Consider the following 72,089-nt stretch of genomic DNA (forward strand, 5'->3'; position numbering starts at 1 on the left):
CCACCATCACGGTTCTTCTGTTGGGACCCGGCAGTGACCTTCTGGCACATCAGAGCCTGGAGCAGCCTTCATGCATAGAAATGGACCAGACGTTTGTTCACCTACAATAGTCGTCTGTGGAGTTAATCCTTCCAAAAATAGGTCAGCATCTTCTTTCCTTATCTTGAGATTAACTCCACAGCAACTCAGCTGGGGAAAGCTTTCTAGAACCAAATGCACGATTTCTGTTCCATGGTCCCTTTTGTTACTGGACACACTGGCCTGAGTATATGTGTGCAGGGAAATCCGGTTTTTCATTTGGGTTTATTCTTTACAATTAAAGGACCATTTCCTTGGCCTTATTCTTAGTCTCCACTGCTCAATTCAAGCATTTAGTGGGAAAAACAAGCAAGGGGACAGTATGGGCAGCCAAGGAAGTTTATGACCTCCCAGAGTCTGCTGACCAGAGATGGACTCAGAATTGCACCCCCTCCCCCCCACACACCAGCTAAGCCAGGGCTGCCTCATTGCATCCTGCCAACAAAACCCCACCGCGGCCACTCCTGACTTCAAAGGCTCTGTGGATTCAAATCCCAGAGGCTCAGCAGCACATTCAGCGATTTTGTCAAAAGGCCTTTCTTTTCCTTCTTTAAATCCTTGAGATTGCAGATTGTAGCTCTCTCTCCTCTACTTCTTTCCTCTGCACCAACAAAAAGTGCTCAGTCCTAAGGGACACTCCTGCCTTTGCTGGGAGGATCAGCAGAGAAGTGGCGGATGGGTCAACAGGCAAAAGGAAGGAGCCGTGAGAAGCATGGAAGGATGTTCAGCCCATGTACGCAGTAGGGCAGGTGCAGGAGGCAAAGTTGGTAGGAGAAGGTGGGGGACTTTTATCTCAATGAGAAGCATGGCCCGCCATCCACAAAGGTAAGCCCAGGGTAAAATAAGTGTCACCACTAATATCTTATGACACTTCAAAATTCAAGTTAATATTGTATGTTCTAAGAAGAAGAATAAATTCAAAGCAGGAGAGTCTTAAATTTGCACTTTCTGGAGAAGTCTCTCTGTTTCATTGCTGATACATAAAGTTTTACAGAATTTAGAATCACATAAAGGACATCTCTTGCTCTGGGACTCCAAGATCTTTCTACTATGTTCTCCCTGGTGTAGACTCTTTGTTGTTGTTTAGTTGCTCAGTCATGTCCAACTTTTTTGCAATCCCATGGACTGTATGTAGCCCACCAGGTTCCTCTGCCCCTGGGATTTTCCAGGCAAGAATACTGGAATAGGTTATCACTTTCTCCTCCAGGGAATCAAACCCATGTCTCCTGCATTGGCAAGTGGATTCTTTACCACTGAGCCACCAGGGAAGCCCTTAGACTCTTAGCCTTCTCTTAATCCAATGTGACTAGTAACCATTTTCTCAATGGTGAAAACAAGAATTTCACTGCACTTTGATCAAGGTGCCAATTAACTACCTCTGACCTTGTGCTTCTCCAGGACCAAGTCACTCAAAGGCATGAGTTGAATAAGAGCCCAAGACTTCAGGGTAACAGAGGTGACTGTGGGTGCTTACAGGTAGTTATGAACTCTCTCCAGCGCTGAATCTGTTTCAAGATACGTTTATTCTATGGTGCTAAGTATATTTCAAGCATTTGCTTAGACCAACAGTAAAAAATGTGGTATTAAACTATTTAGAAAATTCAAGTCACATTGCAATAAAAACACCAGTCAAATTCAGCAAATATGACAATCAGGGAACTTGGATGCTACTCAAATTAATCCTACATTTAACAGTGATGGCACATGTTCGAATTGGGTGCCAAACTAATGAGAAAATATTAAATTGAGTCATTTAAGGGGCTTTCATGGTCCCACTTAGATTGGATATCCAGCAATTAAAAATGACAAGTTACTTCCATGTCTGTGCACCACTTCCATTTTTTTTTGTGTGTGTACTTGATTATGGCCAATTTTTAGACAATGTCCACACACTGGAATTTCCAGGTGGCTCTGTGGTAAACAAAAATCTGCCTGCCAATGTAGGAGACATAAGAGATGTGGGTTCAATCCCTGTATCAGGAAGATCCTCTGGAAGAGGAAATGGCAACCCAGTCCAGTATTCTTGTCTGGGAAATCCCATGGACAGAGGAGCCTGGGGGTGGCTACAGCCCATGGGGTTATAAAGAGTCAGACATGACTGAGCGCTGAGTATATATTATATCCAAACACTGCTCTTTAGAGGGTAAACAGGTGCCTTTCTCCCTGGATGCCTTCCGCCCGGGCTGTGTTCAGTCTGCTGTCCCCTCCCCAACAATATGTCACAGAGATTCTACAGCTGTTCTGATCACTTTTGGATATTGAGGACAAAGTAGTTTAGCGCCATCTAAAAAGAAATAACAAGGTCAAACTCTTTCAATATAAGCCTTCTCCCTTTGCCTAGTTCAGTCCTGGAGCAGAGAAAGGAAATGGGTTACTGTTTTCACTATTAAACCGTAATCTTCCATTGCTCCTTCTAGACTCTCCCTTCTGCCTCTGACTTCTGTGGGATTAGAGTTGGGGAGAAAGATGAAGGGAGGGATGGGGCTGATCTACTCTGGGGAAGGAGCTTCAGATCCTTACAGCAATGGCATGGAGACACACGTTGGCTTTTTAACAGTGGGACCTTTTGTGCATTTTCCAAAGACCTCCTCCACATAGACCTACACAGAAACCTTCAGTGGCGTGAACTCTACCCTCTGCCTGATGATTTCTCCAGCTTCACCAAGCATTTCAGTCAGAGACCTCCACTCTTTTCCACCTTGCCTGTGCAACAAATCTTTGGAACGATTCAAGCCTGCCTGCATCCCTCGGGTCCCCTGACCCAGAAAAGCACTCTGCCTCCCTGGTCCTCCCACCAGTCTCTCCTGCTCTACCATCAAGAAGATGCCAAATCTTTTCACCCAGGGACTTCTTTAGGCAAGGGGCGTGCCCCACTTCCATTCCTCTCAAACTTCTGGGACTCAGGGGTGCTCTTCACTTCTCTCCCCAGCCCTCGGCAATAGCTCAGCAAATTGTGGCCACTCAGAATGCTCTTTCTGGTGTCAGGGTCCGTGCTTGTCCTCTGGAGTACTCTCAGTAGCCAGCAGACTGGGATCCAAGACACAGAGCTAGCCGTTCAGCAGCTCTTCCCAGGGAAAGCTTCTCTCCCCATCATCTCCTCTCTCCCCATCATCTCCTGATTGGTCTCCTTGACTTGTAAATGCAAGGTGGATAATGGCTAAGGGCCCCAGATGATAGGATGTGCATGTAGCGGTGGGTGGTGGTCATCCCTGGCATGTTCTGCATGGGGGGTCTGGTCCTTCTCTTTATAACATGTGGTCATTTTGTATCCTTTGGTCTCAATTTTCCTGTAGAGAAAAAGTCCCACTTATCGTACAGTAGATAAGAAGTCCAAATGGTGAGGGATCATGTCACAAGCTCTTCACTGTGTCTCCCAGCTTCTTGCTCAGAGCATCTTGTCCTTTCGTTGGGTACAATCCATCACGTTACAAATGTGATTTATGTAACATAAACAAGAGAGAACCCACTCTGTTCTCTACAGTCATTTGTATATCTCGTGTTAAGGCATAATCGGTTATGTAACAATTCTCTGATTTTAACCACCTCTTTTAGAATAATTAACAAATAGCTATTTCTAATTATACTGGAGAATAGTGTTTCTGCTGCATTGTTTTTAACATTCAAGAAAATTCAAACCTTTTCTCTTAGTCACGTTTTCAAACTCACTTTCTTTACCAAACTTCATTCTATCATTTTTCTTCATGGATGAATCTATTTCCATAAACTCAATAGTTATTAATAGAATAGTGTAACCCTAATCACTATGAAGATGATCATCACACTTGCAATAACAGCTACCAAAATTGACCTTTTCAACAAGGACTCATGGTAGCATAAATCTGCAGCAAACAACACAGAACTCTAAATAAATAGGAATCCAATTATTGATTTTGTTCAGGATGAGAGCAAGGGTGGGGATGGAGATGGATGTTGGTAATGAAATCACACTTAATCTAGGCATCTTCCAACCTAACCAAAGCCTGTTTCTAAACCTGTTTTTCCAAATCTTTTCTCTAACCTGTCCTGCAAACGTGGAATATAATATACTCTTCTCGTCACTAAACTGTATCCTCCACGTTTTCAATTCTCTTTTCAAGACAGTTCTGAGTTAAGCAATAGCCCAGACATTTAGTCCTCCCTTCTCTTCCCAAATGTGCATAATAATAAACTATCACACATAAGGAAAGCATACATCAACTCAAAAAACCATGTGATGAAAGTTTTCAGGATTTCAGATAAATATAATGCTTAAGGGACCAGACTTTTAAGACAATATAAGGATGACAGAAACTCTTCTTGGGAGAGTGCGTGCCTGCTAACTTGCTTCAGTCATGTACAACTCTTTGCAACCCCATAGACTGTAGCACCCCCCGCCCCCCAACCAGGCTCCTCTGTCCATGGGATTCTCCAGGCAAGAAGACTGGAGTGGGTTGCCATTTCCTTCTCCTGGGAGAGTGCAGTTGATCTCAGAAGTCAACAGAAGGAGACATTGTCCCTTATCAGTATGATCTATAAGAGTTAGGGTGAAGGTGACCCAAGAACTATCAGAAAGACAGAGTGAGCTCTCTGCCTCTGAGAACTAGTAACAAAAAGTCCTACCAATATATTCAAGACACTCGTTAGGGTTTCCTAGTATGATGACCACAGCAATTAGATCATCATCTTGTTGTATATGGGAAGGGACCAAGAGTTATTCTCTTGGTATGAATAATCATACCAACTTTTGGGTGAAGGGTAGACAGAAGCCCTTCTCCAACCATAATCCCCAATTGCATCTATCTATCTCTCTGGTTTCTTTAAATTTCTCCTAAGAATTAGATATAAAACACCTGATAGCTGTCAGGAACCAGTCCAGAAAATAGGCTGAGGGTTAATATGGAGCCCCTACAGACTTTTCTTTGTCAATATAGATTAAAAAAAAAAAATCACAAGGCTCAAGTAAAGTTTCCCTGATTCAAAGAAAGGAATTTACTTTGCACATTCATATTAGCTGCCTCCTTCTGAAATACTGATCTGTGGTCTCAACCAAAGACCTTACTTTTTTTTTTTCATTTATTTTTATTAGTTGGAGGCTAATTACTTTACAATAATGTAGTGGTTTTTTGCATACATTGACATGAATCAGCCATGGATTTACATGTGTTCCCCATCCCAACCCTCCTCCCGCCTCCCTCCCCATCCCATCCCTCTGGGTCTTCCCAGTGCACCAGCCCTGAGCACTTGTCTTATGCATCCAACCTGGGCTGGTGATCTGTTTCACCCTTGACAGTATACTTGTTTCAATGCTATTCTCTCAGAACATCCCACAAGACCGCACATTTTTGACTTTGGAATAAACAGTTGGGAAGAGGAGACAATGTGGACCAGGAATGCTTCATTCTTGTTAAATGTTATCAAGTCATTGGGAACAGTAATACATTTATGATGGGCACCCATGGTTGTCATGCCCATCTCCTCCTTCCTAACTGAATTTCACCCAACCCCAGTTGTACAGATGGTCCTAATTGTCTAGACAATCCTGTGTCCTGCAATGATGAGGGAAAGGTGTAGGGCAGGGCATCAGGACCTGTGCGCATGCGTGCACACACAGACACACACACACACACACACACACACACACACACTTCTCTTTTTCTCTCTCTCTTGCAAAAGAAACAAAAACTTGAGCATTCTAACAGAATCTCGTGTGCCCTGGGCTTTGTAAACCCAGGGAGCTTCTAACTGAAGATTTCATATCAAGAATCACTACGGCAACCTTCAAATCTGTGTATTTTGTTATAAAGCTGTCAGTTCTCCCAAATATGTAAGAAAAAAAAAAAAACAACCAATCACACAAAAGAAAGTAACATTCCTTTCTCTGTATTAAGCCAGTTTTACCCCACCTATGTTCTTTGATATTATGAACTTCCCAGGTGGCTCAGTGGTAGAGAACCCATCTGCCGATGCAAGAGATTCAGGAGATGCTGTCCAATCCCTGGGTCAGGAAGATCCCCTGGAGGAGGGTATGGCAGCCCACTCCAGTATTCTTGCCTGGAGAATCACATGGACAGAGGAACCTGATGGGCTACAGTCCATGTCTGATATTATAAGTACCACAAAATCTTCACATATATGCAAATCCCTGTCTTCAAAATGTCTAAAACACTTTTCCTCCTTTTTTTAGTTTTCTTACTATTTCCTTCTTCTTCTTTTTTTTTTCTTCATTCTCATTTGGAATGAAATTACTAAAATTCAGTCATTTGAACCATGTATTTCTACAACCTGCACCAACTGGATGAAAATTGTTATTATAAAGTTATAAAAACAGAGAATTCATCACTTAAGGATGTGGTTCTGCCCCAGTTTCAAACCATAATGGTTATGTCTGAAAGTTCACCTTTTTATATGCTCGTCTCACTCACCTTTTGGTTTTTCTATGACTCACTTCACAATTCCACTTTTAGTAAATGTCTCATAAACAGAGAAAGGACCTGCTGTCATTTAACAAATATGACCAATGTTTGTTACTCAAAAGGTGTTGAGTATCATATTTTTCTGAAACTTACCTTATTTTGTGGCTTCCTGGTGGCTCAGAATCTACCTGCCAATGCAGGAGACTAGGGTTCGATCCCCAGGTCAGGAAGATCCCCTGGCGCAGGAAGTAACTACCCATTCTAGTATTCTTGCCTGGGAAATCCCATGGACAGAGGAGCCTGGTGGGCTACAGTCCACGGGGTCACAAAAGGGCCAGACACAACTTAACTACCAAATCATCACCAATCTTATTTTGTATGCTCCCTGAATAGCCATAAGGAAGGAAAACATGTAGTACATCCTACGGACCAATGTCACTTTATTCTGTTATATGTTCTATGATGTCTGTGTTACCTTGAGGGAAAGGGCAAACTTAATTAGCTTAGCACCTAATCATTTCAAGGCAAAGCAACCTACATATGAGAAGTGTGATTTTTGTGCAACTTTAGGTAATAGTTAAGAACTGCACATCTGCTTTTATTAAATTTCAAGAGAACATGTTAGAAAGATTTTCATAAATTGTTGAAGACATTCCAGTTTATAGCTCCTGACCAATTATAAGTTTTGCAATCCTGCATAGAAATAATTTACCACCTTATTAGCCACAGAAATATTCTTTAAATGCAAACCACAGAATTTTATTTTTAATATTTTAACAAACATCTGGGCTATCATCAAGTATCTCTTCCTAAGTCTTTAGTTTCAAGGCACAGCAATATTTTAATCCATAAAATGAGCCATTTCTTAGGATACATTAATTTGCAATTTACACAAATGCATGGTTTTTCTTGAATTTTAAAATTTCAATAAAAAAGAATTAATGCAGATCTCTTTATATCTACCCTTTAGTTAACATCTTTTATTAAAAACACAGTGTGTTTAGATAACATATGAATTATTACATTGGATTTATTATTTGATACAGAAACAGACTAGAAAATTAAGAAACTTAAAATCACTGGGAAAGCATGATTTATTAACATTGTGTAAATAATAACAGCATTTTAAGCACATAAGTGTACATTTAAAACATATGAAAACAGCATTGCAATAATGCCCTCTTGTCCAAAACCCTCAGTGAAAGCTTGAAATCATGGATAGTACCAAACCCTATATATATTATGTTTTTTCCCCTACTATCAACAGGTAGCATAGACAGAAGTATGATTCATGTCCCAGGCAGCACAGGGCAGGATAGAGCAAGGGTCATCACACTACACAGAATGGAATGAAATATAAAAGTTTTGAATTGTTTATTTCTGGAATTTTCCATTTAATATTGCTGGACCTTGGGTTACTGAAACCTCAGAAAACAACACCAGGAATAAGGGAGGACTATTGTGTATTTCAGGTTTCCTTGGTGGCTCAGATGGTAAAGAATCTTCCTGAAATGCAGGAGACTTGGGTTCCATCTCTGGGTCAGGAAGACCCCCTGGAGAGGGAAATGGCAACCCATTCCAATATTCTTGGGTGGAGAATCCCATGGACAGGGGAGCCTGCAGGGCTACAGATAATGGGGTCACAAAGAGTTGGACACAACCTAATGACTGAGCTCTAAGCACATGTGCCTCCTGTCCTAATGCATTTAAGGACATAGTATCACTTAAGACATGTGACCCCGCCCCAGACTAAACCCAACAAAGCCTCTGAATCCAATGATATACAAATGCAGGAGGAAAAGGGACTTTTTTAAAGACAGTGGAAATCTGCAGTCAACCAAGGACAGAGAGTGAGAAACTTTACTGAGAAAATGACCTGTATGCTTGAACAAAAAAACTGGATGTGGGGTTCAAGAACTGGGACAGACCTACAAAATCTACCAATCAAATGCCATGTATATCTTTAGAACTTCACTTAAACAAAGTAAATATTAGAAGGCTGTTATGAGACAATTAAAAAAATGTTTAACGCTGAACTGAAAAGTTATTTTTAAATTACTATTATTTTTAGGTGTGATAACGATATTGTTTTGTTTTTTACAGTCCTATCTTTTAGCAATATATATCGATGTGTTTACAGATAGAATTACATGATTTCTTCAATTTGCTTTAAATATTAAATTTTTAATCTACCATAATGATATTCTGGTAATGTTAAAATAGGATTTTCTCTTCAAGATACATGCTTACATATTTACAAGAGAAAACATACAATTCTAAAATTTGCTTTAAAACTATAAGAATGTGGGGGCAAAATATTAAAAGAGGAAATATGGATGAAAGAAAAATAGCCAAATATTGATCATTGTTGAAGCTGGGTATTGAACTGATTATATTATTAACTCTATTTTTGTGTATGTACAAATCTTTTACAATAAAAGAATGTAGAAACACTAAGTAGTGGAAAAAAAGAATGAAGAAAAAGTTTTCCAAGAAGTACTCAACTTTCTTTTAAGAATGCCAATTAACTAAGATTATTCTTGATTAAAAAAAACTTGAAATCTAGAACCTATCCTAAATTCATATTCCGAGGGCATGGCAACCCACTCCAGTATTCTTGCCTGGAAAATTCCATGGACAGAAAAGCCTTGCAGGCTACAGTCTGTGGGGTGACAGACTGAGTGACTAAGCACACACACACAGTATCTTTTAAGATGCTAAATATATTTTTATCCTTTGAATCCAATGTCATTCATATATATCTTTCTAGGAATATATACAATGACATAAGAACATTTAGTAGTAGGAGTAAAAACCAGATAAGCTCTTAATGAGAGTTATTTACTTTGTCTTCCTGCACAACAGTAATTGGAAATGCCTCCCAGTCTAAATGATAACATAAAGAGGGCAAATAAGGTAATACTGAGGATGACTTGAAGGTAAAGTACTTCTGAAGTCCCAATTCTGTAGAACTAGTGTCTTCTCAAGGCAGAGTAAAATTGCTCTTTAGTTGAAGGAGAGATTAAAGCTGAGCCTCTGTCAGGGGTGGTTTAGTTCTGCCGGGTGAGTGGGATGTATTGTCCCTGCGGCAATCTAGTCCAGCCTGTTCTCTCTTCAATCTGAACACTAGTTAGCCCAGACCCTGAAGTGGGATTTAAAATATTGTAGCATACATCTTCATTTGTAAAGCTACTTGTCAAGTATTTTTCAAAGCCTGAGTTGCCCAGAAAGTAGTTTCAGAGTCCAAGAGATCTTGGGAGATAGTTGTCTGCCTTTGATGCCTCCACTTCCACCCCCGCAAGTATCCCACTATCATCCCCACCTGGACTTGCTTTGCCATCTCGGACCCCACCCTCTCAGACTCTCTACCCTGTGTCCCAAGTGAGCTCCCACTTCCTATGGATTTATACTCTGCTGGGGTGGAGAAAATAGAGAAAAGAGAAAGGAAGGAAGGAAAGAAGAAAGAAAAGAAGGAAGGAAAGAAGGGAGGGAGGTGTTACTGAAAGCAGATCTGGCTACTTGATGCTCAAAAGCTATTAAAGAGGTAAGTATGGTGGAAAGCAAAGGTGGCGCCGATGATAAAGAATCTGCCTACATTACCAGGAGACCCAGGTTCGATCCCTGGGTCGGGTAGTTTCCCTGATGAAGGGAATGGCTACCCACTCCAGTTTTCTTACCTGGAGAACTCTGTGGACAGAGGAGCCTGATGGGCTATACCATGGGGTAGCAAAGAATCAGACATGACTGAACAACTAACACACAAAGTTTGCTTTATTTTGGATGCTGGCAACCATGGTAGGGGGGTGGTCTTCTTCCAAAGGCAACTGAAAAACAGTGGGCAAGTGTTCTTAAAAGTTGAGGGAGGGGGTTATATGCAGAAACAGCATGGTCAGCTCTGATAGTTATCTTGAAATTAGTCATGCAGTCTGACAGTTTTTAGTTCCAGGGAAGTTTGTTCCCATTTTCTTGAGTCCAGTTCTCAGAATTGTGGCAGCTTATGTCTAGGAATCCACTGGCAAGGCAGAAGCTGAAGGAGATGAAGATTTGATCCTTGGGTGGGGAAGATCCCCTGGAGGAGGAAGTGGCAACCCACTCCATTATTCTTGTTTGAAAAAACCCATGAGTAGAGGAGCCTGGCTGGCTACAGTTCATAGGGTCTCAAGGAGTTAGACAGGACTGAGTGACTAAACATGCAAGCAAAGCATTTATTTCATTGCTACTTTATTTTGTGGCTCCCATGCGTTTATTCTAATGGTATTTTCATCCATTAAAATTGATTGGATTGGATCACAAAATGCCAACACTTCCACTACCAAGTTCAGCTCTTGAAGTCTCATATCTCCCTAGTTAGTCTTTCAATGACATGATTTAAAATGTTAAATTGGAAACAATTCCACTTACAACTGCCAATGATCAAAGAACTCTCCAATTGGCTGTAAGTATGTTGACAAACAGCACTAAGTGAAGCAAAAATGCTCTTAAAGGTTGTTAGATCCCACAAAAATATTGGCCAAGATAGTTTCCTTATGTATGAACCACAGTTTGAAAATCAATTTGAGTGTACCAAATTAAAAGATGCTTGTTCCTAGGGGAAAAAAGTTATGATAAACCTAGACAGAGTATTAAAAAGCAGAGACATCACTTTGCCAGCAAAGGTCCATATTGTCAAAGCTATGGTTTTTCAGTGGTCATGTACAGATGTGAGCGTTGGACCATAAACAAGACTGAGTACTGAAGAATTTATCCTTTCGAACTGTGGTGCTGGAGAAGACTCTTGAGATCCTCTTGGACTGCAAGAAGATCAAACCAGTCAATAATAAAGGAAATCAACCCTAAATATTCACTGGAAGGACTGATGCTGAAGCTGAAGCTCCAATACTTTGGCCACCTGACGTGAAGAACTGAGTTATTGGAAAACACCCTGATGCTAGGACAGATTGAAGGCAAAAGGAGAAGGGGGGTGACAGAGGATGAGATGGTTAGATAGTGTTATTGACTCAATGGACTTGAGTTTGAGCAACTTAAGCGAGATAGTGAAGGACAGAGAGGCCTGGTATGCTGTTCATGGGATTGCAAAGAGTCAGACATGACTTAGCTACTGAACAACAACCATATATTAAAAAGTGATCCTAACAAAGATTTCCTCTGGCATTTCAGTGAGAAAATAGCCCAATATCAAAGAGCTATCAGATAGTATGAGCTGACAAAGAGCTTCTGAAAGAATCCTTTGGTTAAAAGGCTGACAGAGACCATAGGAAGTCCCAGCAAAAGTACAAATGAGCTACAGCATCCTTTGTGTACTAAAATAGTCCATGTGTCCTCTAATCTACTTCAGTGTAGCCATTGACAATAAATGTTTGAAAAGCGTTATTTAATGAAATTGAGAGACTAAGTTGCACAGAGTAGATTCCCTAAGTGTGATGATGTTACCACATATCCTTTGTATGCGCTCCAGTTAAATCTGCCTTGGTCTTGGATCTGACTGGTCTACCTCCAGGGAGGTCATATGTGTACAGAGACAAAATAATGTTCTCCATGTAAATATGTTCAAGTATTTAAGAAATGCCGTGTGTCATTGCCCTGGAGGCTCAATGTCAATTTACAATCAAAATTGAGTTTGACCCTAAAGCAATCTTTTTCATTTACTGATGGTGGCAGCTGGTCTTTAAACGTGTCTGGCTATTCAATGGTCATGAGCAACGGTTCTGACCACTAGTTCACAGGGCCTTAGAAAGAATGAGCCCTGCTACAAAGAGTCTATGGATGGGGTTTCTGCCTGGATCACCCCATGCCTTCATTAAACAGGTATATTTGTAATTCATGTCTATTCTTCTTCCTCTGCAGAAGATGAGAAACAGAACTGCTAGCCCTTCATGCTCTGTACTTTGCAATCTATGTTTATAATGATGTCCCTGAGACAAATCTGGCTTTCTACAACCTCCACACAATAATCAAAGGAAAACGCAGGCAGTATCTACCTAATACTGGACGATCGTTGTCTGTTGTCATCGTTCAGTCCCTAAGTCATGCCCGACTTTTTGTGACCCTGTGGACTGCAGCACACCGGGCTCCTCTGTCCTCCACTGTCTCCCGGAGTTTGCTCAAATTCATGTCCATGGTCAGTGATGCTATCTAGCCATTTCATCCTCTGTCGCCCCCTTCTCCTTCTGCCCTCAATCTTTCCCAGCATCAGGGTCTTTTCCAGTGAAGCAGTTCTTCACACCAGGTGGCCAAAGTATTGGAGCTTCAGCTTCAGCATCAGTCCTTCCAGTGAATATTCAGGGTTGATTTCCTTTAGGATTGACAGGTTGTACCTTCCAGAAACTGATGGCATTTGGGAGGCAAATCAAAATCACACAAGAAAAATAAGAATCTTCCTTACGAGGCTATGTCATAAAAACATTGGGTTCTTTTCATTCCCTCCCATGAATCATGATGTAAACAAATGCAGAGACACAATGACATACTAGATCAATTTACTATAAGCTTAATATGTGTTAGTTAAAATAAAGAGATGAACTGTCAAGTTATTCACTATTTCTCATATAGCTATGGGCTTCACTTGTGGCTAGGCTGGTAAAGAACCTGCCTGCCAATTCAGGAGACACAAGAGATGCAGGTTCAATCCCTGGGTTTGGAAAATCCCCTGGAGAAGGAAATGGCAACCCAATTCAACATTCTTGCCTGGGAAATTCTGCGGACCTGGCAGGCTACAGTCCATGCGGTAGCAAAGAGTCAGACATGACTGAGCACACACACACTCACACATTATGTTAATATATTCTTACATGTTTATGTAGCAGCGATAAAATCATTTGTTGAGGGAGAAAAAAAATCAGTATCTCCCACATCGGGAGTTATCTACCTCAAAAGTTTCCTTAGAAGAATATTTGCCATAATTAGCACATTCCTGAAGCACAGCTCTTTCATTCATTACCAAGACATAGTCTCTCTTCTTTAAAAGTACCATCTCACTGACATCTCTGTAAAGTCATTTAATCCACGGTCACTGGTCAAAGTGCAGCCGCAAATGGGAAGCATTTATGCTGGGTGACAGAATATACTTTGCAGAATTTTATAACAACGCTCTAAGATTAAATAAATATGCCATATTTTCCATCAAAAATTCTTCTTTATTTGTAATTTTGCATATTTGTTGATGTGTTCAGTGTGAACTTGGCCTAAATAAAGTTCAATATTCATAAACACTGAAGCCTGAGCCTATATAAAAGATTTCTTTCCTTCTTATGCTTTTCATCCTTTAAAAAGCCTGAACAAATCATTTGTTTTCCAATCACTACTATTTAATAGAGCTATTTAGCATTCAATAACTCTCTTGCTGAAAACAAAATTCCATCTACTAGTAAGTAATTGAATTAACAAAAGCAAAAGGCATACTATAATTTTTTGTTGCTGGTGTAATAAACACAAAGGAAACAATACGTTATTCTATAGTATCACTTTCTAGCCAACACATTTTAGAATTATGTTAAATTTCTTAGGAGAAAATGATACTAGGAAATAGCCTCTGGAATCTGCCTTTAAGTCCATCAAAGGTACTGGAAAAGTTGACAGAATTTCTCAGTAAGTTTACAAATATTTTCATTCTTCTAACAGAAAAGTAGAAGTCGAGAGAGACCAATAAAAAATAATAAGTATCACAGAGATAAACAGAACATATACAATGGAAAAAAGACAACCTCTTTAACAAGTGGTGCTGGGAAAACTGGTCAACCACTTGTAAAAGAATGAAACTAGAACACTTTCTAACACCATACACAAAAATAAACTCAAAATGGATTAAAGATCTAAATGTAAGACCAGAAACTATAAAACTCCTAGAGGAGAACATAGGCAAAACACTCTCCGACATAAATCAAAGCAAGATCCTCTATGACCCACCTCCCAGAATATTGGAAATAAAAGCAAAACTAAACAAATGGGACCTAATGAAACTTAAAAGCTTTTGCACTACAAAGGAAACTATAAGTAAGGTGAAAAGACAGCCCTCAGATTGGGAGAAAATAATAGCAAATGAAGAAACAGACAAAGGATTAATCTCAAAAATATACAAGCAACTCCTGCAGCTCAATTCCAGAAAAATAAATGACCCAATCAAAAAATGGGCCAAAGAACTAAACAGACATTTCTCCAAAGAAGACATACAGATGGCTAACAAACACATGAAAAGATGCTCAACATCACTCATTATCAGAGAGATGCAAATCAAAACCACAATGAGGTACCATTACACGCCAGTCAGGATGGCTGCTATCCAAAAGTCTACAAGCAATAAATGCTGGAGAGGGTGTGGAGAAAAGGGAACCCTCTTACACTGTTGGTGGGAATGCAAACTAGTACAGCCGCTATGGAAAACAGTGTGGAGATTTCTTAAAAAACTGGAAATAGAACTGCCATATGACCCAGCAATCCCACTTCTGGGCATACACACTGAGGAAACCAGATCTGAAAGAGACACGTGCACCCCAATGTTCATCGCAGCACTGTTTATAATAGCCAGGACAAGGAAGCAACCTAGATGCCCATCAGCAGATGAATGGATAAGGAAGCTGTGGTACATATACACCATGGAATATTACTCAGCCATTAAAAAGAATTCATTTGAACCAGTCCTAATGAGATGGATGAAGCTGGAGCCCATTATACAGAGTGAAGTAAGCCAGAAAGATAAAGAACATTACAGCATACTGACACATGTATATGGAATTTAGAAAGGTGATAACGATAACCCTATATGCAGAACAGAAAAAGAGACACAGAAACACAGAACAGACTTTTGAACTTTGTGGGAGAATGTGAGGGTGGGATATTTGAAAAGAACAGCATGTATACTATCTATGGTGAAACAGATCACCAGCCCAGGTGGGATGCACGAGACAAGTGCTCGGGCCTGGTGCACTGGGAAGACCCAGAGGAATCGGGTGGAGAGGGAGGTGGGAGGGGGGATCGGGATTGGGAATACATGTAAATCCATGGCTGATTCATATCAATGTATGACAAAACCCACTGGGAAAAAAAAATAATAATAATAAAAATTAAAAAAGAAAAAAAAAATAATAAGTATCACAGAGATAAACAGAACATTCAAAAATGTATTGAAAAAAATGCATGAACTGAGTTATTAATAGCATCAACTAGATTTATTTAGTTAGATTTTGGCTTTGTTCATATCTTCTTAGCATAAGCTTGCTCTGACTGTGGAATTCTTTTAGGGAAAAAATCCAGGAAGAGTCATGGACCCCTGACATTAATGAGAGCTCAGTGGTCTGAGAAAAAGTACCCCTGAGAGAGAAGGGAGGAGAACTTGGCTGTAGGTCAGGTCAAAAGAGTTTAGCGAAAGGTGTACAAAAAGAAATACCATTTCAGAGTTGGCAGTGCTCTCCAGAAAATGCCAGAGCCTCTGGTATTCTTCTGGGGGCCAGGGGGCAGGGAGGAGGTGTGGTCTGGCTCCTTTCAAACCACAAAATCACAGGAACCAACTTTCTTTACATTTTGGAAGGAACTAAGCAGTCACACTGACAACAGGGACAGTATTTAAGTCTAAAGTTCATTTTAAATAAATAAATACGGTTAAACAAAATGATCTGACTTAAGTTAACAGACTGATTCACGGCACCAGAGAACATACAGAACAACATAGGGGTGAGACAGTCCCCACCTCCCTGGAATAGCAGGGCTCTTGTGAACACAAAACCCTTATGGTTACTCAGCCTTGTCTCATGGTCCAGAATACAGCCAACATGCAAAAAAAAAAAAAAAGCAGGGGGCGAAGCTGGTAATGAATAATGGCTAGGTAGTTATGTGATTAACAGAAAGGAGCATTGAATTAAATTGTAAATACTGCAGAATACAGATTTGGCTTAGCATTAAACATGGATTAGGTAATAACTAATTGGAAACAAATGTGTGGGATTTTACGTTCTTGGCTCTTTAAAGCTTGCATGTGCGCGTGCTAAGTCGCCTCAAAAACATCCAAGTCTTTGCGACCCCATGGACTATAGTCCGCCAAGCTCCTTTTGTCCATGGGATTCTCCAGGCAAGAATACTAAAGCAGATTGCCATGCCCTCCTCCAGGGAATCCCAGGGCTTGAACCTGCGTCTTTCATGTCTCCTGCATTGGCAAGTGGGTTCTTTACCACTAGCACCATCTGGGAAGCCCCTTTAAAGCTGCTTTTCCCCTATAAGTATTTTCCTCTCTTGATATAAAAGATATTGAATAAATCTGGAAACTGGAAAAATCCTATTTTACTCTTCAGCTGTGACCTCATTAATGTCCAGAGTGTGCCTACCTATTGCACAAAATGTCCCTCCATTTCCAAACTCCTGAGTCTTGAAACGCCAACATTTCATGATTAGGAGGAAATAGTCACACTGCAGATGCTAAGAAACTCTGGCAACCTCATTAACTAGAGCAGGTTTTGGAGAACAAAACATTTCCTGCCACATCAGATCCAATTTCTCTTCTGTCTTTCGTGGGATCCTGCAACCCACTCAGCCAATCAGCTTTGTTTCTGTATGAATACACTCAACCCTTTTAAATTCACATCAAAGTTTTCCCATGGTTCGCTGTGTTCGGGAAATACATCAGTGTTTGCTGAGGCAAAATCTTCAGAAAGAGATTCAATGTGTAGGACACATTCTGCAGAGTGAGAGGACATCTGAACTAAGATGCCAGCTTCCACCCTTCCTACAATGTACTTCACCTTGCCTTTTTTTAAAATTAATTAGTTACTTGATTTGGCTGCATCAGATCTTGGTTAAGGCACATGGATCTCCATTGCATCATGTGGGATCTTAGTTCTTGGATCAAGGATAGAGCTTGTGTCTCCTGCATTTCAAGGCAGATTCTTGACCACTGGACCTCCAAGGAAGTCCCTAATTCACCTTGTTTTTTAATTCAACCTCCTTCTCACCACTAGCCCAGGCCTGAGGGCAGGGGTCTTCAGTTGGAAGATGGTGTACACTAGCTACTCTGGTGGCAAATCCTCGTCACTGGCTGGAGGAGGGGAACCACATGGCCAAACAACTTTGCTCTCTGAAATCCCATTTTGCACACTCACCCCCAAAAGTGTCACATTGAACCACTTTTCCTGATGGGAGTTTGCCATATGTCAGGTGGTTTAACGCATGAAAAAAAAAAAAGAGGAGGTAGAAATAGATTCAAGGGAAGGAAACCCTTTTTAGGAAACCCACAAAGAGTCAAGTCTTAGAGGAGTGCAGAAGTGAACTGTGGGCTACACTGGTTATTCAACTGGGAAATGGTGTGGAGGTGGCAAGCTTCAAACTGATTTTTTAAAAGCCAAAACCCAATACGTGGCAAATAATGAGGATAAACAGTGTCTAGTTCTTAAGTCAGCTGTTTCAGTTTTCATGCTGACTAGTTTCATGTATATGTTTAGCACAGATAAATTCAATTAATTTTAAATATTACTGTTTCAAAATGAAAGATTCTGTGGAAACTTGGAGAATTAAACAAAATAGGAGAAGAGTATGAAAAGTGAAAATAAGTTCCGATGCTGTTTGCTTTCTTCTCACATTCCATTTCTAGATACTTTTCATAGAAAGAATATTTAGTTTCTGATACATATTTAGCATCCTCTACTCTTCTATGTCCACCTTTGAAATCCTTCTTTTGCCACAACACCTTTTCATGTGCTCTTTTAAAAGGTTTATATGATAAAACGTTAATTTTTTAAAGAAAAGCCACAGTGAGCAACATGCATTTTCATTTTATGGGGCTCTGAGCTGTCCACAGACTATCTTGATTATTTGTTAAGAACTTGAGGCAAGAACATATCCATGAATTTACAGCACTCTGCTCTCTGATGCCATGTAAAAATAACTATAGTAGTAGTTTTACATGGGAATGCTTTTGCTTTCAGATCCCCTCTAGCTTTAGGAAAAGAAAGTGAAGTTGCTCAGTCATGTCCAACTCTTTGTGACCCCATGGGCTGTAGTCTACCAGGCTCCTCAGTCCATGGAAATTTTTCGGGCAAGAGTACTGGAAAAAAAATTAAAAAAAAAAAAAAAAGAGTACTGGAGTGGGTTGCCATTTCCTACTCCAGGGGATCTTCCTGACCCAGGGATTGAAGCCGGGTCTCATGCACTGCAGGCAGATGCTTTATTGGCTGAGCTGCCAGGGAAGCCCCCCTCTAGCTTTACTGAGGTATAATTGACATCTTGTGATATAGAGTTCTATGTTTGTAATTGGCTTTCAATACCTCAGGTTAATAGGATTCTAAAAAACATTCAGTCTAATTGTTGGACATTTTAGTTTGTCAGAAATTTCTAGGCTGTCCCCACTAACAAGACACTGAGCTTGGCAATCCGGGAGGCTCTCTGAAATCTGAAGCAATTTATCAAAAATCGTTGTACTAACATGAAAAGAAAAGAAAAAAAAAAATACTTCCAAGAAACTAAGAGAGGGAATCTGAGTTACAATAAGCCTCAAATGACACAAGTATTTACAGACTGAATGAGAAGGGGCAGATGTCAAGAGAAATTAAAGAGAGAGAAAAAAGAGAATGTATGGAAGTACATGTGGTCTTACATGGTGGCTCAGTGGTAAAGAATTCTCTTGCAATGCAGGAGAGCAGGTTCGATCCCTGGGTTGGGAAGATCCCCTGGAGAAGGAAATGGCTACCCACTCCAGCATTCTTGCCTGGGAAATCCCTTGGACGGAGGAGACCGGCAGACAGCAGTTCCTGGGGTTGCAAGAGTCGGTCACAACTGAGTAACTAAACCACATAAGGAAATACATAGAGGCTGTGGGAAAAAGAGAGGAAGGGACAAAGTGAAATTACAGACAAAACCTAGAGAAAGAGCCCAAACAAAGGAGAGCAGCCTTGAGAGAGGGATGGATGTCACAATGGCTTCATGCAAAGGAGTATGATATGCAATTTGGGGACACACTCTTCATTTCACATGTGTTATCTGGTTGTGGTGTGCCATTCAGAGCTTCTGGGTTTTTTCATCCCACAGAATCTCTTTTTCTTATAGGTTTGCCAAGTGAAAAATAAGATATCTTTGAATAAATACTTCTACCAATTTACTTAGAATCACAGTTTGAGAATCTCGTAGTTTTTTAAAGAATGAATGTCCTAGGGATAAATAATTTACTTCCAAAGGGGCAAACATTGATAATTTAACAGAGAAAAGTTTAAATCCAATCTCTTACTTTGGGTTCCTACAACAGGGCTTGTAAGCAGAAGGTTGATAAGAAGAGAAGTGACAGGGACTTTACTGGTGATGCAGAGGTTAAGACTTCACCTTCCAAGGCAGGGGGTGCAGGTTTGATCCCTGATTGAGGAACTAAGATCCCACATGCCTCAGGGCTAAAAAAAAAAAAAAACAAAACATAAAACAGAAGCAGTATTGTATCAAATTTAATAAAGACTTAAAAAATGGTCCATGTCAAAAAAACAAAGAAAAAAACGGAGAAGTGAGGAACAGAAGAAACTAAATAAAGGAGGAGAAACCAGGAGACTGTGCTCTGGTGAGGGTGTGCCTGTGAGAGGCCTCCCAGAATTTTCCATCCGGGTACCCACAGGATGGGTACCCCCAGCTGCCCTCACTCCCCAGCTCCCCCCATCACCTGAGGGTTGTTCCTAGGAGGGCTAAGTCCCCTGCATTTCTCAGCTGTGTCTATATCTGGGTTGAAAAGTCTTCTGTTTCTTAAACAAACAAACAAAAAGGCCTGAGGCAGGAAGGCAGAGATGGACAGAGGGTGATGGAGATGGATGCAGTTGGTAGCCTGCAGACTGTTCTCTAGAGCTGCGGATAAAGTCAGAAATGCCTTAGTTCACCCTCAGGCAGCTCAGATCTGCTCATGTTCCCATCAACTTATCACTGCCTCTTCAAGGTGGCAGTCGGCACCATCTCTAACAAATACACACACAGCAACAGGACAGACCTTAGTCCCCCGTCATGCAGCTCCTACCAAAGATGTATCATCTCGCTCCCATGTTGCAACCCCCTTCTAGATTTTTCTCATCCCCAGCCAGTCTTCAGCTGCTCCTAGATGGCTAGATGATTAGAAGACTCCACCTCCAGGGTCTGAGCACACTTGGTAGCTTGGTTTGGTTCTGGTGACTATTATCCATGAAAGGATCCCACCAAACCACTGATTTCCAGATACACAGCCCATACCTGTGTAACAGAAGCACCAGCTAATCATGGTGAATTACTCTGGCCAGTGACTCTCTTCTTTGTTCATCTATCAGCCTGAGCACTCCAAAGAGACCCAAGTTGCAGTTGTAGGAATAGCTTCAATTTAATAGATTTTTAACTTTACTCCTTGAAATCTTAGCTCTCTAATCCAGAAAGATGCTCTCTTCCCCTTGCACCTTCCCGTGAGACAGCAAGCAAGCTCTCTCCGAATTGTGGAGTCTAGATTTGCTTTAATCCAGTCTGAGCCTCTCTGTGGCAGTATGCATTGCTAACCTTTGGAAAAGAGCATTTTATGAATTGCAACATAGTTCTAACTGACTTTTCTTTTATCTTAATCACATCCCCAAGGGACATGTTGATTTTATATAGAGAGAGAAATCTTAAAGAAATTCTCATCAATTATTTTGTGCAGTATGGAGATGGTCCAGTTTGAAAATATGTATTTATATGTGCATGTGTGCTCAGTCGTTTCACTTGTGTCCAGCTCTTTGTGACACTATGGACCATAGGCCGCCAGGTTCCTCTGTCCATGGGATTCTCCAGGCAAGACTACTGGAGTGGGTTGCAACGCCTTCTCAACACAGGGATCAAACCCTATGTCTCCTGCATTGCAAGTGGTTTCTTTACCCACTGACCCACCAGGGAAGCCCATGTATGTATACATGTACTGTATATCATAATTATATTTCAAGTCAGTTTTTTTTAACATTTAACTAATAGTTCTCCCACAAACAAACATAATTCCATTCTACTCTAGTAACATAGAATCAACTTGAAATAAGGAGAAATTTGGCACCTGATGAGAATGAAAAATACCCAGAATACACAGATCATTTAGCTTTACAATTTGTTTCCTGGGTAAACGTAAAACTCCTCCCCATTTTTGGTTGTTTGAGCTCTTCCCTAGGCTTCAATTCTATTAAATAAGTATTTTTTAAAGTGAGAGAATGGGACAGTTACTAGGATTTTTAGAACTCAGGTTCGCGAAACCATTTTCTTGACTTCATACCCAGTTTATTTTTTGTGTGTTTTTTATTGTTCTGTATTTCATTATTTACAAATCTAGCAGCAATATACTGCCAACTAATGTCACTACTTTCACTTAAATCATGGCTTTGTTTTAGAGGAAATTCTGGTAGGACTGTCAAAATTCCAGCTCTCTGATATGGGCTGTAAATACAGTTCTTCAGCTCTAAATATGCCCTAACATTGTCTCTTTTAGGGAAAAATATTCAGCAAATTGCATCCCTACCAAGAGATGGTAGGGATAATTAAAGGAAATAATAAGGCAAGCTTGGTTGAATATATGGAAACCATAACACAATTTAACTATCTGTAGATAGTTTCATAAGCCAATAAATCACGGAGGATATGAAACAACTTGCTAGCGAAGCCATAAAGAATTAATAGGAAAAGATCTGGAGGTCATGAGTGACCACTAGCTTCCACATGTTTTATTAAAAGAGTTACATATTTTATTAAAATGTGGCATGAAAAATATTAACAAAACTGAATTCTGGAAACTAATAATCATGAAAGAGATCAAAACCTGTCAAAGAACTATCTAAAATATTCCCTGTGTACAGATGGTAAATTCTATCAAACCTCAAGGAACAGATAATTCTCATTTCAGTTAATGTGTTCCAAAGGATGGAAAATGATTTCAAACTTCCAAATTTATTTAGGACTTTGATATTAAAATCTGACAAAGATCAACCAAGAAAAAATTACAGCCAGCTTTTGCTTATGAATATGGATGCAAAATTCTGAATAAAATATTGGCGGGTTAAGATATAAACATTTAGATGGATTAAAGATGGAAACACAGCTAATGTCTCATTTTCACCCTTTCTCTGCCCTTCTAAAATGACGTATTATAAACATACTTCAGCACTGATTGGAGGGAACTGAAGCAAAGTTCTTGCTGTTCTACGGAAAGGGGAGGTCATAGCCAAGTTGCTCACAATTCAGGCAGTGGGATTAATAGATCATAAATTCCTCCTGCCTGGCAAAGCCCCAGAGAGAAATAAATTCAAGGTGTGTCTACAGAGACAGGACCATGGACCTGGCATTCTTAGCTTGCAAATGTTCTGAAGTCCCAAGAGAGTCATGGAAGTAGCAGAAAGCCACTGGATCAAAAAGATCAGGTTTACTGGGTGCCTGACTATAACTGTGGGGACAATCTGTGACCAGCATTTAGAAATCAGCCAATAAAGAAAAAAAAAAAAAGAAATCAGCCAACAGTAGTCTTCATATTAGTATTTTAAGGAGGATAAAAATTACCAAAGAAACGCCAAAGAAGTAATTGCTGAAAGACAGCTTCGATTTATTGCTAAATATAAAATCTTTTATTTTTTTCCAGGAATGGTAGGATATTCTTTTATCATAATAAAAACCCATCAGCTGCAACCATATTTCATAGTGTAACATAACATCATACTCCTTATGATAAGAATAAAACATTTTGGTGCAAGTTTTAGCCAATGCAAAGCAGCAAGAAGAAAAAACTAGTGTGAATGTTGAAAAGGAAGAAATAAAATTAGTGCTATTTGCAGATGATGTACACTGTTCTGGAAATCTAAGAGAGATTACATTTTAGAACTGTTAAAAATTAAAGAGAATTGGGAAAGTAGTCAGACATAGTTATCTAATTTTAAACATATATTCTATTTTTAATAATGTTAATTAACACTTATATAGCACGTAAGTATTTGCAAGACCTAATCCAAAGTATACTGCTTTTACCGACCATGTACCACATGGAACTCCACTCATTGTTATGCGGCAGCGTGGATGGGAGAGGAGTTAGGGAGAAACGGATCTGTGTGTTTATATGGCTGAGTCCCTTCACTGGTCACCTGAAACTATCACAACATTGCTGGCTAATTGGCTGTACTCCAATACAAAATAAAAATGTGTTAAAAATAAATAAAGAATGCTAATTTTAACATTATTATATTAAGGATAGAAAATGGAGATACAATCAAATTAAGTGGTTCTTTACACAGCTAGTAGTAAATGGAGGAGTCAAGATTTGATCCCAGGTGAACTGGCTCTAGGGACCACCACCAAGACTCACTGACATGTTTGAAAACAATAAAAAGATTATCTAAAAGCTTAACAGAAAAAAAAAATGTATGTGAAATAGGCAGAACCCACAAGAAGAATGAAACCTTATAAAAACTGTTCTTCAAAGTATTAGACAGTTTTTAATGGATAGATATTTTAATGGATGAACTTTCAAAAATGTACTTTCCAGAAATATTATGCAAAATATTGTGTTTTTGTATATGCAATTTTTCCCAGACATCAGGGTTTTATGCTTCAAAAAATCTGTCAAGAAAGTTTATAGCCCTCAGAGGCTTAACTTTGGTTATAAAAATAAAAGATCTGAGTAATTCAAGAAACTTACATCTTTCCAGGTGGGAAGACAATATGGTAAAGATGACCACACTCCTCTTCTCCAGAGAAACATAAATGAAATGCATTTACAATAAAAACACAGGTCATATTTTTCTAGGAGAGAAAAAGCTGCCAAGAAGACTTAGAATTTCACAGAAAAGAATAAATGGGTAGTAGTAGGTTAGACAGTAGGTTAGACAATTAAAAATAAGATTGGAGATGGCCTTTTCTGTTATTCAAACTTACTCTAAAGCTACTGTAACTGAAAATCCATGGCACTTTTATAGTAAAGCAAAGATTCTAAAAATGAGATCAAATACACACACGGACATACAGGAGACACATGTAAACAGCACGAATACATGCATGTATTTTATAATCTAATAACTATATCCTTCCAATAAATGGAGAAATTATAATTTATTCAGTAAAAGGCAATTGGAAAGTTGATAACTTATTTTGAAATGAGAAACTAAACCACTACTGAATACCTAAAATTTAATTCCAGATGATTCTTTTTAAAATTTTTTATATGAATTAAATTTTAAAATACTGTAAACACTTAGGAGAAAAATGGACTTTTTTTCAGTAACAGCAAAGGTGGAAGAAGTTCACATGACAGCAAAGTTAACAATTAAAAAAAAACTACTAAATTTGTTTACATAAAACTTAAAACTGCTTTATGATGGAAAGAACCATGATGCTCTGTTTTCCTACTAAAATAACAAAGTTGAACAGAGCCACAGAGATCATATATGCCTCACAAAGCTAAAATATTTACTCTCTGATCTTTTCCAGAATATCTTATAAGGTTAAACAATTAAAAACAGAATTTAGAATATAATTTTTATATAAAGTCCAAAACCAAGTGAAACTAGACAACATATAATACAGCAAAAAAATAAACACACGGTAAAGCTATATTTTTTAAAAAGTATAAGAATGATGAATATAAAATTCAGGATTGTGACAAACTGGGGTGAAAGGAGTCAATGTGATACAGAAAAGAAACTCACCCTGTTTGCACCTTATCAGTAACTCTAATTTTAGCTTCTCCGTGGGTTTGAGGTTTCACCTGTGTTTGGTTTTTTCATTATGCTTTGTAATTTACATTGTTGTTGTTTAGTTGCTTAGTCATGTCCATCTCTTTAGGAACCCCATGGACTGTAGCCCGCCAAACTCCTCTGTTCATGGGATTTCCCAGGCAAGAATACTGGAGTGGTTCCCATTTCCTTCTCCAGGGGATTTTTCTGACCCAGGGATCGAACCCTCTTCTCCTGCATTGACAGGTGGATTCTTTACCACTGAGCCACCAGGGAAGCCCTTATAATTTACATAGACATCACATAATCTTGTGGGTGTAAAATATTACATATGAAAGAATGAATGAAAACAAGTTAGGTACTAACAGGCTAACGAGGGAGTCTGTATGTGGGTTGGACAGTTCCATTCATGGATATGATACCGGGAATGACCAGTGTGATGCTGAATGACCCAGAAATGTCAGACTGTGGATGTCTTTTCTTTGATGCTATTAGATCTTTCTAGAGAAGGTTTCCTCTGAATTCCTGCCAGAGGTTGGGAAGTAGATCCTTACCTACTTATATTCTGTTAGGGTGCTGGATTTAATGTTCAAATGTAGAATTCAGCTGAATCCAGTTAATCTTGGTCATTTTTTTCCCCTGAATACTCTTCCATCCTCTCTGTCATCTTAGATGTGTTTTTAATTCTTTTGTTATAGTTTTAATGGTATCTCTGGGAAAAAGGAAATCATTGCCTGTTGTTAATCCACCATGTTTAGCTAGAAATAAATTACAGACCAATTTCTCAATTTTAGATGATAATCTCATACTTTTCCACCATGAAAGATAAAGGTTTGCCCTGCTTCAGTTTTCTTCCTAAGAATGTTTGGTAATAATTGAGTTTTCAGTTACACTCTTTATTACTTCTCTAAACTTAAACAGTAGCTGTTCCTTTTTCAATTATAACCTTGATAATCACTATGTAAGCTCTATTAACTTCCTTTACCTTTCTTTTGATGCCTATATGTAGTTTTTGTTCCTTTATCATCAACATTTTCCTTATTGACAGAAGAATAACGTCCATTATCATCCCCTCAAAATTTTCCATCACATCAGTTATTCTAATTGTTGCTTGGAATCTTGATTTTTCCCCCATGGATACCTGTCTTACAGAGTCCTACATCATCCAAATCCCATCTCTAGCTTTGTATTTTTGTACATTTTTTGTTCCTTGGAATCTGAAAATCATTGCCCTTTTTTAAGTTCTATGAAATTATTTTTTTGATAATTTCCTCTCATTTTTCTGTTCTCTTTCTAAAACTGGCCACAGTCTGATATCATACCTCCTGGTTTGACCCTGTAGATCTTTTTCCTCCCCTCTAATTATCTTCCTTGTCTTTCTAAATTTTTTTCTCTACATCTTGGGAAATTTTTAACTTAGTTTTTAAGTCTTCTAATTAAGCTTTTTCTTTTTACAATAATATTTTTAATCTTTGAAAGATCTGTCACATTATTTGAGTATTCTCTTCATCTTATTCTCATTTTATAGGAAATCACATCTTTTAAATTTTTTCTTGGTATTCTAATTAGAAATTCTTCCAAGTTCTCTTTGTTTTTGAAAGCATCTATTTCCTCCACTATTAGTTTTCTTTTAAAAATGAGATAAAATTGACATATAGCATTGCATAAGTTTAGTGTACTGCTTGTTGGTTTGATGTATTTATATATTTAGACATGACTACCATTGTAGCATTAGCTATCTCTTCTATTATGTTACATGATTACCGTGTCTTGTTTGTGATGAGAACAGTTAAGATCTATTCTCTTAGCAATTTTGAAGTTTATAATGCAGTATTATTGACTACAATTACTATGTTATACATTAATTTCCAGAACTTATCTACAAGTTGTAAGTTCTTACCCTTAAACATCTTCCCAATTAGATTTTTTATTATTTTTTTTACAATCTTCCACAGTCAACATCCATGATTCTCTATGTCCTCATTACGTGGTCATCCCAGGAGTGTGTTCACATGTAAGAATGAAATACAAGCTGGCCAGTGTGGAGTTTCTTTGCTTTATTCTAGGAAGATTCATGTCCTTGTAAGATCCACCTCTTTAATGTGAAGCTTTTCTAGAGTCCTGGGTATTACAGGGTGTCTTCTCTTGGGTGTCTGTGTTGGGGCTGGGAGTGACCTGAGATTAAGCCTGTAGTCCCTCAAATGTCAGAACTAAAAGCTTTGCTCTGATGGATAACCAATGAGGACCTACTGTATAGCACAGGGGGTTCTGTTCAATGTCACGGGGCAGCCTGGATGGGAGGGAGTTTGCGGGAGAATGGGACATGTATATGTATGGCTGAGTCCCTTCAACGTCCACCTGAAACTATCACAACATTGTTTGTTAATCAGTTATACCAAAATACAAAACAAAATGTTTAATTAATGTAAGAAGAAACAAAAGAAAGTTTTACTCTGTAAATATAAATTTGTCCATTTATTTCCTGACTTAGCAGCTTTAGATAACAGTTCTTCACCTTCCCAGAAAGAAAGGTGAGAATCTGGCTGTCTTTGACTCTTCATCTTTCTTTGTACAGTTATTAAAAGGCTTAATTCTCTCTCTACTCCTATTTCAAAGCGAGCCCCCCTTGTTCTTTGCAATAACCCTCTTGCTGGTTGTTCCATCATCACTCAGAACCCCTAATGGAGTTCATTTCCTTACTGTTCACTATCCCTTCCCTTATATAAAATCTTTTATTTAAGCTAAGGTGACAACCACCTGACATTAAAAGATGCTTGAGTCAGCTTCCTTAGCAAATGGTTGCTTTTTGACTGACTCATATCAATGGTTCAATCCACAGTGCACTTCTATGGATGAAGAAGCATTTCATGATTTCAGATTCCAAGCAAGGTTTCTAAGAGAAGTACTCTGAATAATTGGGTGCTAAAAATAAGAACAGTATATTTAGGATGTTGACAGTTAAAATAAATTAACCAATTGTCATGAACAATAAGAAAATTCTACTTTAAGAAAAACCCCAGTGCTGAGTTCCTCAGGCTCAGTGATGTCATAAAGGAGTAGGCTGGCCACATCTCCTCTGCCCGCCCCCAGCCAGTACCATCAAGCTCTCAAGGTGGCTTTCCCAATTCCAATTCATCATGCTGTTCCTTCCTCCATGTCTCTTTTTGGCTAAGAAACCCTCCAAAGCTCTCCAACTTGGCTTCCCCTCTTTTCTTATTAACCAGCATTGAGTCTCAGATCCTTTTCTAAATCATCACTGGCAAAGGGAATAAAATCACTGTGATTAGCTTAAATTAGTAAGAATTTACTCCTGAGCTTGTGTGTATTGGGTCAGAGGCTGAACACACTGACAAATATGGAACTCTGCTGAAGGTAAGAAGGGAAAAGTGATTCAGGGACAGCAGACAGCCAATGATGTCTCCTTTAGTCTTTTTTTAAAGTATAGTTGATTTTACAGTGTTGTGTTAATTTCTGCTGTACAATAAAGTGAGATATATATATATATATATATATATATATATATATATATACACACATATATTATATACTTCTTCTTTTTCATATTCTTTTCCATTATGGTCTATCCCAAGAGATTGGATATAGTTGCTAAACAGTAGGACCTTGTTGTTTATCCATTCTATGTAAGACAGTGTGCATCTGCTAATCCCAAACACCCACTACATCATTCCCCCACCTTCTTCCTCCTAGTCAAACATGAGTTTGTTTTCTATGTCTGTGAGTCTGTTTTGTAGATAAGTTCATTTGTGTCATATTTTATATTCCACATATAAATGATATCATATGGTATTTGTCTTTCTGTTTTAGACTACTTTGCCTAGTATGATTAACTCCAGGTCCATCTAAGTAGCTGCAAATGGCATTCCTTCATTTTTTATGGCCGAGTAATATTCCATCACATCTTTGTCTCTTCATCTGTCAATAGAGATATAGTTTGTTTCCATGTTTTGGCCATTGTAAATAGTGCTGATATGAACAAAGGAGTGCATGTATCTGTTTGAATTACAGTTTTGTCAAGATATATGCCCAAGACATTGATCTGTCAAAGAACCTAAGGAAAGCAGCTTCCTTTTCTCTTTCAGAAGCTGGATGTGGTGGTAAGATGTGGATATAGGGAAGACCATAAGAATGTTAACATATGATTTATCAGAGTCAGAGATAGATATTCTTCATAAAATTATATATTTATTCACAAAGGGGATCAAGTATTTTTCCCTCATCTGCAAAATGAATGTTCTCTCTTCCTCTCAACTTTTCTGAATTCCAATACATCTTCTTATACAATGAATATTGTAGACAGTGTCAGATACAAGTCTTCTGATATTTTCTAAGAACTCAGTGTACCAGATGGTAACAGTCTGAAGCTCTTTATTCAGTGCAGGGTTGAAGGTATTCCCCAGCAGCCTGTGCAACTTGATAAGAGCTGTCAAGGAGACAGGTGGCTGGTTCAATGATAGCTGATAACTGTCCTTTCAAGGGCTTCACACAGTCAAGGAGGGGAAGAAAAGTGAGGTAGGAACAAATGAGGCTGAGATGAACAGGTGTTTTGAGAAACTGTCTCTTCACCCTTGCAATTCCCCCTCCCATCCGGGTTCTAGATGACATAATGGTAATAGAACTCACATAGGAATGAATAGCTTATTGACAGGCGTACAATGCTCCCTCACCAAGTTAACCTGTGTTCTGCTATGTCAGCCAGTACACAATACTATACAATACAGTATGGGCAATGGAAGAGTGAAGCAAACTCTGGAGGGTCTCGTTCAATTACTTTCTCTACAGAACACCAATGTGCATAAACTGACATCACCAGTGAAATGGTCCTCCCAAGACCATGTGGGAGAAAAGCCTGTGGTGAACACAGACTTGGATTCTCCCTGAATTTGCTCTTTGTGATGTGAGAAGTTTAATTTTTATGTCCTGATGTCTTTTGATGGCTTGTTATAGGTAGTTTCTGAGTACAGCAAATGCTATTTAATTAATGATTTTCAATGTAGGCTGAGAAGAAAGACCCTATGAGCTCATCTGTCTATTAACACAGAAGTGAGACAAACAAGAATTTTTGCATACCCATTTGGAGATTTTTTTTCTTTAAATTAGATATTGAATTATTTACACAATAGGAAGCTTAACATGTACCTACATTTTTCTGACTTTATTATTCTTTGATCTTAAGGAAGTGAAATGAGTAAGTCTGATGCTCTTTTCCATTTTTTTTCATGGATAACACATTTCACATTTACTATCCCACAAGTCCTGGGTCTGGGACCATGAAATGCTTCTGTCCTCCCCATGGTCCCTCTCCCCAAAATCTGAATAATGAGTTATTTGGTGTCCTTACAGATCAGATACATCTTCTAAGTTCTCTTGAAAACTCTGGACTAATTTCTCCAGAATAAGTTTGTGGACACATGCAGTGAACCTTGAATACCCTTTTGCTAGTAACTGCTGGATTCAGCGGTTAGTAGGAAAGAAGTTTTGACTAAGTCCGTAGCCCACCCACAACTGAAAATAGGAAGTTTTAATCCTTCAAATGTGAAGGTTTTTAATTTACTAAGTTTTGGAAAAACAACAAAGAGTATAATTTTTTATGATTTACTAATCAAGTGAGGAACTAACGAGCCTCCTGATGAGGGTGAAAGAGGAAAGTGAAAAATCTGGCTTAAAACTCAACATCCAAAAAACTAAGATCACAGCATCTGGTCTAATATGTGTGCTGTTTTATCTCATTGTTGTTTTAATTTGCATTTCCCTGGTGATATATGATGTAGGGGCTTCATTTTATATGTTTATTTTCTATCAGTATATCTTCTTTGGTGAGGTGTCTGTTCAGGTCTTTAGAAAGTGAAAGTGTTAGTCACTCAGTCATGTCTGACTTTTTGTGAATCCCTGGACCATTTCTCTGTCCATGGAATTCTCCAGGCAAGAATACTGGAGCATGTTACCATTATCTTCTCCAGGGGACCTTCCCATCCCAGGGATTGAACCTGGGTCTCCTGCACTGCACGCAGATTCTTTACTATCTAGCTGCCAGGGAAGCTTATTAAGGTCTCTAGTCTATATCTTAGTTGAGTTGTCTATTTTCTTATTGCTGAGTCTTGGGTTCTCTGTGTATTTCAATAACAGTCCCTTACCAGATATTTCTTTTTTTTTTTTAATTAGTTGGAGGCTAATTACTTCACAACATTTCAGTGGGTTTTGTCATACATTGATATGAATCAGCCATGGAGTTACATGTATTCCCCATCCCAATCCCCGCTCCCACCTCCCTCTCCACCCGATTCCTCTGGGTCTTCCCAGTGCACCAGGCCCCAGCACTTGTCTCATGCATCCCACCTGGGCTGGTGATCTGTTTCACCATAGATAGTATACATGCTGTTCTTTCGAAACATCCCACCCTCACCTTCTCCCACAGAGTCCAAAAGTCTGTTCTGTACTTCTGTGTCTCTTTTTCTGTTTTGCATATAGGGTTATCGTTACCATCTTTCTAAATTCCATATGTATGTGTTAGTATGCTGTAATGTTCTTTATCTTTCTGGCTTACTTCACTCTGTATAAGGGGCTCCAGCTTCATCCATCTCATTAGGACTGGTTCAAATGAATTCTTTTTAACGGCTGAGTAATATTCCATGGTGTATATGTACCACAGCTTCCTTATCCATTCATCTGCTGATGGGCATCTAGGTTGCTTCCATGTCCTGGCTATTATAAACAGTGCTGCGATGAACATTGGGGTGCACGTGTCTCTTTCAGATCTGGTTTCCTCAGTGTGTATGCCCAGAAGTGGGATTGCTGGGTCATATGGCAGTTCTATTTCCAGTTTTTTAAGAAATCTCCACACTGTTTTCCATAGCGGCTGTACTAGTTTGCATTCCCACCAACAGTGTAAGAGGGTTCCCTTTTCTCCACACCCTCTCCAGCATTTATTGCTTGTAGACTTTTGGATAGCAGCCATCCTGACTGGCGTGTAATGGTACCTCATTGTGGTTTTGATTTGCATCTCTCTAATAATGAGTGATGTTGAGCATCTTTTCATGTGTTTGTTAGCCATCTGTATGTCTTCTTTGGAGAAATGTCTGTTTAGTTCTTTGGTCCATTTTTTGATTGGGTCATTTATTTTTCTGGAATTGAGCTGCAGGAGTTGCTTGTATATTTTTGAGATTAATCCTTTGTCTGTTTCTTCATTTGCTATTATTTTCTCCCAATCTGAGGGCTGTCTTTTCACCTTACTTATAGTTTCCTTTGTAGTGCAAAAGCTTTTAAGTTTCATTAGGTCCCATTTGTTTAGTTTTGCTTTTATTTCCAATATTCTGGGAGGTGGGTCATAGAGGATCTTGCTGTGATTTATGTCAGAGAGTGTTTTGCCTATGTTCTCCTCTAGGAGTTTTATAGTTTCTGGTCTTACATTTAGATCTTTAATCCATTTTGAGTTTATTTTTGTGTATGGTGTTAGAAAGTGTTCTAGTTTCATTCTTTTACAAGTGGTTGACCAGTTTTCCCAGCACCACTTGTTAAAGAGGTTGTCTTTTTTCCATTGTATATCCTTGCCTCCTTTGTCGAAGATAAGGTTTCCATAGGTTCGTGGATTCATCTCTGGGTTTCTATTCTGTTCCAATGATCTATATTTCTGTCTTTGTGCCAGTACCATACTGTCTTGATGACTGTGGCTTTGTAGTAGAGTCTGAAGTCAGGCAGGTTGATTCCTCCAGTTCCATTCTTCTTTCTCAAGATTACTTTGGCTATTCGAGGTTTTTTGTATTTCCATACAAATTGTGAAATTCTTTGGTCTAGTTCTGTGAAAAATACCGCTGGTAGCTTGATAGGGATTGCACTGAATCTATAGATTGCTTTGGGTAGAATAGCCATTTTGACAATATTGATTCTTCCAATCCATGAACACGGTATGTTTCTCCATCTGTTTGTGTCCTCTTTGATTTCTTTCATCAGTGTTTTATAGTTTTCTATGTATAGGTCTTTTGTTTCTTTAGGTAGATATACTCCTAAGTATTTTATTCTTTTTGTTGCAATGGTGAATGGTATTGTTTCCTTAATTTCTCTTTCTGTTTATTCATTGTTAGTATATAGGAATCAGGAACAAGACAAGGGTGCCCACTCTCACCACTACTATTCAACATAGTGTTGGAAGTTCTGGCCACAGCAATCAGAGCAGAAAAAGAAGTAAAAGGAATCCAGATAGGAAAAGAAGAAGTGAAACTCTCACTGTTTGCAGATGACATGATCCTCTACATAGAAAACCCTAAAGACTCTACCAGAAAATTACTAGAGCTAATCAATGAATATAGTAAAGTTGCAGGATATAAAATTAACACACAGAAATCCCTTGCATTCCTATATATTTTAAAATATAATTTTTAAGTAGATTTTCTTTTCTGACTCTATCATGACTTTTAGTTTCCTCTTTTCCTTTTCCTCTGTGCTCTGAAAGATTTCCTTAATATTTCCTTCATATCACAATTGAATATTTGTACTACTTTGCTTTCTTCTTCTCTAACTAGTCCCAATGCAAATTTTGATTCTGTCCTTCTAGTAAATGTTTTGCAGTCCTTGTGCATTGCACTCAAATATGTTTTCATTTTATCATGAGTCTTTTCATGCTCTGTTGCACTGTAATCTTACCCTAAGTAGTGGGCCTCTGCTTGCCTCTCCAGTTTTCATTTCCACTGCTCCAAGCCAAGTGTCCTGGTTTACGTTAGAGATTTACTCAAGTTTTTGTGACCTGACAAGTCTCAGGGAAAGGCAGGAATCCTGCACCAAAGCCGCTCAGTGAAATCAGCCCCAGCAACTGATTTATAGAAAGACAACCTGACCTGACCAGCCAATGAAGTTACAAGAGCGAGGTGCTGGGTGAGAGGCACTGCTGTTTCCATGGATACAGAACCTGAAAGGTGTGACTGGAGCTCAGAGCCATCCTTCTACCCAAAAGAAAGAGATTTTCTGATAGAACCCACAGAGAGGATGGTAGTTCTCCTCTTAAAGAGGAGCAAGACAGCAAGAAATCATACTGTGAGAACACAGTTTGGAGTCCCCTGTGCAGCAGCATCTAAAACCAGCACACTCCTGGGCATTTCATATAAGGGAGTAAGTTAAATCCTTTTTGCTAATGCCAGTTTGTCCTGGGCTTTCTGTCTATTGCAATGGAATCATGATTAATTACAACCCATTCTCTTATTGCCTTTTGGACCTGTTTCACAGGGTCTTTTTTTTTTTTTTTCATCCTACTGATGGAGATTCATTTAGGTGCTATTCTAAATAGTCTTATGTTTCCTGTAGTAAGACATTTTAGGAGGTTTGCTATTCTACTGACCCTTTACAATAATCTTTTGTGTACTTAGGTGACAGGAAAAGTGAAGGATGTTTTATTTATTTCTGGAGAAACTTGGACAAAGTGTGTATTTCCTTTGGCCCCATTGCAAAGGTTAATTAGTATAATTTTCAACTGAAATCCCAGGGCCCAGTCACATTTATCTGGTGCTGCTCTGGAAAAGGACCTCCATTCTATCCACATGGACCACTGGCTTTGCACAATCTTAGAGTAGCTGCCACTTTCTAGCTGGAATTTTATTAACCTCTGTGCCTTCTGATTAGAATCGTGTGGATGCAGAGGAGGTCAAAGGCTTCCCAGGTGGTGCTAGTGGTAAACAACCCACCTGCCAATGCAGGAGGCGTAACAGACACAGGTTCGATCCCTGGATCTGGAAGATCCCCTGGATAAGGGCATGGCAACCTATTGGAGTATTCTTGCCTGGAGAATCCCCATGGACAGAGAAGCCTGGCAGGCTACAGTCCATGGGGTCCCAGAGTCAGACATGACTGAAGCCACTTAGCATGCATGCATACAGAGGAGGTCAAGCATGACCCCCAGCCCGATACATATCAGAACTGGCAGGATGATAAGAGAGCTAGTCTTCCTAGAATTCAATTGGGTATCACAAACAAGCACATGCATGTTTCCAAGGTTTTTTATTTCACATGTACGTGTGTCCTTTCTTCATCTTTATTGAGACATAATTGATGAAAATTGTATATACTCAAGGTGTGCGATGCAATGATTTGAATCATTGTGAAATGATTATCAAAATCAAGCTAACATAGTTAGTTTTTTCTTTGTGGTGAGCACATTTAAAATCTACTTTCTTCATAAAACTAAAGTATACAATGCAGTATTATTGACTATAAGCACCATGTTGTACATTAGATTCTCCAGAACTTATTCATCTTATAAGTGAGAGTTTGTACCCAATGGCCAAACTCTCCCCATTTCACACAGCCCCCCAGCTCCTGGACACTTCCATTCACTGCTCAGATTTCTGAGTGTTAACTTTTAAGATTCCATATGTAAGTGAGATCATGCAATATTTGTCTATGTCTGGCTTAGTTCACTTAAGGATAATGTCTTCCAGGTTGATTCAGTTGTCCAACAGCAGGATTTCCTTCTTTTTATAGCTAAATGTGCTGTGCTTAGTCGCTCAGTCGTGTCTGACTCTCTGCAACCCCATGGACTCTAGCCTGCCAGCTAAATAGTATTCCTTTATAAATGACTGACTGATAGATAGATCGCCTTCTTTATCCATTTGTATGTTGATCAATGTGTATACTGAGTAATTCACTCAGTCATATCTGACTCTTTGCAACCCTATGGACTGTAGCCTGCCAGGCTCCCCTGTCCACGGGATTCTCCAGGCATGAATACTGGAGTGGGTTGCTATGCTCACCTCCAGGGGGTCTTCCTGATCCAGGGATCAAACCCAGGTCTCCTGCATTGCAAGCAGATATCTTACCGTCTGCGGGGAAGTCCTGATAGATGTGTAGACTGTTATATAGTGGCTGCTATGAATAATACTGCAATGAATACAATAATATAATGATGACTTCAGTCATCTCTTGGATACTGATACTATTTCCCTTTAGATACATACACAGAAGTAGGACTGCAGGAGCATATGGTAGATCTATTTTTAATTTTCAGAGGAAACTCCCTGCTGTCAAGAGTCTGAATCTCAGCATTTCCCACCCTTTGAGAGTTGGGTTATGCATGTCCTGAACCCCTCCCCTACTTGCAGGTGAGCTGAAAACAAGTCTGTAGTCATAGGTGTTGAGCTCTTTCTTGTCCCTTGGCCCCAGGTGCACTACAGAAAATTTCCACTGCTCACCTTATGAGACACTATCACCTTTCCCACCTCCCAAGCTCCACAGTCACTTCTACTGAAAGTCTTACAAGGTTTTTGAGGAAAAAAGAATGCCAGAAGTCTTTAAAGTGTAATAGCAGGTTTAAAACCATAGTATCGACAGAAGCACTCTAACATTATAAGCCCTACTAATAAATGAAACTATTTACCAAAATACCCTAAATCATATAAGATTACACTAGTAATCTAAACTATACAAATAGATGGGCTTCCCTGGTAACTAAATAGTAAGAAATTCTCCTGTAATGCAGGAGGTGAAGGAGACACAGTTTCAATCCCTGGGTCAGGAAGATCCCCTGGAGAAAGGAATGCAACCTCCCAGTATTTTTGCTTGAAGAATCTCATGGACAGAGGGGGCGTGGCAGGCTACAGTCCACGGGGTTACAAAGAGTCAGACACGACAAGTGACTGAGCATGTATGCTTACAAATAGATTGGATAAACTCCCAGTGGCCCCTAGAGAGCTGGGAGATCTCTGAAAATGAACAGGTCTATAGCCTGATATTTCTGCCTGGCACTTTATTACATTTAGAAACTTCAACTGCTCTTGCTTTACCTTTTGGCATCTAAAAACAAAGACTAGTTTTATGGATGGTGCTCAAGTTTTAATGGTGATTATGAGTAATGAAAAGCACTCATGTTTAAAATTCAGAAGTTATGCCAGGATCAACATTAGGGTTTTCTATTAGCACAATTGAGGGCGATTTCATGTTAGTAATTTAATTGAGACTCACAGTTCTAATTTCCTTTCCTATAAAGCCGTGGAAATCTGATGCTGTTGGACACAATAAACAACTCCACATTTCAGTGTCTTTCTGTGCAGGAGCTTATGTGCTATTTTGGTGTTTACTGGGGTTACATAACTTTTCTGCCCTGGGACTGTTTTTTTCTTATCTTCCATAAAGTCTGCCTCTGAAAGTCTCCAGATAGCCCCCTGGGAAGGGTTAAAGAATTGCAAGTACTTCTCTTTTAGGATAGCTACTGAAAGGGTTTTGTTCCATTGATGGTGATGTCTACATTCAAAACCTCTAATATCACTGACAGAAGACTTTGATGAAAATTTAAATTAATATAAAAATTTAGATGGTGCTGGAGGAAAAGATAGAAGAGCTGAAACAAGCCACTTATGGTATTGGATTTTATTTCAAGACCTTTTGTCAACTTGCCCAGAAACTGAGTTCTGGGAGGAGGCAGGGGGATCAAAGAAACATGTTAAACTGAATAAGAAAATAAAAGGTTAACAATGGGGAAAGCCCTGATATGTTACGCTCTTCAGAGTACACGAGGTGAGATTACAGTCCAGACCTGCATACGACTCCAGTCAAGTGATGGTCACAACATCTTCCCACCATTTGACTACATCCGAAGCCTGCTAGGCATTCTCCCCATTGTTCAGTACCACCTGGAAGTCTAATGCTGGTCCCACAGCTGATCATGTTGTGTTATAGGCACTAAGTATGTGTTAATTACTGTGATGCTTAGGTTTCATTACACATTGTTGACATTGTTGTTCTGTCGCTAAGTTGTATCTGACTCTTGAGACCCCATGGACTGCAGCACTCCAGGCTCTTCTATCTTCCACTATCGCCTGGAGTTTGCTCAAATTCACGTCCATTGACTCAGTGATGCTCTCTAACCATCTCATCCTCTGCCGCCCTCTTCTCCTTTTGCCTTCAATCTTTCCCAGGATCAAATTCTTTTCCAATGAGAGCTGAACTCTAGCAAATGCTACAGTCTCATCCCTCTGTGTCATCATCTGTAGACACGTGGCTGGACCTAGAGACTGTCACACAGAGTGGAGTAAGTCAGACAGAGAAAAACAAAAATTTTATAACATCACTTATATGTGGAGTCTAGAAAAATGGTACAGATGAACTTATTTGCTAAACAGAAAAAAAGATACAGACATAGAGAACAAATGTCTGGACACCAAGTGGGTATGGGGGTGATGGGATGCAATGGGAGATTGGGATTGACATATATACACTATTGATAAAAAGTAAATAAATAAAATAGATAATTAATGAGAACACACTGTATAGCTAATGGAAAGAAAATAAAAAAAAAAGAGGGTGTATATGAATACCTATAACTGATTCACTTTGCTGTAAAGTAGACATAACATGACATTGTAAAGCAACTATACTCTTATAAAAATAAAAAGTAATAAATAAATTTTAAGAAATAGAACTTTAAAAAATAAACCCATGCCAAATATAAGCTGGGATCATTAGTCACAGCATGTAAGGATGGTATTAGTTTCCTAGGATTCTCATAACAAATACCACAGACAGGGGAGCTTTAAACACAGAAATAGGACTTCCCTGATGGTTCAGTGGTTAAGACTCCACACTTCCTTGCAGGGGGCTTGGGTTCCATCTAACACGCCACACAGCATGGTCAAAAAAACCATGAACATAAAAATAGACCGTCTCACAGTTCTGGAGGCTAGATGTCTGAAATCAGGGTGTTGGCAAAGCCATGCTCCTTCTGAAACCTACAAACGAGGACCCTTCTAGCTCCCTCCAGCTCCTGCTGGCCCAGACGCTCCTTCACTTGGGGCAGCATAATCCATCTTCACTCACCTGTCTCCTTCCTTACTAAACATGCCTCTGAGTCCACATGTCCTCTTTGTCTAAGGACGTCAGTCACATTGAATGAGGACCCACTCTAATGACCTCACTGGAACTTGATTACCTGTAACGACTCACAAGAGCTCCAACAAGGTTGGAGGTCATATCCAGAGTCACCGGGTGTAAGACTTCCGTGTATCTTTTTGGGGAGCACACAGCTCAACCCCTAATTAGCACCTCCCATTCTCCTGACATTCCAACAGGACTCAGAGAAGACTGGGGAGAAGATCATCCAGACTGTAGCCTTGAAAACCGGCAATAGTGGTTAAACTAGTCATTGGGGGGCCGAATAGCATTGCCTACCAGTCACTCCAGCGCTGGGACCACAGTGTCCACCTCAGACTTCCCCCAACTCCATGTCCTCTGAGGATCCTCCTCACTCGCCAAGCCAATGACTGAAAGAACTGTACATTATACACTCAGATAAGTGTGCAAGAGGAGCTAAAGCACAGTCTTTGTTCTCTGTGACTGACTTCTTCCATACCCTGATAAAGAGCTAGAAATCTAAACTTGGTCAAACACAAAAGTGAAATTACATCATACAACACAGCTAAGAAAACTTCTGACTGAAGAGCAAAAGAGAACATATCTGCTTCCAAAGGCTGATTAGCGTTGAAGATTGATGGCTAATTATAGTCTTGTGATAGAAAAGCAATCAAAGGTTTGCATAGAGGAACAACAGTTTTAGTAATATTTGTAATAGGAAAAAGTTAAAGCCCAAATGACTCTTAATTAGGAATTGACTAAACAGATTGAGTTGTGTTCTCCACAGAGTGGGGATCTGATGCATTTTCTATATTACAAGCACATTGTCAATGAATACTTAATGTCAACAGAAATCCCAAGCTGTGTTCAAAGCACAAAAACAGTGCTTTTAATATGACCTTGATGGGGAATACATGTAAATCCATGGCTGATTCATGTCAATGTATGACAAAAACCACTACAATATTGTAAAGTAATTAGCCTCCAACTAATAAAAATAAATGGAAAAAAAATAATATGTCTTTGATTTTGCAAAGATTCACTTAGTATACACTCTTATTATTTACAGGTCTATAAAATAAACCAAAAGAAAATATATATATATATACCGTATAGCTCACATATGATATGTAAGCATATTTATCAAAATGCATGTGTTTATTTATACACGTGGAACAGACTGATGTGTAGGAGACATTCAAGGACTATGTGTTCTAGGTCATCACAGAACACCAGGCTGGGTTCCTGTGTTATAAAGCAGCTTCCCACTAGTTCTCTCTCCTACACATGCTGGTGTATAAATGTCAATGCTACCTCTCAGTTTGTCCCACCTTCTCCTTCCCTCACTGTGTCCACAAGTCTGTTCTCTATGCCTGCATCTTCATTTCTTCCCTGCAAATAGGTTCATCAGTGCTATTTTCCTAGATTCCACATATATGAATTAATATGGGGGAAAGGAGGCTCCAGAGGGAAGGTATGTATATATAATTGTGACTGATTCGTGTTGTCATATGGCAGAAATCAGCACAACATTGTAAAGTGATTATCCTCCAACTAAAGAAAACAGTCTGTAATTCAAAAATAAAATGGGAATATGTGTTGAGTGAAATGAGTGAACTTGATCTTTGATGATAGAAAGACAAGGGTGTGCTCTGAGCATACGTAGGGGGAGGGCGCCTAGGACAGAAGTGAGAGAGGGGATACTTCCTGAGAGATGTCACACGGAGCTGAACTGGCCTCTTCTCGCATACCTGTCTATCTGCCCTTTCACTGTGAGCCTCTTGAAGATAGAGACCGTGTCTAAATAATCCCCATAACCCCAGCATCTAGGCCAGTGTTTATCACTTAAAGAGATCCTAATGAATATTGGTTACCTGTGTGGCCTAATCCTAGTTGGATATAAACTCAAAAAAATAAGCTACTTAATCTATTTTATGAAGTCAGTCATTTGGCATCCTCATTTCTTTCATATCATTGACACATTTTAGAAAGTTTCTTCCCACTGAGAGTCTAAAATGGAAAGAATGCCCATATATATGGGCACATGTGCACATGCTAAGTCGCTTCAGTCATGTCCAACTCTTTTGTGATCCCATGGACTGTAGCCCGCCGGGCTCCTCTGTCCGTGGGATTCTCCAGGCAGGAATACTGGAGTGGGTTGCCATTTCCTTCTCCAGGGGATCTTCCCGGCCCAGGGATTGAACCCAGGTCTCTTACGTCTCCTGTTTTGGCAGGTGGGTTCTTTACCACTAGTGTCACCTGAGAAACTGATATATATATCCATACCAGCATATCTCAAAATAAAAATAAAAGCCAAAAATTTTAATGAACACACAGTTTCTAGAAAATGTTGATTTAGACTGCCTCCTTCCTAGCACTTTGGTTTCTGCGCTTGCCCCTTTCTTGTGCAAAAATGAAATTGCTGTTTCAGAAACCTATGGTGGACTCAAACCTTGGCCTTGTAACCAGACAACAATGTTGAAGGTGGAATCAGATGTCTGTCTCCGTCAGGAAACTGTTGATCCTCACATTATCCCCTAATGCAGATGTTGGCAAGCTATCAATAAGAGTTATTAGGAATAGTGACAGCAGTTAGAAATGCTGGTGGAAGCCAGCTCAAAGCCGGCCACTGCAAACACTTTCTTCCAAAGACAAAAGGAAGTCAAGTTAATCTGACAGTCTTCTAAGACAGCCAAATATGTGTGGATATGAATAGCTCTTGATACTTATCCAGATCATTACTATGCCCAGTCTGTATCATTTTTATTGCCCTTCCTTTTTAATGTCTGTCTCACTCCCTGGAAGGAAGTAGAGAATTATTCCAGACAGTTTTAAATAAATAGCTATTCATCTTTTTATTTATCTTCTTTTCAATCTTAATGAATTGTAGTGATAACCATGCTATTATGGAAAAGAGCAAATTTGTATTTATCAGTCTTGTATTCCTGAATTTGAAGAATCACCAGCAAGGTTGGAAATAGCAAGTATGTTTTCAGTATTGTAAATTATATATGCCAAATAGTTTACCTTTCATTAAGTTGGAATGAAGATCTATTATGTTTATGGAAATATAAACTATTAAATTTATACAATAAGCGAAGATTTTATTCATATGTTGTTGTAATGACAACTATAAAATCAGGGCATGGAAATAGCTGAACTGCAGTCCTATCTCAAATTTAGTGATAACTTTATAGTTTCTTTTTCCTGAGATTCTTCTGTTGCCCATAAATGATATCAGAGGCAATAAATGTATCAAACATTCAGACATTTAAACATTGAATCATGTGAATATGAAAACACATAATTGGAGACTTCCCTCCACAGCTAACTTTTCATGCAGCACCCATGATGTCCTAGGAGCTGTCCCAGGGGTGGAGATGCAGTCAGGCAAAGTGGAACAGGTCCAAGTTCTCATGAAGTTTGACTCTAGTGGCTAAAATGCTGTGTTTTATAAAGGCTGTTTGTTTTCAATTGTACATTTAAAAAGACATGGACATGTTATTAACTCTCTTAGCAAGGAAAATTCAACATAATACTATGCTTTGGAAAACAAAGTTTATTTCAAGACAAATTTTTTACCCTTTTAGCACCACATTTCATTTTCTCATTGCCTCTGTCCTGGACTGAAAAACCTAGTAGTTTGTAAGTACCATACATAACCAAGAGACAATTATTTTTCTTATGCCACCAGTTTTACAAACTCTTAATTTTTGACTCAATGCAATTCAGAGCCTTGGTGAATATCAGGCAATTTAGACTATGTGCAAAAAAGATGTTGATCCAGATGCCACGGGTCCCATCTGCATTAGCCCAGGTACACATAACCTGGGCGTGCTTGTAAAGCAGAGAACATAGATACTTGGTCCTGCTTCCAAACTCTGCATCCCAAATTCATGTGTTGTAGAAGTTTTTCAACTGCTGTTTGAAGTTGGTGGCTCCTGCCTCTGAACTCAGGAAATCTCCTTCCAGTCTTAACAACCAATCACAGGCTGCCTGACTTCTCGAGCAGGAGACAGTACCAGGAGGAGGTGGAGGAGATGTCCTTTCTTTCTGTGCCTTCCAGAACTCATTTTATTGTTGTTCAGTTACTCAGTCATGTCCAACTCTCTGCAACCCCATGGACTGTAGCACACCAGCCTTCCCTGTCCTTTAACATCTCCCGGAGCTTGCTCAAACTCATGTCCATCGAGTCGGTGATACCATCCAACTATCTCATCCTCTGTCATCCCCTTTTCCTCCTGCCCTCAATTTTCCCAGCATCAGGGTTTTTTTAAATGAGTCAGTTCTTCACATCAGGTGGACAAAGTATTGGAGTTTCAGCTTCAGCATCAGACCTTCCAATGAATGTTCAGGACTGATTTCCTTTAGGATGGACTGGTTGATCTCCTTGCAGTCCAAGGGACTCTCAAGAGTCTTCTACACCACAGTTTAAAAGCATCAATTTTTCAGCACTCAGTTTTCTTTATGGTCCAACTCTTACATCCATACATGACTGCTGGAAAAACCATAGCTTTGACTATACGGACCTTTGTTGGCAAAGTAATGTCTCTGCTTTTTAATATGCTGTCTAGGTTTGTCATAACTTTTCTTCCAAGGAGCAAGCATCTTTTAACTTCATAGCTTCAATCATAATCTGCAGTGATTTTGGAGCCCAAGAAAATAAAGTCTGTCTCTGTTTCCAGAACCCATAGTGGCATTCATAGGTGTTTCAGATGGTAAAGAATCGCCTGCAGTGCAGGACACTTGGGTTCGATCCCTGGGTCAGGAAGACCCCCTGGAGAAGGGAATGGCAACCCACTCCAGTATTCTTGCCCAGAGAATTCCATAGACAGAAGAGTCTAGCAGGTTACAGTCTGTGGGGTCGCAAAGAGCTGGACCAGACTGAGAGACTAACACACACACACACACACACAGGAAAGAGAAACTAAGCTTGTGCTACAAAAATATCTTCTATTCATGAGGCTCTTCTAAAATATTACACAATCACAAGTCAGTCAGACTCCTGCTCGCAGTTCACAATTTTAACAGAGAGAGACGTTAATAACACATTCCTCTCAGGAAACAAGAATGTGTTTCTACCCTTGGAAGTAAGTCCTAATTTCTATGTAACACATTAGGCAACACAATTATTTTCTGTTTCAGTAACATAAAATAATTATGAAGCATTTAGAAATATAGGCAAGTCAAATGAAAATAAAAGGTTTTTTCCCTCCTAACTCTACTCTTTTATGTGATTTCATCACTGTGATTCATTTTTCTCTCTTAGGGAAGATGTGAGTTACCTAGGAAAACAACAATATACTTAATAGCAAGGTATATCTATATAAACTCTGAGACTAGATTGAGAGATTTAATAGCATTATTAAAGAAATTATGTGCATAACAGATGAAAACCTAACCAACTAGGCCAATAAAAGATGTAATTTTTTTTGTTGTTGTTCCCAGTTATGAACAAAGACAAATGCTCAGATTCAAACATCCTTCTTTTCCAATGATTTTCTGGGGAAGCGACATTGACTGGCTAAGTCAACTAATATTCAAGCCCCACTCTTCTTTTCCTGTCTTCATTAGAGTTTGTGGAAATTAAATACTTTCCAGTCTCCCTTACAACTCATGGCAGCCAAGTGCTACAAAATAAGATGAAAGCCAATGACTTTGCTGGGATGAATGAAGGGGCTTCTTGATAAGTGCTTGGATTCTTGATAGAAGGTATCCATCTGACTGTTCCATCCATTTTTCTTTCTTCCTCTCTTCAAGATGCATATAATTCTTCAAACTCTGCAGTCTCATTGCCGTTAAAAACAATGTGTATAAATATGAATGACTAACACATTAAGGATAGTCTAACAGAAAGATTAAAAAAATAGAATTTGAGTCCTCATGATATTGATGAGAAATCTAACACTAAAGTCTAAGTCTAGCAACCATTTGCCTCTAGACTTCCTTTTATATGAGAAAAATAACTTCTTATCAATCAGTTCAAGGGACAGTTAGTCTGCTGTTTTCAACTTAAATCATTTCCAACTAATTTTTGCTCCCAATCACTCACTCTATTGTCTATGAGAGGATTGTACCTTCACCTCTTATCAAGTAGTTGGCAATGCTTCCTCCATGTGAAAGTCAAAAACATTTTCCCACTGCTCTTGGGGTTGTCCATAATATACAATTTGGTGACGCAGGTTCAATCCTTGAGTCAGGAAGATCCCCTGGAGGAGGAAATGGCAACCCACTCCAGTATTATTGCCTGGGAAACCATATGGACAGAGGAGTCTGGTGGGCTACAGTCCAACAGGTCACGAAGAGTCGGACATGACTGAGCAACAAAACAGCAAGAAGCATCAGGAGTTTCTCCCAGGTATCTTGCTCTCTTCTCTCTGCCATGAACATGGTTTCTCACTCAACTCGTATACCAAAGTGAGGAGACATGTGGAGAAGAGGCATCGCCTCCAACTCAAGACAACTCCTGTGCAATGAGAGCAAGATTCGGGAGTTACTTGTTACTGCAGCTCATTATAAAGCAGACAAATACAAAACCAGTACCAGAAATGAGTGTGGTTATGTGACATGTTTTGGCCAAGGAAGTAAGAAAGCAAATCTTTAGTGGATTTCATCCCAGAACGAGAAGAAATTAGGATGAAGCCATGACAGTCAACCTGTATTTGCAGACAGGTCATGTGAATGAGAGATAAATACTACTGCAGTTGTGGGATTATTCTGGTTTAGGTTATCAGAGTAAGACTAAATGATGTACATGCTCTTAATGAGTGAACCATGGTTGTCATTGTCGTTGTTCAGTCACTAAGTCATGTCTGACTCTGTGACCCCATGAACTGCAGCATGCCAAGCTTCCTGGTCTTTCACTATCTCCTGGAGTTTACTCAAATTCATGTGTATTGAGTTGGTGATGCTATCTAACCATCTCATCCTCTGCCACTCCCTTCTCCTCCTGCCCTCAATCTTTTCCATCATTAGAATCTTTTCCAATGAGTTGGCTTTTCACATCAGATAGCCAAAGTATTGGAGCTTCAGCTTCAGCATCAGTCCTTCCAATGAGTATTCAGGGTTTATTTCCTTTAGGATTAACTGGTTTGCTCTCCTTGCAATGCAAGGGACTCTTGAGAGTCTTCTCCAGCACCACAATTCAAAGACATAAATTCTTTGGCACTAAGCCTTCTTTATGGTCCAGTTCTCACATCTGTACATGACTACTGGAAAAACCATAGCTTTGACTATATGGATTATCATCAGCAAAGTGATGTCTCTGCTTTTTAATTTGCTATCTAAGTTTGTCATAGGTTTCCTTCCAAGAAGCAGTGTCTTTTAATTTCATGGCTGCAGTCACCATCTCCAGCAATTTTTAGCACAAGAAAGTAAAACCTGTCACTGCTTCCACTTTTTCCCCTTCTATTTGTCATGAAGTAACGGGCCTGGATGCAATGATCTTAGCTTTTTGAATGTTGAGTTTTAAGCCAGCTTTCTCACTTTCCTCTTTCTTATGGTGAAGCTACCCAAAGTGTGTTCAGTGCTGAAATACTTGGTCTGGAAAGATCAGCAGAAACTGGCATGGACTGTATCCGCCAACCATCCAGGTAGGAACAGGGTAATGCCAGCACATCCACCCATCTGTTTGGAGGATGGAGTGAATCCAGCCAGCACACTCTTGGTGGAGGTGGTAGCAGTTGTTCCATGCTGAGCTCAGACTGCCAGAGTCAACTTTCCTCATCCTTTAAGTTGGCTTTGGGGAGCAGAAAGTCAGTGTTTCCTTAAATTCAGAGCTTCCAGAGGCTCCTGTCCAAACCAGTCACTACCCTTTCTGTTCCACAGAAACCCTTACTGCCAATGGTCTCAATCTCCCTTCCTTTTAAAACAAAATGTGCTTTCTGCATTTAATATCTCTCACAATTCCTCTAAGGTGGAGTAGACAAAAAGCCATGCAGCCTTTAGGAAAACACTAGAAGGTCTCTCATACATAAGAAGCTCTGAAACCCAGTCCATTTCTTGATTTTATCCTGAAGTACATCATACAACAGAAAAGTGCACATATTCCAAGTGAAGAGTCTGATAAATTTTCACAAAGTGAACTCACCCTGTAACAAACACCAGATCAAGAAAGAAAACATTACTAGCTTCCTAGTAAATCCCTCAAGCCTGCTTCTATTCACTCCTCCCCAGCAAGGGTAACCACCACTGTTACTTCTATCATCAAAGATAAGTTTAGCCTGCAATGAAAAAAAAAAAAAGGTATTTTGTCTTATATACTCCTATGTGTTTGGTTCTTTAAGCCTAACCCTATGTACGTGTTCATTTGTTCTCCTTGCTCTAGTCCATTGTAAGAATATAGCACAATTAATTTAGCCATTCTATTACTATGGGCGTTTAGGATGTTTCAGTCTGGGTGTTTTACAAATGATGCTGCTATGGGAATTCTTATACATGTGTTAGATTCACAAATATACATAAGTATCTGAATTATCTAGGAGTGAAATTGCTATGTCATAAGATGTGCTATGGGCTGCCCTGGTGGCTCAGATCATAACGAATCTGCCTGCAGTGCACAAGACCTGGATTCGATCCCTGGGTCAGGAAGACCCCCTGGGGAAAGGAATGGCTACCCACTCCAGTGTTTTTGTCTGAAGAATTCCATGGATAGAGGAGCATGGCAGGCTCATGGGGGTCACAAAGAGTCAGACACAACTGAGCAACTAACACACACATACACAAGATGTGATATGTTCATCTTTTTACAAATACTGCCAAATGGTTTTCCAAAGTGGTTGTGTCAACTTATACACCATGGGTTGTAATACCGCCATGTGGTTGGTGCCTAGTGGCATTGAATTACAGCTTACATTTCCCTGATGGTTCATGGTAAAACTCAGCCACTTTATGGGATTCTGATAGAATTTACATCTTCATTCTATGGAAAAGGCAAAAGAAAAAAAGAAAAGAAAACTTCTTTTGCATATCAAAATATTATATTATTTCTTCCTACAGTACAAGAAGGGAGACAGTTTGTGGGGAAGATGACTAGTCCTAAAATGCAAAGATTTGAAATAAAGTAAATGAGTGGCTAGACTTTACCTTCAGCAGTCTTGGTGGGTGTTCTAGACCTAGGGATCGAGCTGTGGGGGTTTAAGTCTTCAATTTTCTCTGCTCTACAGCCGCTATCACTTTTGTAGCTTCCTCCATTTCCCCTTATCTGCAATTCAGGGACAACACAGGAGGAGGAGCCTGCAATAAGCCAGACCTAGCACTTTCCTTGTGGCTCAGATGGTAAAGCGACTGTCTGCAATGCAGGAGACGTGGGTTCAATCCCTGGGTTGGGAAGATCCATTGGAGAAGGAAATGGCAGCCCACTCCAGTCGTCGTGCCTGGAAAATCCCATGGACAGAGGAGCTTGGTCAGCTACAGTCCATGGGGTCGCAGAGAGTCGGACTGAGCAACTCCACTTTCACTTTCAGCACTTTTCTGTCCTTATCTCAAGGCTGCCAGGACGCAATGCTGTGATTTATCATCTACACTCCTGGCTGCACAATAGAGCTGATGGAGGTCGGTTCAGCTCAGAGATCAGTCACTGAAACTTAAACAGCTACTTCTGAAACAACGAGGCAACAGCTAAATTAAGTGAAATTGCATTTTAGAAGTGACCTTATATTTGATTGCAATTTGCAAACAAACTGGCAAAAGAAAGATTGAGTTGAATAGGAGAACTTCCTGGAAGTCCTTGGAGGTGGGGAAAGAAAGGTACAAAGTCTTGAATATAACTAAGTAACATCTACAGGAATACAAAGTGAGTTGATGGTCAGAAGCATGGGATTAAGGAAATGTCTTGGGACAAATGTGGGAAAAGTCAGGAAGTCTAGACTAGTGTTTTGGTCTTTGAGAATCAATAATGGGAAAATAAAAAGGGACTAAACAAAAAGTAAATAAATATGTGCCTCTATGCTTAAAAGATTGGTCCCTTTTCTCTTTATTGATTTCCAAAGTCAGACCATTTCCCCTTAATGGATTTGGGCTTTATTTTTCCTGCTGATGTGGTCATATTTACTGGACTCTTTTTAAAATGTCTTTCTACAACTCTTCAATAACAATGTTAACTCCTATCACACTAGAAAAATCCCTCAGCAAGCACCGCTAGCTCTACTTTTTCTTTTCTCCACCCCTGTCCATACAGTCCTCACTTCATCTCCTTTCCCCTTTTGTCTTAACTTGCAGAGTAACAGCATACACAAGCCTGCTTCGTGGTGCACAAAAAGCATGTTCACATACATTACCCTCAATGCACTCAATTAGAAATCACCGGGCCACATTATGGTAGTGCTCTACTTGGCGCTAATCAGATAGAACCATCATATCAGGTACAAGGAGTGGCTTCCCATGTGGCTCAGTGGTAAAGAATCCACCCTCAGTGCAGGAGAGGAGGGTCTGATCCCTGGGTTGGGAAGATCCCCTGGAGAAGGGAATGGCTACCCACTCCAGTATTCTTGCCTGGGAAATTCCATAAACAGAGGAGCCTGCTGAGCTACAGTCCATGGTGTCGCAAAGAGTCAGACACAACTTAGCGACTCAACAACAATATCAGGTACAAGGAGCAGGCCAGGATGCCTGCAGTTCCTAAGCAAGCAAACTATGTTGCAGATCAGTAATGAGATGAGGTGAATCTAAAAGGAAAAGTATGGCATTGATACAAGACAACAACCCACTCGAGACAGGCACAAATCAAAGGATCCTGAGTTCACAATTTCATCCCTCCAAATCTATTTTCTTTTCACCTATGACAGGAAGACAAGGATATTTACCTGCTGGTGTATTCTGAAGGTGAAATCAGACACGCCGAGCAAAGTGCCTCCTGCAGTGGTGTCTCACGTATACACTCCATAAAACAGAGAGCTGAGTGACCTCGTGAAAAGCTTAAACGCTGTGTTCCTGCAAACATGTGCTTGAATCCTTGCTCTGCAAACATTTTTGAAATATAATTGACCTGCAACACTATGTTAGTTCCTGGTACACAACACAGTAATTTTATATTTCAATATATTTCAAAAGGGTAAATTTAGTTACCATCTGTCCCCATCCAAAGATATTATGTAATTATTGTCTGATTTCCCCACATTCTCTATTCATACCTGGGGTTCATTTATTTTGTAGCTGAAAATCTGTACCTCTTCATATGTTTCTTTTATCACCTGAAAAAAGAAATTAAAATAAGAAAAATCAGATATTTTCTAAAATTGAACCGAAAAGATATAATAGAACATGCATGAGATAATACAGTTTCTCATCACTTTTTCCACAATGTTACTTGGTTCAATCACATCAGCTGGCAAACCTAACTCTGAAGTCTCTTAGCTGGGTGTATGTATGCAAGTTTGAAGATCTCCATCATTAGAAAGCAGGCAGCTATTTTAAGGATATTTTTGTCCCCGTGTGAGCAAAGGAAAGGCTAGGCAGGCAGATAAAATATTGTGAAGTCATTGGGGGGAAAATGGCAGATCCATTTGGAAAAAATTCCGTCATTTCTGGAGGCAAAACTATTTTAAGTCATACTTCCTGAATGAGAAAATAAACGACTCTTTTTGAGTGGATACGACAATGGCCTTGTGCAATAATTTATGAGGCTTATGTTGTAGGCGTTTACTGTAAAATATTTGACATCTACATGTAAGTTAAGGAAGGAACAGTTTGTGTCATAGAAAAGTTCAGCCTCCTCGCCATCCGGTTTTCCAGCAGGGTCTCTGCATGCCTGCAGTGGCTAGGAGATGTGCCAGCCATTCATCCACACCAAGGCAGAGAGAACTCATCAATCTGCCTGCATGTCCCATTTCCATACTCTGAAATACTGTGCAATGCCCCGGCCACACTGAACGGCCCACACTAAATACAAAAGGAAACCCGCCATCCTCCTCAACTCTCAAGCCCTGGGGGAGTATGCTCCTAATATACTTCTGGGTTTTCAAATCCAGCTGGGGTTGGTCCACAGGAGCCTTATCTAGTTTACAAGCACAAGCTCTGGGATTAATTCAGAAAGTGCTCTTAAATCGTTTCCTCTATTCTTTTTTCTTTGAAAGAGCATGCTTGTCTAAAACTATCCCGAGCTATTTTATTCTATAGCAAAGGAAATATTTTTATCTTAAAAGGAGCATCTCTTCCTTAGGTCAGTAGATTCCTGCAGAGACTGGGTTGGGGTAGTAATCTAAAAATTAAAACAGGCTCAATTTGGCTGCTTTCTGTTTTTTTCCAGAAGACAATCTACATGTTATCGTGCATGTGTGCTTAGTCGCTCAGTCATGTCCGACTCTTTGCAACCCCATGGACTGTAGCCCGCATGGCTCCTCTGTCCATACGGTTCTCCAGGTAAGAATGCTGGAGTGGGTTGCCATGCCTTCTTCCAGGGGATCTTCCTGACCCAAGGATCATGTCTCTTGTGTATCCTGCATTGGCAGGCAGGTTCACCACCACTAGCACCACCTGGGAACTCCTATATGTTATTAAGAGCAGGTAATCCTAATGCCTACTGGCTCTAAGAATCTAAGCCCCACAATAACAAGACCTCATGACTACCTTCTCCCTCCAGAAATAGTCTCCACTTACTTCTTAGAGAGCCCAGACAGGTTCCTGCCAGTGCCACAAACCAATTAGCATCATCTTCCCTATCGTCCTCTTCCTTCTGACCATACTTGCCACTTGGAAAAGCTTTGTCACCATCACATCACATAATGAAAATGCCACTGTTAATCCCAAAAAAGCATCTCTGAATGTCCCTAAAATGTTCAGGCTCCAACATGCCAGAGGCACAGGTCCAGGGCAAAACTATGTGAAATTCTCTTTTCCATTCAATGACAATCCTTTCACATCAAACAGTGTCTTCTGGGTAGTTCTGTTGACTCCTTGTCTTTGCTTTGTTCCATATTTCTCAGGAAAATTAGTCTGAAACATCCTGGTATCGCAAGCAAAACCTGCACAATTTAAAGAGGAAGAGTTGCCATCATATCTCCTGCATCTTCTACCACTTAACTAAAACCCTCCACCCTTTCCAGTTGCACAAGTTCCCACGTAGGTATCAGTAGATCCCAGCAGACACTGGGTCAGGGGAGGAGGAGGTGAGGTAGAAGGAGGAAGACAAAGACATCCCTATGGATAACGTCCTGGTCTCAGCTCAGCCAGACCAGTCGTCCCTGATGGGAGGTTCAGGACCGTCAGTTTTTACCTGCCCCGGAAGATGAAAGATTCCATTGTCAGCAGCATTTATCACCCATGGCACTTGCCTTGCAGCTGAAATAACATACTGTAGAGTTCAGAGCTGTTGTTCAGAGTAAGGAAATGTTGATTCCAGTCCTGGATCTGCCCCTTTCTTGCCTGCTGCCCATGGACACACAGCAGGGAAACAGTTTGACGTGTCCAGACCTTTGTCCTCAGAGCCAAACAACTGTTTGATTAATACTTTTAGCTCAAATTCCTTGGAGCTCCCCACATCCTTATCCATAGAGCTGAGATGATAACACATATCTTATCTGCCAAACGGGGCTATAAACTTAGATGTATTCTATGTGAACATGTCCACCAACTGTCTCCCTTTGCCTTATGAGGCCAAACGTAATCCCCCTGGAGTCTGATGGGCTTAGGATCATGCGGCTGGACTTGCTCACCCAGGAAAAGGACCAGCGCCTGGCTTTTCAAATCCTTCCTTGCAAGTCCTCACACATCTCCTCCATAGCCTCCTTCACAATCTGAGTACATGAACACTTCTTGCTCCAAAGAAGCCACCTTTGTTCAAGCACAAGCCTTCAAAAAGAATCTTTAATGTATTTGTTACTCATTTTGTCCCAAGTATTTTCCACTGTTTTTCACTATAAAATGGCTTGTGCCACCACCACCAAAAGGGCCACACGTGGCTGATAAAGCAACCAAAAGGCCATGAACCCTCTGCTCACAAGGTTTCTCTAATGACTACAGAGACCAGGGCCCATGGCAACCCATGCCACCCAGAGGGAGCGAGGAGCCAACTTTCCTTGCATCAGTCACAGGAATTTCAAGGCTAGTCTCTGGTCTCAGGGTAGCCTAGGCTACCAGAGAGATTCAGGCACCTGATAAAAACCCACTTTTGTTGGGATTTAAAAAGAGTTTGCAACCAATGCATGAGTTGAGAACATGCTGTGAAACAGTGATCACAGAAAAACTCTTGTACACTAGGGGTCAGGATCCCAGACTCCAAACCCACCTCAACCATTCATTGTTGTGTGGCTCTGATATCTCATTATATGGTATAGGCCTCACTCTCTTTTTTTAATAAGTAAGGAAAGAACACTAGATTGTTTTTATTGGTTTTCAGGCCCTGGTAGCTCAGACGGTAAAGAACCTGCCGGTAGTACAGGAGACCCATGTTCAATCCCTGGGTTGGGTAGATCCCTTGGAGAAGGGAATAGCAACCCACTCCAGTATTCTTACCTGAAGAATCCCATGGATAGAGGAGACTGGAGGGCTACAGTCCATGGGGTTGCAAAGAGTCAGCTACAACTAATGCAACTAATACTTTCAGGTCCAGTATTCAATAAATGACCTTCTGGTTGCTTGTCTAGGAACCTTCCCACTGTGGCACTATGTGTGTTTAAAAGTAAGAAAAAAAAACAGACAAAAACTGACAATTGTTTGGAACACAGCAAATTTATAAGCATAGGATTACATTAAAGCAAAAAATCTCATTTACTGTCTTATTGCGTACGTGCTCAGTTGCTCAGTCATGTCCGACTCTTCGCAACTCAACAGACTGTACCCCGCCAGGCTCCTCTGTCCCTGTAATTTTCCAGGCAGAAATACTGGAGTGGGTTGCCATTTCCTACTCCAGGGGATCTTCCCAACCCAGCTCGAATCCACATCTCCTATGTCTCCTACATTGGAAGGCAGATTCTTTACCACTGAGCCACCTGGGAAGCCCACTGTTGTTATTTATAATAAACCCTGTATTGGTGTGGAAGCAGTTCTACCTTATGAAGCAAGCTTTGTGTGTTTGTATGTTTGCATGTGTGTGTGTTCTAAACACACCTACAATTTGTGCAATTTGCCAGTTCAGTCGCTCAGTCATGTCTGACTTGTTGCAACCCCATGGACTGCAATGCAATTTGAGTACACAAAAATTTAACTCTACAGAATCCAAAATTAGCTGCATGATCAGTGAGTGAACTAACAAAGTGGTAATAATCATATTCAGAGCAATAAAGGAGAAGATGCTCTATAAAGAAGCATTAATGAGAAATAATGAACCTAAGCTGTTGTCAAAGCAGGTGGAACCAAGCCTGTTAGGTAGTTTACCATATGACAGGGAAGCTAGACTTTGAATCCCCAAGGTCCAGCTCTGACTTCTGTTTATTATGTCACAGAGCTTTAGGAGAACTTCAGAAAAATTGGATTACAACACGAGCACAAACATTTCTAGAAAGGGTGTGGGAAAGCCAAGCCTCTCTATTTTAATATGAATTAAGTCTTCATCTCTGGTTTCAAGTTGAACTTGCTCTTGTTCAGGTTTTCCTGCTAACACTTGCCTTGGCTGCAGAGCTAAGCTTCAAGGCATCAATTAACATCTCACACTTTGCCTCATTTGTCTTTGCCTCATCCGTCTCCTGCTTGTCACCTAACATTTTACTTGAATCACTTTCAAATTCTCTCTCTGAACAAACCTGTACTTATCCCATGATTGGGCTCTGACTTAATCAAGTCATGCTTGTTCATTTATTCTTTCTGTTTAGAAGTGTGTCTGGGAAAATGAATACCTTTTACTTTTAAATAGTGGATTGAAAAATACAAATGTGTACAGGTTAAAAATAGATATATATTTTGCTTTCTGACACTGCTTTATATTTTATAAAAATATGTGTAAAGCAGGAAAATAAATATTTGAATTGTGTCACTCAGGGTGTTATACATTTGCCTCATAGACAATTTTGAAATTACTTTTTTAAAGTTAGCATTACAATATCTTTTATGTTTTGCTGTCATAGACACAGATGTTACATTCTATAACAGGTTTGTGTTTGAATATAAGAATATAAGAAGCTTTTGGTAACCTGCTGCATTACAAAAATTTTTAATAAATTTATTATTTAAAGTAACTTTCCTTTTACTCCTTGAAGTGTTCTAAATATATAATCACATCACCTACAAGTGCAGACAGTTTCACCTTTTCCTTTCCAATCCTCGTGCCTGTAATTGTTCTATTTTTATCTAATTGTATTGAGTAATTCTTCTAACATAATGTTAAATATAAGAAGAATTTTCCCCCATATTTAATAAGAAAGCCCTTAGAGTTTCTCCATTAAGTAAGATGAAGGCTTTGGAGCTCACACACACACACACACACACACACACACACACACACACACAGAATGGATATAAGAATCTTTAAGGATGTATTCATCGATTTCTGCTTTATTTAGTCTTTCTCACATGAGTGGGTGAATTTTTCCAAATGTATTTTCTGTGTATAGAGACAATCATATTATTTTTCTCCAAAACTCAATTAAAATGATGGATTATACCAATGGATTGCCTAATATTGATCTATCCTTATATTTCTGAAATAAAAAGTATTTGGTCATAGTTTCTTAATTTTAATTAATATTAGATTGTATTTGCTAATAATTTATTTAAAATTTTTACATCAATACTAATAGGTGAAATTGTCTGTAATTTCCTTTGTGTTGCAATCATTGTCAAGCATAGGGAGCGATGTTTTACCCACTACAAAGAAAGAATCTGGAAATTTCCCATTTCTACTCTAGTTTGAGTAGAACTGAAACTATCTTATTCTTAACAGTTGAGTTGATAGACCCTCCCTGGAAAAGGAAATGGTAACCCACTCTAGTGTTCCTGTCTGGAATATCTCATGGACAGAGAAATCTGACAGGCTACAGTCCCTAGGGTCGCAAAGAGTCGGACATGACTTAGCGACTCAACAGCAACAAAGACAGACCCTATATGTTATGCAGACCAGTTTGGAAGAGAGAACTCTAACTAATTTCTTTATTCTATTGTAGTTAGTTTGTTTAGACTCTATATCTCTAGTGAAATCAATTTTTATAAGTTGTATTTTTCTTTAGAAATTATTGTTTCATTTATTCGTCATTCGGTTATTTCATTTACTATGAGATTCATTCCGGACAAAAACATTTTGCCAATGTGACACCAGCAGAGGCTGGAAAATCACTTGTGCACTGAGGTTTGCTCTCTTGCTGTGGTTGAAGTGCTGTGACCACCATGTAAACAAGCCCGAGCCAGCCTGAAGGAGGCTGCAAGGCCACATGGAAGAACCAGGATGCTGCACCGTCAGCCTGCCAGCTGTCAGACAGTCTGGTGAGGCCAGCTTGGACGCTCCAGACTCCAGCTGATCAAAGAGCCCCAAGAAAATTAGGCATGGTGGTCAAAACCAGAGGACTATCCTATCTTTCACACAGAGTGAAAGATAGGTGATCATTTTCACTTGCTGACTTTGAGGTGATTTGTTTTTCACCATCAGCTTAAGGATACAGAAGTCAACATCCAACAGAATCACAAATTTCCAGGAGGGGGGCTGTTTAAATAGAGAGTCACTGAAGAGACTGCGTTCTGAAGGGTGAGAAGAGGTGAGGTTTTGAATGAGGTGAAAGTGGGGTCAGTGATGAGGATGAAGAGGGACGAGAAGAACAGAATCTGAGGGTAGAGTCGTGACTCTGTGCAGGGGAGGGTAAAACAACATGGAGTTTGGGTTTACGATGCACTAAGAAGCCATTAAAAGGGTCGTGAGGAAGAATGTAACATGGGGTTTCTTTGAAAACTTACAGATGATTCCAGTGTATAAATCAAAGTTGAGAATCACTGGTTTAGAAATTCTAGGAAAAGCCAATGACAAGACTCTGAAATACATTGATAGCTACTTTAACCTTCTTCTGTTTCTTTAGTCACTTACTAGGCTATCATTTGAAAGTGTGCACTCTGCAAGGTGGACAAACCAAATGCTAAAAGTGTAGGAGCCAAGCAAATAAACAAAAGAATAACGCAGGAGAGATTTTTAAGTTGGGACATTCTATTTCGTCCTACTGGTTAAAAGCAAGACAATAAGCCCCAAATGGAGTTGCTTATGCTAACGAAGCCCCAGGTAACCAAACTGAGGCTTAGTTAATTATACAGTTGCAGTTTTCCCGGAAATGGAAATTTCAACCACTCAATCAGGAATCACCTGATCAGTTAGGTCATCTGCCTGAGAGACCCTGTCTTCCCCTAAAGGAAAATACCTTTGCAATAACCAATCTGCTTTTTGGCCTGGTATAACGTCCTCTGTTCAGCTCCTCAGAGCCCCTTTCATCTGCTAAATTGGATGCTGCCTAACTCGAATCAATTTTTGCTCAAATAAACTCTTAATTTTCTAAATATGCCTCAGTTTATCTGTGGACTTACTGGTTTGTATTTCCTGTATTTCATCTCTGGGTTGGAGGGTAACAGAGAGAGGTGGAGATTGTAGCAAGCAGAAACAGACCCCAGTAACTCAAGAGCAAAAGCTAGATGCAGTGTTTCAGCTTTTGAATTTTTAAGAAAAGCCAGGAGGGAGATAACTAAAAGAAATCTGCAGTTTTTATTTTTTTAAATACATTATAATTTTTTAAAAGTTTGGTTGCTCACCTTCCTTCTGAAAATACTGCACAGATAATACAACCTATATGACAAATCGGAGCCTCGAGGCCCCAGTTTAAGACTTGTTATCTGTAAAAATTTCAATTGAATAAGAGAAAAGGGGCAGAGTGTGACATGTGAGATTTTCAGGAAGGAAAAATTCCTGCTGCTCCAGGGGACAGAAAGCAGAGACTCAGAACCTAAATTTGGTGGAGAGGTAAGAACTGCATGATGGTGTGATCACTCACCTAGAGCCAGACATCCTGGAATGCAAAGTCAAGTGGGCCTTAGGAAGCATCACTACAAACAAAGCTAGTGGAGGTGATGGAATTCCAGTTGAGCTATTGCAAATTCTAAAAGATGATGCTGTGAAAGTGCTGTACTCAATATGCCAGCAAAGTTGGAAAACTCAGTAATGGCCACAGGACTGGAAAAGGTCAGTTTTCATCCCAATCATAAAGAAGGGCAATGCCAAAGAATATTCAAACTACTGCACAATTGCACTCATCTCACACACTAGCAAAGTAATGCTCAAAATTCTCCAAGCCAGGCTTCAACAGTACATGAACCAGGAACTTCCAGATATGTTCAAGCTGGATTTAGAAAAGGCAGAGGAGCCAGAAATCAAATTGCCAACATCTGCTGGATCATCAAAAAAACAAGAGAATACCAGAAAAATATCTGCTTTATTGTTTACACCAAAGCCTTTGACTGTATAAATCATAACACACTGTGGAAAATTCTTCAAGAGATGGGAATACCACCTTCCCTGCCTCCTGAGAAATCTGTATGCAGGTCAAAAGCAACAGTTAGAACCAGACATGGAACAACAGACTGCTTCCAAATTGGGAAAGGAGTATGTCAAGGCTATATATTGTCACCCTGCTTATTTAACTTATATGCTGAGTACATCATGAGACATGCTGGGCTGGATGAAGCACAAGCTGGAATCAAGATTGCCAGGAGAAATATCAATAACCTCAGATGACACCACCCTTATGACTGAAAGCAAAGAAGAACTAAAGAGCCTCTTGATGAAAGTGAAAGAGGAGAGTGAAAAAGCTGGCTTAAAACTCAACATTCAAAAAATGAAAATCATGGCAAATAGATGAGGGAAGCAATGGAAACAGTGACAGACTTTATTTTCTTGAGCTCCAAAATCACTGCAGATGGTGACTGCAGTCATGAAGATAAAAGACACTTGCTCCTTGGAAGAAAAGCTATGACTAACATAGACAGCATATTGAAAAGTGGAGACATTACTTTGCCAATAAAGGTCCATCTAGTCAAAGCTATGATTTTTCCAGCAGTCATGTATGGATGTGAGAGTTGGACTGTAAAGAAAGCTAAGCATGAATAATTGATGCTTTTGAACTGTGGTTTGGAGAAGACTCTTGCCAGTCCCTTGGACTGCAAGGAGATACAACCAGTCCATCCTAAAGGAGATCAGTCCTGAATATTCATTGAAGGACTGATGTTGAAGCTGAAACTTCAATACTTTGTCCACCTGATGTGAAGAACTGACTCCTTGAAAATGACCCTGATGCTTGGGAAGACTGAAGGCAGGAGAAGGGGACAACAGAGGATGAGATGGTTGGATGGCATCACCAACTCGATGGACATGAGTTTGAGCAATCATCCGGAGTTGGTGATGGACAGGGAAGCCTGGCATGCATGAAGTCCTTGGTTGGAGAGAGTCAGACATGACTGAACTACTGAAATGAAAGTCTGCACACTTAATAACATCACTCACTGCTTTGGGGTCACTACAACTTAAAAGCAGACCTTTGATATAGAAACTTAAAGAAAAAAAAACTCAGACTGTTTTTGATTTTAGGAATCTCTTTTTTTTCTCTCTCTCTTTTTCTCTGTTTGTTTGTTTTTTTAGCAACTTTTCCCTCTCTTGCTTCTTTCTAAATCCTTCTAGCTCCCTAGTCAACTAAGTTTATCGTATTCTTTTCCCATTCCAGAATTTATTGCTTCACGAATCTTCAAATGAACTCTTTCTCAACTGCAGAAGTACATCTCATGGCAAATAAGAACATTAAAAGATGTTTAAATCATTAGTATTCAGGGAAACTCAAATGAAAACCACAATGAAATATTTCTATGCACTCATCATGTGGCTGAAATAAGGAATCGTGACAGCACCGAACACTGGCAAACATGCAGAGAGACTGAATCACGTATGTTGTTATGGGGAAGCAGAACGGTACAACCACAGTGAAAAACAGTTTGACAGTTTCTTATAAAACTAAACATGGAATAACCCTGTGATCCAGTCATTTCACTTGTGGGCATTTACTCCAGAGAAATGAAAACTTACATTCATGCAGAAATCTGTATAAAAATGCTCATAGCCACTGTATTCATGAAGTGATGAAAGAAAGTGTTAGTCGCTCCATCCTATCCGACTCTGTGACCCCACAGACTGTAGCCCACCACCAAGGCTCCTCTGTCCATAGAATTCTCCAGATAAGAATATTGGAGTGGCTAGCCACTTCCTTCTCCAGAAGATCTTCCCAACTCAGGGATCAAACTGGGATCACCTGCGTTGCAGGCAGATTCTCTACCCTTTATTCATAATAAGCCCCAAACTGAAAACACCCCAGATGCCCTTCGTGAGGTGAAGAGTTAAATTAAGGCACAAACTAGAGACTTCCCTGGTGGTCTAGCCACTGAGATTCCAAGCTCCCAATGCAGGAGTCCTAGGTTCAATTCCTGGTCAGGGAACTAGATCCCACACACCACAACTAAGAGTTCGCATGCAGCAGTTTAAGATCCTGCATGCCTCAATGAAGACCAAGGATCCCACGTGCCACGTCTAAGACCCACGACAGCTGTGTTTTGTTCTTCCATGACTTCAGACTCATCTCCTTTGTGTGACCCCCAGGGATGAGGTACTAGTGGCTTTTTGCTCACTGGTCTCCTCACTCTCTTGCATGTGGCATTTCATCTACTGTCTGTGTAACAAATTCCCTGCATTAAATTTCTTCTGTTGTAAATATTAAAGTGCTTTCTGTTTTTCTGGCTAGACCCCTGGAAAGTTGGATAAAAGTTAGAGCCTTCACAGGGTTGATAAATCTCCTATCGCTAGTTTTCTGTAAGTGTTTTCAAAATAATAAGCAAATATTGCATTTTGTCAAATATTTCTTCTGCACTATTTGAAATAATCATACCCTTTTTCTTTCCTAGTGTATGAGTGTAGAGATTATACTGATAATTTCTGCTATTGAATCATCAAACCATTTGGTTACCTGCTTTTTTCATTTAGAATGATGGAACGCTCCTGCTATGTCTGATGACCTAAGTTATATCTAAGCGTCTGTGCTCCTTGGACAAGGCTGCCCAGGACAGCATAGCAGCTCTTCCTTGTTAGCCTCTGCAGCCAAATCCATCCTGGCAAAGGTCTCCTCATATGCTTAGCCATCTCCTTTCCCCACCCTCATCCCATCAAAGAACAGATTCTACCTAGAAACAAGCTTCCTTTATTGGTGGACCAAATTTCTTTGGGCTATCATCATGAATTTCCTGGGCTTCCCTGGTGGCTCAGCTGGTAAAGAATCCGCCTACAAATGGAGGAGACTCAAGAGAACTGGGTTTAGTCCTTGGGTTGGGAAGATCCTCTGGAGAAGGAAATGAAAACCCACTCCAAACTTCTTGCCTGGAGGATTCCATGGACAGAGGAGCCTAGTGGGCTACAGTCCATGGGGTCGCAAAGAGTTGGACACAACTGAAACGACTTAGTACATGGGCACATGGAAGTTCCTTAAAAAACTAAAAATGCAGGTTTTAACTGAAAGTCTGACTCCAAATTCTTTTTCCATCTCAAAACATATGTTTTTAAAAATTATTCTCTCTTCAGTCGATTTTTATCTGGGAGAATAAATGCAAGCAGGATTTTATTTAACACCACTGATAACGTTGTAAATGATTTTAAAGCTTGCCCTGAGAGGAAAGTAAACCTATAATCAGCACAAGATAAATCATCTTTATCTTTCACAGAAATAACTATAATCAAAGCTGTTCTCGTATCTCATGCATGCTGACCTCCTTTTTAATGGCTTGTATTTCAAACTTGAGCTCAGGCACAAATAGAAGACAAAATGGAATATGAATACATCTGCATCAGTAAGAAGAATTCTCAGATTACCTAGTATCAACCATTTTTGGGGCTTCCCTAGTGGCCCAGATGGTAAAGAATCTGCCTGCAATGCAGGAGACACAGGATTGATCCCTTGGTCTGAAAGTTCAACTTCTGGATAGGGAAGATCCCCCGGAAGAGGGCATGGCAAATCACTCCAGTATTCTTGCCTATGAGAATCTCATAGCTGGAGCCTGGCCAGCTAACGTCCACTGGATCATTGGATTGCAAAGAGTCAAACACAACTGAATTAAGTTCCTTTTCATATGTGTAGAGGCCATTTGGATACCTGCTTCTGTGAAGTGCCTGTTCAAGTCATTTACTCATTTTTCATTGTAATGTTTTCCTCATACTAATCTATCAGTTATTTTTTTTTTATATATTTGGAGTATGAGTAAGAGGTACATGTATTGTAGACATCCTCTCAAAGCCTTAGCTTGCCTTTTCACTCTCTTCCTGCAGTCTTTTGATAAATGTAAGTTCTTCATTTTAATAAATCATTTTTTCAGGTTTTGAGCCTATATTCTTGTAACCTATATGATTGGAAAGTTTAAAATATATATATAGATATAGGAGAACTGAAGGGTGCTACCTTTTACCTTCAAGATAAATTGTCTAAACTATAAAATCCACACTTAATTTTTTAAAGGAAGAAGTTATGATTTTTAAGGGAAACGGAGTCCATTTCTTTTTCATTTTGGACAAAAATGTCCAAGGAAAGATGAAATGATTACAGGAAAAAGTCCCAAGTACAGCTGAGAAAATCTGGGTACATGTATGATTTTAAGAATGTATAGTGATTCTTATCAGGGATGGGGTGTTAGGACTCATAGGCCATACCCAGTTGGTAGCTTAGCAGTACTGAAACTTAGGTAAGGAACTGTCTCAGTCATTTGTTTTGAACTCCTAGCAAGATTTGGTTAAAAAAAAATAAAGTGCTTCAAAATATTTTTTTAATGAATCAATAGAAATGAGTCCCAATTCAAAATGGAATATGCTCTTCCAGCAAAAAGACCTCCTTTAGCAGGGAAAATATGTTTTGCTGAGTAAAGTAAAAATTTAAAGGGAAAGGTAATTTCAGCGAAATGCATATTAAAACGGCTCTTACACATAGATCGATACAACAGAACATAGAGCCAGGAAATAAACCCACACATATATGGTCAATTAACTTACGATGAAAGGAGCCAAGAATATATCAGAGGAAGAGACAATCTCTTCAATAAATGATGCTGGGACAGCTGGAGGATCACATGCAAAAAATGAAATTGGACCATATCTTATACATTTTATCTCTCAAAAATCAACTGAAAATGGATTAAAGACTTGAATGTAAGACCTGGAACCATAAAACTCCTAGAAGAAAGGCAATTAGTTCCTGGACACCAATCTAGGCAATGATTTTTCAATTTGACCCCAAAAGCAAAGGCAACAGAAGCAAACATAAGCAAATAGAACAATATCAAATTGAAAGGCTTCTGAACAGCAAAGGAAACCATCAACAAGACAAAAAACAACCTACCATATAGGAGAAAATACTTGCACATCTGATAAGGGGCTAATATCCAAAATATATTAAAAACTCAACAACTCAGTAGCAATAAATAAATAAATAAAATAAACAAAGGGGATTTGAATAGATATTTATCTAAAACAGACACAGAGTCAACAAGTACACAAAAAGGTGCTCATCATCACTAATCTTCAGGGAAATGCAAATTAAAATCACAATGAGATACCAACTCACACCTGTTAAAATTGCTGTTATCAAAATAAGAAATAGTGTTGGTGAGGATGTAATGAGAAGGAAATACTTGTGCATTGTTGAAACTGAAAGTGAAGTCGCTCAGTCCTGTTGGACTTTTTGCTACCCCATGGACAGTAGCCTACCAGGTTCCTCTGTCCTTGGGATTTTGTAGCCTACCAGGCAAGAATACTAGAGTGGATTGCCATTTCCTTCTCCAGGGGATCTTCCTTACCCAGAGGTTGAACCCGGGTCTCCTGCATTGCAAGTAGATGCTTTACTATCTGAGCCACCAGGGAAGCCCTAGTGGGAATGTAAATGGGTGCAACCACCATGGGAAACAGTATGGAGCTTCTTTTAAAAAATTAAAAATAAAACTACCACATGCTCCAGCATCTCCACTTCTGGGTATTTAAAGGAAACAGAGATCTTAATTTGAAAAGATATCTGCATGTTCATTCAAGCATTATTTACAATAGCCAAGATATGGAAATAATTTAAAGGTCCACCGATGGATAAAGGGATAAAGAAAATGTGATATATGTGCAGTGAAATATTATTCAGCAGAACGAAAGAAGAAAGACTTGCCATTGACAACATGGATGGATCTTGAGGGCCTTAATGCTAAATAAGTCAAACAGAGAAAGGCAAATATTGTATGATCTCACTTAAATGTGGAATCTGAAAAACAAATCAAAAAACCCTCATAGTTACATGGTATAGATCAGTGGCCACCAGAAGTGTGGAGTGCAGAGTGGGGAAAGTGAAAGAAAGTGGTCAAAATTCCAGGTATAAAATAAATAAGCCCTGCATTGTATATTTGAAAGTTGTTAAAATAGTGGACAGTAAAACTTCTTACCACAAGAAAATTGTAACTATTTGTGGCAATGGATATTAACTAGACTTAGTCTGGTGATCTTTCTAAAATACATACATGTGTCAAATTATGTTGTCCATCTGAAACTAACATAATGTTATGTGTTAATTATATCTCAATTTAAAGTAAAATACTCTTGCAGACAAAATAACAGCCTCCCAAAGGTGTCCATGTCCTAACCCTCAGAACCTTGAATGTGTAAATTTACACAACAAAAGAGACACTGTTCAAGTGACTAAATTAGAGATAGGAAGTTTGTCTTGGATTAGCCACATGGGCCCAGGGTAATTATTAGAATTCTTAAGAAAGGAAGACAAGAGATAGATAGCAGAAACAGAAGATGTGAAACAAGAGGTTGGAGTAATAAAAGTAAGGAGCCACCAGCAGAGGAACACAGGCGGCAACTTGAGGATGAGAAGGGACAAGGAACAGATTCTCCCCCCAGAGACACAAAGAAAGAAGCAGTTCTACCAGACATCTTGACTTTAATGCCATGAAACAGAGTTTGAACTTCTCCAGAACTGGAAGATAATAAATGTGTGCTTTAAGCCACAAGGCCTTCCCAGGTGGCACTAGTGGTAAAGAATCTGCCTGCCAATACATGAGACAAAAGAAACTTGGGTTTGATCCCTGGGTTGGGAAGATCCCCTGGGGAAGGGCATGGGTACCCACTCAAGTATTCTTGCCTGGGGAATCCCATGGACAGAGGAGTCTGGAAGGTTATAGTCCAGGGGGCCACAAAGAGTCAGACACGACTCAGTGACTGAGAACACACACTTTAAGCCACTACACTTGTGATAATTTGTTATAATGGCAATCAGTACAGTCCAATCACTCAGTCGTGTCCGACTCTTTGTGACCCCAAGGACTGCAGCACGCCAGCCCTCCCTGTCCATCACCAACTCCTGGAATCTATTCAAACTCAGGTCCATTGAGTCGGTGATGCCATCCAACTATCTCATCCTCTGTCGTCCCCGTCTCCTCCTGCCTTCAATCTTTCCCAGCATCAGGGTCTTTTCAAATGGGTCAGCTCTTCGCATCAGGTGGCCAAAGTACTGGAGTTTCAACTTCAGCATCAGTCCTTCCAATGAATATTCATGACTGATTTACTTTAGGATGGCCTGGTTGGATTTCCCTGCAGTCCAAGGGACTCTCAAGAGCCTTCTCCAGCACACAGTTCAAAACTTTAATTATTCATGCTCAGCTTTCTTTATAGTCCAACTCTCACATCCATACATGACTGCTGGAAAAACCATAGCCTTGACTAGACAGACCTTTGTTGGCAAAGTAATGTCTCTGCTTTTTAATATGCTGTCTAGATTGGTCATAACTTTCCTTCCAAGGATAAGCGTCTTTTAATTTCATGGCTGCAGTCACTATCTCCAGTGATTTTGGAGCCCAGAAAAATAAAGTCAGCCACTGTTTCCACTGTTTTCCCCATCTATTTGCCATGAAGTAATGGGACCAGATGCCATGATCTTAGTTTTCTGAATGTTGAGCTTTAAGCCAACTTTTTCACTCTCCTCTTTCATTTTCATCAAGAGGCTTTTTAGTTCTTCGCTTTCTGCCATAAGGGTGGTGTCATATGCATATCTGAGGTTATTGATATTTCTCCTGGCAATCTTGATTCCAGCTTGTGCTTCATCCAGTCCAGTGTTTCTCATGATGTACTCTGCATATAAGTTAAATAAGCAGGGCAACAATATACAGCCTTGACATACTCCTTTCCCTATTTGGAACCACTCTGCTGTTCCAGGTCTGGTTCTAACTATTGCTTCCTGACCTGCATACAGGTTTCTCAGGAGGCAGGTCAGGTGGTCTGATACTCCCATCTCTTGAAGAATTTTCCACAGTTTGTTGTGATCTACACAATCAAAGGCTTTGGTGTAAACAATAAAGCAAAAGTAGATGTTTTTCTGGAACTCTCTTGCCTTTTTGATGATCCAGCAGATGTTGGCAATTTGATCTCTGGTTCCTCTGCCTTTTCTAAATCCAGCTTGAACATATCTGGAAGGTCACAATTCATGTACTTTTGAAGCCTGGCTTGGAGAATTTTGAGCATTACTTTGCTAATTTGTGAGATGAGTACAATCGTGTGGTAGTTTGAACATTCTTTGGCATTGCCTTTCTTTGGGATTGGGATGAAAACTGACCTTTTCCAGTCCTGTGGCCACTACTGAGTTTTCCAACTTTGCTGGCATATTGAGTACAGCACTTTCACAGCGTCATCTTTTAGAATTTGCAATAGCTCAACTGGAATTCCATCACCTCCACTAGCTTTGTTTGTAGTGATGCTTCCTAAGGCCCACTTGACTTTGCATTCCAGGATGTCTGGCTCTAGGTGAGTGATCACACCATCGTGATTATCTGGGTCATGAAGATCTTTTTTGTACAGTTCTTCTCTGTATTCTTGCCACCTCTTCTTAATATCTTCTGCTTCTGTTAGCGCTTTCCTTGTGGCTCAGCTGGTAAAGAATCCAGCCGCAATGTGGGAGACCTGGGTTCTATCCCTGGAATGGGAAGACCCCCTGGAGAAAGGAAAGGCTACCCACTCCAGTATTCTGTCCTGGCGAATACCATGGACTGTATAGTACATGGGGTCACAAACAGTCGGACACGACTGAGTGACTTTCACAAAATATAATGGCAATAGGGAAACTAATATAATCACAGGGAGATGTTATCACATGCCAATCAGATTGACAAAAATTAAATAGTCTAGTAGTATTTGAGTATAAAGCAATAGAAATTCTCATGCACTAGTAATTGAAGCACAAAAGTTTTGGGAAACACTTTCCCATTAGCTAGTAAAATGAAAGTATCTGTATACCCTTCAACCCACCCATTCTCTTTCCAGGCATGTATTCTAGAGAAAATCTTGCACAGGTATACCAGGAATACATATGGACTTTCAAGAGACTGACTGCTCATGTTGTCTGTTTAAGCTGGTGGTAGTTATTCCATTTTTAAAAATTTATTCATCGTATTTAAGCTATATACACTCATTTGTGTATATGAAGCAATTCAAAATACAAAAGGGCTCTGATATCTTTCCATTCTTCTTTATAATGTTCTCAACTCAGTTCTTACACATCTTTTGTTAGTTTTGTTCCTATGCACCTTTCTTTTTAGGGAGGGATATTCTTATAAACGGTAGCTTTTTAAGACTGTGTTTATTCTGGCTTGTTAAAATGCATCTGACCTTTGTACATTGTTATTCTCTCTAGGGACATTTTTTAACTTTCTTATACTAATAATATGTCTGTAGGTTGAGTTTTTAATGTAGATAATTGTGTCATCTACAAACAGTGACTTTTTTTCCCCTTTCTTTCTGATCTTCATGGCTTTTTTATTGTCTTATTACAATGAATACAGGTTTCAGAGCAGTGTTTAGTAGTTGGAGTGAGAAGTGCCTGTCTTCCTTGCTGATTCTGAAATCACATTTGAAAGCATGATTACATGTGATATTACTGTGGGTTTTTGAGGACACTCCTCCTTAGGTTTTAAAAGTTTTCTTCTACTCCTAATTTGCAAAAAATTTATGGACTGATGGCTGAAATTATTCAATGTTGGGTGATCAATAATTTCTCCCTTCAATTGCTTAATACAGTAAATTACATTTATAGATCAGTCAGATTTTGTAATAATCTCTATAATATATATAGTTATATTATAGTTATATAGTTATAGTTATAGTTATATAATCTCTATATATATAGTTATAGCCCATTTTTGTTCCACGTAATGTTGTTCTATATGAAAGATAAAGAGAGATCTATAGAGTTATATACTGGGTATATACAGCACTCTGTACATCTCTCTATATATAAAACACGTGTGTGTTTGTGTGTGTGTGTACTCAATCATGTCCCACTCTTTGGGACCCCATGGGATACAGCCTGCCAGCCTCCTCTGTCCATGGAATTTCCCAGGCAAGAATACTAGAGTGGGTTGCCATTTCCTATTCCATATAAAGCATGACTAACATCAGTCTCTAAGATAAAAACTGTTGAGATTTAGCTTTACAGATTCATCTTGTGTCCTTCACAAAGATACATGATCTAAGATTCTATAAAATCATCATCAACTTCATCACCTACAAAACTACTGCAGTGGCTATAGCAATAGTAGCTGACATTTGAAAAATATCTGGAGTGTGATTAGAAATGCCCACCCTGCATTCAGTCCTCATGCTCCATTATAAGCAATGTCTTCCAGGACTGTATTAAGTATCTCTCAAGGTTTGGGGTTAAGATTTTGTATTTGACTTTTTAATAATTTTGTATTAGATAGTTTAATAAGTCACACAAAAAAAGAAATTTGTCATTTTTTTCTCTTGAAAAAAATTTCACATCCTATATAACAGCAGTGAGATTCCCACTTACCTTTCTGTTGGCTGACTGCATCTCTCACACTCAAATCAACTGTGGTCTCCAGTCCTTCCCGAATGTATCACAAGGAAAAATGGCTTACGATTCCTTCACCTGTATTTGTACTATGAGGTCATTAAAATCTGAATAGTGGGACTTTCCTGACAGTCCAGTGGTTAAGAATTCACGCTTCCACACTTGCAAGGGGCATGGGTTTGATACCTAGTCAGGGAGCTAAGATCCTCCATGCTTCATGGTATAGCCAAAAAAATAAATAAAAAATAACTTTAAGTAAGCATCTTTTAAAAAAGAAGAAAACTAATAGATGCAGGGGAAAAATAAAACTCTCACATTTCCACGTGAGAAAGCTCAGTTCCAAAGCAATGAGAAGATTTCCCCATATGCATTTACAGAGATTAGAAGCAGTTCCAGAGTTTGAGTCAGAGCTGGGACTCCCAGTCCAGGGCTCAATCCAGCCACAGACATGACTGAGAACTTAGCTTTGATGTAACAGGATGGCCACACACACGCTGCTCATAGAATATAACCTTCATTCCTCCTGACAAATCAGATGTCAAATGTTATTATCCACTTGGTTGATATCAAAATGTGGTATATTGAAAGGGACTATTATTTACCAAGCTTTGCCCTAGCAAAATGTCACCAGTCTTGGATTGCCTAAAAGGCTTTTTATGAAAGTATAAATAAAAAGTGTGCAGATGGCATTGGAGTTTTCCTGAGAGGTTTGAAAAGACTGTGTTCTTCAGAAGAACTAGGACTTCCCTTGGAGCAAAGCAATAGGTTACTAGGCTCTAGAGAGAATAAATAAAATGATCTGATGTTCATTTTTCATTCTCAGTAAAATATCGATGGAACACCACTGTCAAAATCTATTTGGCAAACCGCATAGTGTATCTTAAATTATAACCCTCTGTGTTTCCTGACACAAAGAATATCATCTTTCAAAATATTCCAAAATAAAAAGTGTAGAAAAAAATTGAATTCTAGTTTATATGTTTGATACTAAAACCATTAATACTTGAAGAAATCTGTATGTGTTACAAAATCTAGCAAAGCTCACTGAACTTTCTGACTATGTGTATATGTGTACTGAATATGTATTTTTTTCTTTCCACTTAAATGAAAAAAGATCATTTTTGTCAACAGTTTTGCAAACCACTCTTAAGTGAAAGTGAAAGTGAAGTCCCTTAGTCGTGTCCGACTCTGTGCAACCCCATAGATGGCAGTCCACCAGGCTCCACTGTCCCTGGGATTCTCCAGGCAAGAATACTGGAGTGGGTTGCCATTTCCTTCCCCAGTGCATGAAAGTGAAAAGTGAAAGTGAAGTTGCTCAGTCGTGTCCAACTCTTCATGACCCCATGGACTGCAGCCTACCAGGCTCCTCCATCCATGGGATTTTCCAGGCAAGAGTACTGGAGTGGGTTGCCATATAGACATGTGCTTTGCCAGGTTAAATACTGCAGTGATCATAGAATAATTCAAATCCAACATGCATTTATTTACTAAGTACATAAAGCATATTCTTTGCTGATTATAGTAAATAAAACTTTTTTATAAACAGGGACAACATTTCTCACAGGCATAGTGCAAAAATACTGGAGGAAACATTTTGTCACTTTTTAATTGCAGTGTTCTCTTCACAGCTCACCTTTAGTTTTAAATGTTCACATTACTTACAGAGGACACAGAAGCAGCCACCAGACACAGCTTTCGGGGGTAATTAAGAATTATCTTCTCTCTCAAAATCTTGTACTTTACCAATTCCACTAAAACAAAGCATATGAAAATGTGAAGAACAATATTAATCTAAGTTTTTAAGCATTTGAATTACTTTAGCAAGTTTTAATTAGATTCATCTTTTAAATAATTTTTTTAGAATGATGAAATATTGCGAGTATGTTACAGAGTTTTCATATGCCCCACACCCAGTTTTTCTTATTATTAACATCTGATGTTAGTATAGTACATTCGTTGCGATTAATAGACCAGAACTGATAAACTACTATTAACTAAAATACTTACTTTATTCAGAGTGCCTTAGTTTTTACCTCATGTTCTTCTTCTGGTCCAGCATCCCATGCAGGACACCATGTTACATTTGTAATCATGTCTTTTGGCCATAACAGGTCTTCAGATCTTCCTTGTCTTTAGTGACTTTGACAGTTTTGAGATGCACAGTCCAGGTATTTTTGTAGAACATCCCCTGATTAAATTTGTCTCATGGTTTTCTCATGATTTGGTTCTTCCCCAGTAAAGAAACTGCCTGCCAGTTCAGGTCCAATCCCTGGGTCGGGAAAATCCCCTGGAGAAGGAAATGGCAACCTACGCCATTATTCTTGCCTGAGAAATCCCATAGACAGAGGAGCCTGGTGGGCTACAGTCCGTGGGGTCACAAAGAGTCGGACACCAGTGAGTGACTAAACAAATTCCTCATGATTAGACTGGGCTTGCACGTTTTGGAGAGAAAGATCACAGAAGTAAAGTGCCATTTTTATCACATCATATCAAGGATACATACCATCAGGCTGACTTATCACATGATGGTAAATTTGATCGCATGGCTGAAGAAGTGTTTGCCAGCTCTATCACTGTCAAGTTGCTCCAGTTTTTTCCCTTAGAAAGCATGCGCAGCCCACATTTCGGCACTAGGGAGCTATGTTCCATCTCCTTGAGGGCAAAGCATCCATGCAGATCATTTTGGATTCTTCTGCACAGGAAGTTTGTTTATTCTCCCCCATCGATTTATCTGTTCTTATAATTAAATCAATATGGACTCATGGATATTTATTTTATATTCGTGTCATAATCCCAATACCCCTTAATTTATTTTGTTGTTCAAATTGTTCCAGCTTTGGCCCATCAGAGCTCTTTCAGCTGACTCCTGTCCCATAAACCCTAACATTATGTGTGTATGGGGTTTGGGTGTTCTGTTTTATTTTTTAGCAGTGTGTTATTTTCCCACATTAAGATACTCCAGGATCATTGTATTTACTTCCTGCTTCAGTCCTAGAATTAGCCATTTATCCAGAGTCCTAATTTCTTTTCTTAGAGAATGGTATTAAAGACCTAGATCTGGGCACTAGATCCGCCTATAGTTACTGGATATTATTTCTTTTAGGCCAACTCAGCTGTCAGGGAAAGGAAATACATATTGTAAAGTATTCTGTGTATATACATATACCTATAAGTATCTCTAATATGTAACCATCTATCTCTATATTAAGCCAACCATGAGATTATCCTGTTGTCTTCAACTCTTATCCATTAATGCTATGGATCCTTCGAGCCTGCGTAACCTCCCACTCCAACAGTGAGAGGACCAGTTTTCTGAATGACTCAGTTCCAGT

The 72,089-nt window shown here is 39.4% G+C and overlaps 1 long non-coding RNA gene across 4 annotated transcripts; it reads right to left on the reverse strand.

Annotated features, from left to right (window-relative positions):
• Positions 1 to 10,313: 10,313 nt before the first annotated feature.
• On the reverse strand, positions 10,314 to 52,324 carry LOC133042600 (uncharacterized). Of its 4 annotated transcripts, XR_009689530.1 has the most exons (6): positions 52,158 to 52,324; positions 51,542 to 51,906; positions 50,077 to 50,136; positions 49,750 to 49,903; positions 39,266 to 39,366; positions 37,470 to 38,112 (listed from the first exon to the last, which is right to left on the reverse strand). It is a non-coding gene; the product is annotated as an uncharacterized LOC133042600 (long non-coding RNA). The 4 variants fall into 4 exon arrangements; XR_009689533.1 differs by lacking the exons at positions 37,470 to 38,112; positions 39,266 to 39,366 and adding an exon at positions 10,314 to 11,260; XR_009689531.1 differs by lacking the exons at positions 37,470 to 38,112; positions 39,266 to 39,366 and adding an exon at positions 42,100 to 45,413.
• Positions 52,325 to 72,089: the final 19,765 nt, after the last annotated feature.

Source organism: Dama dama, chromosome 21 (genome assembly GCF_033118175.1).
Source record: "Dama dama isolate Ldn47 chromosome 21, ASM3311817v1, whole genome shotgun sequence".
Taxonomy (NCBI): domain Eukaryota; kingdom Metazoa; phylum Chordata; class Mammalia; order Artiodactyla; family Cervidae; genus Dama; species Dama dama.